This window comes from Phascolarctos cinereus, unplaced genomic scaffold (assembly GCF_003287225.1).
Source record: "Phascolarctos cinereus isolate Bilbo 61053 unplaced genomic scaffold, phaCin_HiC Scaffold_2;HRSCAF=192, whole genome shotgun sequence".
Lineage (NCBI taxonomy): Eukaryota > Metazoa > Chordata > Mammalia > Diprotodontia > Phascolarctidae > Phascolarctos > Phascolarctos cinereus.
In genome coordinates, this window is record NW_027555625.1 from 96481471 (window position 1) to 96553559 (window position 72089).

Consider the following 72089-nt stretch of genomic DNA (forward strand, 5'->3'; position numbering starts at 1 on the left):
GATGGTCACGTGCCAATGTTTCCCATGTCTCACAATCAGTTCCAAAGTTCTGTATCATATATGTGATATAAGATTCCAAGCATATGCTTTATACCCAACCCTAGGATTAAGTAAAGGCCAGGTAATGAGATATTGGCAAAAGTCTCCAGATTGATTAGGGCTGACCATGCAGTGGTTAATAACAGCAGCTAACATTTAGATGGAGCTTTTTGACTTGCAAAGTGTTCTTCCCAAACTGTGAAGCCTATGAATATGTAATAAGTATTATTCTCCTCTTTTAAGAGTTTCAGAAGTTTGGGGCAGCTAGGTGGCACAGTGAATAGAGCTCTGGCCTTGGACTCAGAAGGACCTGAGTTCAAATCCAGCCTCAGACACTTAACACTTACTAGCTGTGTGACCCTGGGCAAGCACTTAACCCCAATTGCCTCACCAAAAAGCAAAAAAAAACAAAAAGAGTTTCAGAAGTTCAAGTTGTGAGAAGCTATGTGATTTGTTCCTGGTCAGAGGGCTAATCAGGGTCAGAGTCAGGAATCAGATGCTCAAATCCAATTCCAGCTCTCTTTCTACTAGGCTATCCTGCCTCATGAGGCTGTGAGTGTACAGTAGGAGAGAAAAGGACAGGCCGAATTCAACTTTCATTTACTAAGAATCAAAATTGTCTAAAAAGGGGCTGGAACAGGGCAGGCAGTTGACAGAGGTTCAGCCTGATGACAGTTGGCATTCAGGAAATTTAATGACAGGCCATAGGAATGCTAATCATGGAGATACTGATATTCAAGGGCAAGAAATTTATTCCTTGAGGGGAATGGGGTACCTGCTATTAAGAACTTGCTGCTTAGCCATGTCTGGCAATATCATAAATCTACATCTGACAGCAAGTTACTAACAAGCTATTGGGAAGGTGTGGAGGAAAACTGCTGATACCTTCCTCACTGGATGCCAACCAAGACAATAGATCTGAGGAAAGAATGATTTTCAATATGGTATTTGGCAACAATTTTCTCTTCATTAATATGGCAGGACTCCCACAACTCCAACCTATGTTTTCTAATAAGTCATCCTGAAATCACCTTGGTTTATTCTCTCCCCTCCAAGTTAGCTATGGTTATTTTTCCTTTCTCCATTCTACATGAAAGCCAGCAGACCAGGAAAAAAAAAATTTTTTTGGTATTCCACTCTCTCTTCCTTCCCTTCCTCTCTTTTTCTATGCAGGGGAGAGTAGTAAGGAACCTAGTAACTCCTCATCTTCTCTGTAGACAGTGGTAGATAGATCTTTCTTCTATCTTCTATCTAGAAGGTGGGGACAAGTAATCTTTTTTCTCTATCTTCTAGGAGTTGGGCAGCCCACTCAGCCTTGACTCTAGATAGAGTCAGCTGGGCCTATACAAAGTAATACACTGCTGTCAATGTTTCAGAAATAATTACATGCTTTATTTTGTAGGATTATTTACAATAATTCACTTTTCATTTTATAAAATGTTTGCACTAAGCTAGGAATTTGTTGTGATAATTTGTGTACCTGATAGGTTTCAACCTATCCTGGTGTTGTATATTCACTATAGTACGTTAATAATTTCCCCTATAGTCTGTATCAGGGATTCTTTACTTGGGGTCCACGAGACACAAAACTAAGGCTCATTCTATTTATCAGCATAGGGCCAGATGCATTCCCAAAATTTAGGGAAGAGTTACAGGTGGGAGTTAAGTGCATCCAACTTCAAAGGTTTCAGGGATGGCTATAAGGTAAGAAAACCATGCAAGTCCTTATACAAGACAACAAAGTAGGGCACTTCTGTGAACACTTCATAAAAATAATATTATAATGGCTATTCCTAAGCAGTTTGCTAAGCACTTCATAAACAAGACACTAACACTTCTGTCCTTCAAAACACTCTTGTGAGGCAAGTACTATGAATATAGATTACTTTATTATTGTTATTATTATTATCATTATTCTTATTTTATAAGTGGGGAAATGGAGACTCAGAGGTAAAGTTACTTGTTTAAAATCCTGCAATTAATGTCAGAAGCAGATTTGTACAAGGTTTTCTCCTACCTCCAATTCCAGACCTCTTTCCATTCTATGCCTCCAATATCATACAAACACAAATCCTGCCTTCAGACAACAGTCTAATGCTGTCATAGACAAATACAGAGTAGGTTTTGTGCAAGATTATGTGCAAGATTAACCATGTAATGTTTATAAGGCCAGTTTACATATTTTTTTTTCTTTTCTTTTAATGCATGGGTTCAGAGATTAAAAAAGAAAAAGAATAAAAAAAAAAAACCAAAAAAGTGTCAAGGGAAATGGGGACACAATGAAAGGAAAGCAGAGATAGGAAGAGCATAAGAAGCAGTAGGAGAAGGCTTAGCCAGCACATTTCAACCAATGATGCATTAGTTTGACAGACAGCCTTGTGCTGACCTTTAATGCACTCCCATATTGTTCCCTCAGGCCTACAAATACTCTTTAATGGTGTAGAAAAGAGAAGAGGTAGAGAAATACTTAACTTGTAAATGATGGCTATTTCCCTCAAAATTTCCTATAGGTTGACAGTTATCCCATCATTCTTAGAGTGACCCGAGTATAAAATTACAAAATCCCAGATCTGGAAAGGACTTTAGAGGGCACCTCAGTCAATTTGCCAGCCAAGGCTAAATTCACATTTCCAGGACTTTTGAAGCTTTCTGGTATTTGGAGATGAAAGCAGAAATATGCATAGCCATTTTTCTTGTTGTTATGTCTTACTCTTCTGACCCTATATGGTGTTTTCTTGGCAAAGATACTAGAGTGGTTTGCCATTTCCTTCTTCAACTAACCTTACAGATGAGGAACTGAAGCAAACAGGGTTAAGTGACTTACCCAGAGTCAAGTGACTAGTAATGTCTGAGGCCAGATTTAAACTCAGGTCCTCTTACTCCAGGGCTAGCACTGTATTCACTGCACCACCAAGCATAGTCCTTTACCCATTTTAAAATTGTTAAGGTCCTCAGTTTTACTTGTCATGATGGGGAGAATACATGCTAAACTTTTCAGTGCCCAATACTTATCACTGAAGTTTTTATTACACTAATCCTGAACTCATCACAAAACCTGTGACATGAAGTCCCTAGATAGTCATCTCCTTTTACTTCAGGGACTTTCTTTGTCATGGTTTCTTTTTTTGCCACAATCTGTTAGAAGTATTAGTCACCTTTCTCCATCCTTGTTCCCTTCATTAAGATCTCCTGCTTGTCAGAAACATTTATCAAACTAACTTGTATGTATTTTTTTTTGCTTAAAAATCCATTATATGCTTTTAGCAGTTAGAATTTCAGATATATTCAATTTTAAGAAGTGTGCTTCCATCAGTAGTCCCTATTCTTGCTGGAAAGTTACTTACATTTTATACTGAGCATTTGTTCACCATGATCATACCTTGGGGAAAATTAACTTTCCTCTAGAAATCACATGCATTAGCAGAATTTCCATGAACTAAGTCGGCAGCCTGCCTTATAGGCACAGACCACAGTTAGGCATCACATTGAGAACATGCTAGTCCTATGAATAGCAAGGAAAGAGAGACTTTCTTGTGGCCACTATGTTCCTGGCCCAAATCCAAAGAGGCAGACTTCCAAAAGAAAGTAAGGCAATACATTTGACAGGAAGAAGGAAATTGTTCTGACACAGAGGTTAAAAAGGTACCATGTGCTTGAGTTCATGGCTTGGCAGATACCAAACATATCAAAGTAGTTATGCTTCCACAGCATCAAATCACTAGTTTTCATAGAAGCTCCAACAACCTTCCTGCAATAGGATAAATCATTAAAAGTTATTTCAGGCATTGGAGTAGTGTAAAGACTCATCAATAAGTCCATCAATATTTACTAGGCACCGATTTCTCTACTTTCATTCCTGACTGTGGTCCTCGGTTCTCTGAGGCAATCCCAATAAGAGAACAAGACCTGGCCCTCTCTACAAAGCTGGAAGGCCTTTAAGTAAGGGGCAGGGGATGAACTGGATTTCTGTCTGAAGACTTTCCTGTATAAACCTGAAAAGAGAGAGACTCAGCCACAAGTTGATTTTAACGGAATACATTTTTCAATCTTGGCAGCTCTCAAAAACCCATCTACCAAGTTATGGAGGGGTTTGTGAGCTTTTTTCCTGGACAGAGTATCCACGTGGAAGAAATCACAGATCCATAGAGTATTTCAGTATTGGACTTATTGACCTCTACGCTCCCTTCCAGCTCTGAATCAATAATGTCATGATCTTGCTTTGTGCAAGGATCAAAAACAGAATTTTGCCTCAGAGAGTCCAGGGTTAACTAATAATAAATCAAAATGAAAGGTTAAGCAAAGAGCTCAACCTCTGCTTTGGTGTTAGGAATTTTTCTGAGATTTCAGAGTGATTATACCTGAACTCAGAACTTTTCATCTAAAATGAACTCTCCAAAGGCAAAAAAGGGAGGAGCAAAGTACCTAATAAATACTTTTTGACTGACCAATCACTGATTGACTTAAGTGATGATAAGTACCATAGGGATTCAGGGGTGACCTGGGATACTTAGGTAACTCAATGTGGAAATAGAAAGGACTAGTGAATGAAAAAAGAAGTTTCTAAGGAAAGAGGTATGAGGGACAGTATCAAGTTACCTTAGATGCTGAAAATCCTATGAAGAGACTGATAAATTACCTTGGGTGTTGAAAATCCTACATTATATGAAAGTAATAATTTTTAAATTGATCTAGGAACCACCAGAAAAGGTAAGAGAGGTAATAAGCTTGAGTAGAAAACATCATCACTGACATTTTCAAAATGAAATTAGAGTGTGCCCTAAAGGAAAACTCTGGACTTAAGATCAGGGAGACTGGAGTTCACATCGTACCTCTGAAACTGTGAATCATTTGGTCACTGATTTAGCACTGGAGGAAAATGGTGAGAATTCATATAATACTTTAGGGGTTGCTAAGCACTGTATGTATGTTATCTCATTTAATCCTTAAAACAACCCTGTGACATAGGAACTATTATTATTCTCATTTTGCAGATAAGGTAATTGCAGTTGATAGAGGTTACATAACTTGCCCAGGGTCGTACGGCTAATAAATGTTAGAGGCAGGATTCTAATAAAGGCTTCCAGAGTCCAAATCCAGCACTCAATGCATTGTACCAACTAGGTCTTCCAGTATAGCCCTCTTATTGGATAGGTGAATAAACTGAAGCCTAAGAGGTTAAGAGACATGGTCAAGATCACACAAGTAGCAGGCAACAGAGCCAGGATTCTAATCTAACTGCCATTCCTTCACTCTTTTCATGTACCATACTGTTGCCTCGCTGTGGCAGGTCATTTAATTTCTCTGAGCCTCAGTATTCTAATCTGTCACTACATGAAAAGTATGTTGAAAATTTTAAGCCACTGTGTCAGTCAGATACTATTATTACTGCAGGTGTACCATTTTAAAAGAGTAGAGGATTACCAGAAACCCTTTTTTTAGCTCAAAAGGTGAAGGTACTGGTTAAGTCAATAATCATGTATTAATGAGCATGTTATTTTCTGTATTTACTGTGCACCTAAACCCTTTGAGCTTCCTGACATCCTCTGCTGTTCCCTTTTGAGTTGGCAGAACCTGAAAACTTCCACAGCCGCAGGCCTATACATAGCCCCAAGTGCAGCAGACATTTCCCAGCAATGTGGGGGAAAGGATTTAGAAGGTGATTTAAAAAATGCTATTGCTTTGGACTCCATAACTCTCTAGGATTATAGGATTACAAACTACAAGGGACCATAGAGGTCATTTAATCCAATCCCCTCATTTGGTAGTCAAGGAAACTGAAGCCCAAAGAGTTTAAGTGAAGGACACCTGGAGAGTAAATGACAGACACCAGATTTGAGTAGAGGGCCCTCCACTCCGAATCCAAGACTTACCACGGCAATACGCTGCCTCCCTAACAATCATCCATCACAGAGCAGAGCAATAATGATCTTCACTTCCCCATGCCTTCCTTCCCAACATGCCAAAGACACTAGCCATGTAAACCAAGTCATTTAACCTCTCTCAGCCTCAGCTTCCTCATCTATAAAACAGGGATAACAATAACAAGTACATCACAGGGTTCTTGTGAATAATAAATAAAATCACATAGGTGAAGTGCTTTGCTGATCTTGAAGCACAATATAAATGCTTGCTATTATCTTTCAACTTGAAATCTATGATCCGGTGACAATAAATATCAGAAGGTTGTGAGCCTACGTCCCCCTAATCTCCAGTTCATTCATTACCCTTTACTCTACAGTATACTCTCATTGTATCGGACGTCTGTGATTCCATATCCAGGGTTCTTACCACTGTACTATGCTGCCTGCCTAATAGCCTTCCACCACAGAACATAATAATAATTCCTTCCCCTCCCCTGCTGGCAAAGATTTTCTGCAAAAAAAAAAAAAAAAGAAAAAAGAAAAAAAAAAAAGAAAAGCCTTTGTTGCTTAGCATTTTTAACCTCATTTGATTTCTAGGGAGATTTGAGTAACCAAGAGGTTAACAACATCATGTACCAGCAGCACTGCCAGGAAAGCACATCTTGTGGTGGACTAATTAATCATTGCAAGCACCTCTCTGAAGGAATCCTATATTCATTTGACAGCTGGGAAGGTTGACACTGAAAAACTCTGTGAGATGAACAGAGGCTGAGGATAAAGACCCAAGAATCCTGATCTCCACATTGTAACCTTTCACCATGGAGGATATGCACCAGTTCTTCTGGAGTTAATTCAACATGAGTCTCCATGAACTGCTTTTGAAACTTCCTTTCAAAACAGCAATCTCTCTTTTTATTTTAAGTTATCCTAGGCCCCTGGTCACTTTCCTGACCTGGAAATGGCTAGCATATATTTGAAAGTACATTTACAATGAAGTATTTTACAATTATAGATGACTCCTCACTGCATTTTGTTTCTCTCTTTTCCTGACCCAGGAAATATGACCTCTGGTGTCTTAAACATTAAGCTGTCAGCTCTGATCTTATTATAACTTTAGTGGTGAATTGCTGGGGTTTTTTTGTTTTGCTTCATTTTGTTTTCAAAAATAGAAAACTAATTTATCTTTAGATAAATATTAGGCCTTTGCATAAGTTCATCTTTTAGTCCTTACTTTGAAACTCACTAGATAGTAAATACAAATCTGTGGGTTGCCCTTCACGCAGGCCAATAATAACAATGGGCATATAGAGCAGCTAGGTGGCACAGTGGATAGAGTGCTGGGCCTGGAGTCAAGAAGACTCATCTTCAAATCTGGACTCAGCCACTTACTAGCTGTGTGATCCTGGGCAAGTCACCTAACCCTGTGTACCTCAGTTTCCTCATTTTAATGGAGAAGACAATGGCAAGCCACACCAGAATCTTTGCAAAGAAAACCCCAAATGGAGTCACAAAAAGTCAGACACAACTGAATAACAACAACAAAATAAACATATGTAATGATTCAAAGTTTGCAAGGTGTTTTACATACATACATAGCCACATGTGAGCCTCACAATAAGTTCAAGGCACATACTACAGGTTTATTACTACCTTGATTTTACATATGGAAAGTAGGGCTTAGCAGTGTTCAGTGATTTGCCTCGGCTACTAAATGTCAAAGACAGGATTTCAATACAGGCCTTTCTGACACCAAATCGAGAGTTCTACCCAGCATAGGCTGGGTAGCACACTGTCTCTGCCCAGTCTATCCATATGAACAATGGATAGGTTCAAAGGGGTAGTTAGTACTTGTCTAATTAGAACTATGGAATCTTAGAGGCCATCTAATGCTACTTCTACCTAACAAAAATCCTTTCTCCAATATCCCCAGGTAGACCACCTCCTCTAATCCCCAGGTCCCACCTCCACCTCAATCCTATTGTACTCTTATTCCATTCATCCAGATCCATATCTTGCCAGTGGACCCAGATGGCTCCAGAGGAGAAAGTGAGGCTGGAGACTTTGCTCAGCCCTCCCTCACTTAAAATCCAGTTCACTTACAAGTCACGGCATGATCTTCCTGATGTCACGGTTATCTTTAAGAACGAAGGTCAAGGGACAGCTAGGTGCCAGAGTGGATAGAGCGCTGGCCCTGGAATCAGGAGGACCTGAGTTCAAATCCGGCCTCAGACCAAGCACTTGGCACCTACTAGCTGTGTGACCCTTGGCAAGTCACTTAACCCCAATTGCCTAAAAAAAAAAAAAAAAAAGATGAAGGGCAAACAAAAACACCAATTGTATTCTAACTAACTACATTTGAAGCAAGAAAACTGTTGAACTAGTGAAGCATACTAGGGAAAAAAAGCAAATAGTGGAGAGTCTGTAGTGTAGTACTTACTGCATATGTGGACTCAAGTGAGGAAGAATGGGGAAAATGGATGTACGGAAGTTGTAATTCCATGTAATTGATATCAAATTATTTAACATAATTAGGGCTTCACTAAAAAGACAAAAATAGTCACTCTCAATTGATCAGATAATATTTCTAAAGTTGTCAGTACAGTCACCCGTCACACAGTAAGTACTTAATAGATGCTTGTCCTGTCGCCCTTCCCCTTCTCAGTTGATTGAGCAAGAAGTGTTCCCGACTCGATATGGACACTTCAGGCCACTAACGTTCAAGAAGGTTCAGGCAATATCACCCTCACAAAACCCAACCACTCAACTCAGCATGCTACCAGTTTTGTATGTTAGCTGGAACAGACAATGGTAAAAAGATAGACTGTGTTCCACGGTGATTTCTTCCAGTCATAGCTTTGACAAGGGGAAGACAGGGGATAGTGCCAGTTTGTTGATCACTTTTTAGAATTCTCCAGTTGTTGGAGATGAGTAAAGAGTTTGCTTTCTCTTGAATAAAAAGAAGAGAAAATATAGTTTGGGAATGTATCTATGGATAAATTACAGTAGTCCCTTCTTCCTTTCCCTCAAAAAAAAAATGAAAAGGAAAAAAGATGGTTTTTTTTTCTTTTCATTTTTTCCACTTTGAGTTTGTAAGGGGATCAGTAAGGTCTCTTTGTTTTTCCAATACATTATTGAACCCTCTGGACATTCGGTTTTGCTTCTCATTAGAATTCTACAGCATTCAGAGCCACATGAAATCCTTGAGCACTAAAATAATGAAAATGTGCCCAAGATGACATGCTGAGGATGTGAAATTGTGCTCAGATGTGTATATTCTGAGTAAATAGCTACTATTGATATAATACCACATCCATTCAGTAACTAATGTTGTTATTTTTTTCTCTCTTGGCTATGGCCACACAGGAAATTTTATAAACCACAGAAGAAGAATTCACTAGTTTGCACTTAGTATAACTAATCTGCAAACTCATATCCATATTAAAATGAGTCTTCAGTCTCCTGCCTGCTTCGTCTCCCCCAGGTCTGTCCTTCACCTTTTCCAGGCTGGCTTCTTACTCCAGCATGCCACACTTCTGCCATTCTCCTTGGCCAAACCCCACTATGGTTCATAGACATCATTTGTGCTTAATGCATCACCTCAAAGCAGGTGTACCTACAAAGTCTAAAACTTTGTGTTTTCAATTTTCCCTTTGTCTGTGAGTTTAGTCATGTTGTACCCTTCTTCTAAACCCTTCATGTATTTCAAACTATTATCTGTACCCAAATCTTCTTCAAATATATTATTGTCCATACCACCTCATCTACCTCCTGTTTTCTATTTGTCAAGTTCTGTCTGAGCCCCATTTCTCCCTACTCATAAAGAATCATAGACCCTAGAAGTAGAAAGGACCCCAGAAATCATCTCTTCCAATTCTTTCATTTTGCAGATAAAGACTTTAATTCTCTAGGTCAAGTTTTCATAGCACCAGAATCAGAATTTGAATCCAAATCCACTGACCATACAATCAGGGCCTTTACTATTTTACCACATTCTTATCTAGATATATACTCTCTCCTGGTGATTTTTATTGGCTCCTTTGGAGCCAATACTGATTCAACTATCATGTCTTTGCAGACACCTCCCAGATCTTTGAGTTCAGTCCTCCTCTCTCTCCTGAACTCTGGCTTCTCATCACCAACTGTCTGTTAGATATATCTACCTGGTTGTCCCATAAGTATCATCTTATTTCCAACAGATTGAAAACTGAGCTCATTATCTCCCTCTCCCTCCCTTGATCCCAAGTCCACCCCTTCTAACTTTTCTATTTCTGTCAATGGTACCACAATCCTTCCAGTCACATAGTCTCAATACATGTCATCCTCAACTCTTCATACTCACATATTATTCAAATCCAATAAATTGCCAAGTCTAGTGGATCCTTACTCTTCTCTGAGAGTTAGGTGACAGGTGGACACCAAAGGTGGATGAGCTGCCCTGAAATGAGCTCAGCAAGCCCTAATAGCAAGAGGTGGTAGTCCTCCCTGAACACCCTATACACCCCCTGTGGCTCCAAGAAGCTGTAGCATGAGCAATGGCCATATCCTAGTTTAAAAAAAAAACTGTCTTGGCAGATATGATAAGACAGGTTGAGGGTACCCTACAAACTTCAGACCCATCAATGAGTAGGACATGAAGACTTTTCCTGGCAAAATAGGTAGATGCAAATAATTTGCTCCAAAGGCCATGAAGGTGGCTGAAGTAGCTCTGTGAAGCACTTAGAGCTTGGTCAGACGTCAAAGACACCAAGATCATCCACTGCATCCCATGCCTTTGTCAGTTTTCTTGATTTTGTCCTGCAGCTGGACTTCAACGATTCTAGAAGAGAGTGAGGTTGATGACTTAAGGCCGTGGCAGGGAACCTGTGGCCTTGAGACCCCTGACTTAGAACAATTCCCACGAGTCAAGACATCACCCCAAGATGTTAAAAATTGACATTATAGCACAGATCTGATCATATCATTCTTCTACTCATGAAACTTCAGGAGTTTCCATTTCTCTCTAAGATAAAATACAAGCCACTCTGGCATTTAAAGCCCTTCACAACCTCGTTCCAACCTATCTTTCCAGATGTAAGATACATTTTCCTCCCACTCCCTCTCACTTGACCATGCCTTCTACATTCTAGCTAAACTGGCCCATTTATTTTTCTCTATACACAATATTCTACCTCTTTTGCTGTCCTTTTGCAAAGTCTCATGCCTGGTATGTCCTTGTTCATCACCACTACCTTTGGGAAGTCATAAGTCCCTTCAAGGCTCAACTCCAGTGACATCTCCTACAACAATCCTTTTTTCAGTTCCCTGAACTATTAATGGTCTATTGCCTTTACCCCAACCTCATACACCTTATATAAATTTTATACATAAAGAGGCCACATGGTATATATATATAGAGAGAACTGGCCTTGGAGTCCAGAAGACATGGGTTCAAATTGCACCTCAGATGCATATTAGTTATGTGATCCTGAACAAGCTGCTTAACTTCTCAATGTTCTAGACAATTAACTTTGACCATAATTGCAGCTAGATGGTGAAGTGGGTAGAGCATAGGGTCTGAACTCAGACACTTAGCAGCTGTGTGACTCTGAGCGAGTCACTTAACTCTGTTTGCCTCAGTTTCCTAATCTGTAAAATGACCTGGAGAAGAAAATGGCAAACCACTCCAGTATCTTTGCCAAGAAAACCCCAAATGGGGTCACAAAGAGTCAGACCCAAATGAAAATTGACTGAACAACAATATAATTTGCTGAAAAGGTACAGTACTGCTTTGGTAGAGAACTCACCCAGGAGTTCCCTGTGCCAGTGAAATCACAAGTACAGTCTCTATCCTTATATTTTGTTTTTACTTATGTTTCTATACATTGTTTCCAACCGCTAGGAGTAGAATGTAAACTCTTTGAGGACAAAGACTATTTTGTTTGGGTCTTGGTATCCCTAATATCTATCACAGTGGCCATATGTGCTTAATAGCTGCTTGGTGTATCTAATTTGATTGAATATTCCTTTTTCTTTACTTTTTTTCCACTATCAATTTATGTTTCTTCAATACCATTTGCTTCCATCAATTTTTTCCCCTTGTTTCCATTACTTTTTTTTTTTTTGGCTAGGCAATGGGGTTAAGTGACTCACCCAGGGTCACATAGCTAATAAGTATCAAGTGTCTGAGGCCAGATTTGAACTCAGGTTCTCCTGACTTCAGGGCCGGTGCTCTATCCACTGTGCCACCTAACTGCCTCATTTCCATTACTTCTTACAATCACTGTAATCAAAAGATGAAAAAGCTTATTTATGAGGATAGAGAGAAAATATTGGGACTCCAGATTGGGGAAGACAAAGGCTGAAAAAGGCATATAACTGAAGTTCACAAAGTAATGATGAGTGAACATGAAAGGTGAACAGAGATATAGCTAACACATTTGGCACCTGGGTCAAAGTTTCACAAAACTTGACAGCATTGAATTTACCTTCAAGTCACTTTTTTAAGATAAATTTAGCTGTAATGAGGATGGCAGCAGAGACCCTGGAGGGGTCTTATGATGATGTCTTATGGAACTTCTAGTTCTAACATGTGACAACTATTTTGGTGTCCAGGAAGAGAGGAGAAAAATACCTCTTACACAAAGCATAACTGACCAATAATTGTTTCTTTTCTGTTATTCTTCTGCATGCTAATGAACTCAAAACACTGGCTAAAAAATGACTTTGTAAAAGCACAGGACTCAAAGGAAACTGGGTGCCTATTATTGGAGAATGGCTGAAAAAAAAATTGTAGTATGTACATTAAATGGGACAATGAGGAAGAAAAACTCACCTCAAGAGCAAAAGAAGGGGAAAAACATTTGGTAGCTTCTTCTCTTAAACTAGCTATTATTGTTAACTAGTTGCTAAATTCAGTTGTTTCATTATGTTGTAGGACAGTAAGTGCTGTCAGCATCCTTCACATTGCTACACAATGGAGCAAAATTCCACCACGCTCTAGTTTACTGCTCAGTGGATCTTTTTTTCCCCCCAATTCCCATAATGCTAGAACAAATGAGTCTTCCTTAGGCTTGAAATAAGAGACAAATACATTTCTAATCTGTAGGATGAGTAGCAAATAAAATTTATGAATGTTGAGTTACACTACTTTATATCTCCATGTGCTAGTAGTTGTAGGAGTTATGAACAATCAAAGTTCCTGCCCTAAAGGTTGTTTCAGTCTATTGTGGGATGAATATGTCTAACACTTCAATGATAGTTGTTAATAATAAGGAGAATAGGAATGTCTAACCAATAATCAAGTTTATTGATAATCTAAAATTGTGTGAAACTAACATTTATTTAGTGCCTTCAACTTCGAAAGTTTCATTTATCTTCTCATTTGAAATATTCCACAACCTTGTGAGGAAGGTCCTACAGGCATTATTGTTCTTACTTTATATATTAGGAAAGTGAGGCTGAGAGGTTTAGCAATTTGTCCAAGATCACAAAAGTGTGAGAGGCAGGATTTGAACCTTGCCCCACTTGTACAGCATTCTATCCACTAGAAGAGAGATAACAACATGACTTAGGGAGATAATACTTACTAAAATAATTCATATTACTAAGTAAACTTAAAAAACTTATTATCCTGAAATAATGAACAGGCTACAATTATAAACAGACCCAACTGTTAAAAACAAGCATCTCTTGTTTTTGAGGACAATTACTACAATCTTCCACTGATCATCTTTTGAATTCAGAGTACTTGTCTGCAGCAATGGTGGTATAAGGGAATACTTATACCAAGGGTATGTAATAATGATAATAATAACTAACATGACATAATACTGTATTCCAGACATTGTGCTAAAAATTTCATTAATATTATCTCATTTGATCCTCCAAACAACCCTGGAAGATAGGTGCTATTATTTTCCTTTTTTTTTTCAGATAAGGAAACTGAGATAAACAGAGGTTAAGTGACTTACTCAGGGTCACACAGCTACTTATTAAGTGTTTGAGGTCAAATCTGAACTCAGGTCTTTCTGAAGCCTGAATTATACTAAATTTATAAGTATATATTTATACTTGTAAAAGCACAGGACTCAAAGGAAAGTGGGTGCCTGTTACTGGAGAATGGCTGAAAAAAGATGTAGCATATACATTAAATGGGACAATATTAAACTGTAAGAAATGATGAAAACAAAGAATTCAGAGAAACTTTTAAGAAGACTTTATGAAGTGATACAGAATCAAATAAGCAAAACCAAGAGAACAATTTATGTAATCACTGTACTACAAAATAAGATAGTATATTGTCTTCAGAATTTCCTTGAAAAGTGGCTTCTAATCCACTTCAAGAAGACTAACAATAAAGTGTCTCCTGCCTTTCCAGAGAGAGATAGTGATCTATAGCTTTAGAATGAGGCATACATTTTCAAACAATGTGTTGAGTTATTTTGGGTGACTGTCTAGTTCTTGCACAGAGGGTTCTATTAGATGAGTAGAGTTAGTGAGAACTAATACTGATGTCCAGAAAGGAAAAGGAGTCTATCAAACTTTTAACAAAAAAAGATCAATAGACTGGAAATTAGACCAGAGTTCTAGTTACTAAATTAGCTGTGTGACCTCTGACCAGTCACTTAATATCAGTCTCAGGCTTCTCATCTCTAAAGTGAAGGGACTGAAGTAGATGATGTCTTACGGAACTTCTAGTGCCAACATGTAACAACTATTTTGGTATCCAGGAAGAGTAGAGGAGAAAAATACCTCTTACACAAAGCATAACTGATCAATAATTGTTTCTTTCCTGTTATTCTTCTGCATGCTAATGAACTCAAAACACTGGCTAATATAAGCAACAACAATGATGTCATTTTCTTTACATTTTTTGATCAAGTTCATAGTGAGATTTGAACCCTCTTTCCTAATGAGGGGCAAAAGCAACAGTCAGTCCAGTGGTCTGTGACAGTCCTCTGCCGTGGTACACTTTGCATCAGACAGTTCCATGATATGCAATGAACTACTGTTAAGAACAAAAGGATTACTAAATGGTGTTATCTGGAATGAAGAGCACACACTTCAAGTAAACCATGAAATAGAGAAGCAACATTATGAAAATAGGTTTACTGTCAAATGGACAATTAAGAGCTAAAGTATGGTGGGAAAGAAATGCATTCATTTGCTAAAGCCAGGGATAATAGCAACCCTTCTTACAAAGAAAATAGAGCTATGAAATGTTTATCCACAGGGTTGAGTATACATTTTCAGGCACCACTGGCAAATCTTTATTACCCAATCTGTCCATGAGAAAATTAAACCTGCTTCTTCAGCTTTTGAACAGGTAGTTGGACTGCATCTGTTAATAGAGTTCTTGCAACAGAATTAATTTATCATTTAGAATTATGCAAGTGTGAGAGTATTCCATGCAGTAAATAATGAGTACTCTGCAAGGCAAATGTTGCATCTCCCCAAATGAGCTGATGGAATCTCTTCAGTAAATACAGCTCTGGCAGAAATTCATTTCTTTCACAATTAAAAACTAATTATTTGTCTAAAATAAAGAAAATGGTAATTTTATGCATTAATCTTTAGTAAAGGGAGTTCTATAAAGCCACAGCATTGGGAAACCTCAGTATCCTTTGCTCATAGAGATAAACATGATAATTTCAGTCATGACTTGTAGCTATGAAGTTTAAAGCTGAGATCCCAGTTGGCAGCTGCAGCCCTGGAGTGGGAGCAATAACTTTAAGATAACTGGAGAGGGGGAGGTGGCCATTTTGAGGGCCATAGGGAAATACAGTCTTTCACAGTTGGGGATCTGAAACACATATGTGACACAATTAGTACAGCGATTTTTTTTTTGCATTGTGAGGGCATTTGCTGCAAATATAGTCATTAATCTCATTATAAAACTGACTGGATAGATTCAAGCAATGTGATTGGCTATCAGTCACTCATATAGCCAGTAGAACATGTGTCTTTCATATTCGTTGTTATTAGTTTAAAGTCCAGGGCATTCATAGCAAAGACAAATATACAAGCATTGAAATAATGATAACAATAATATTGACTCATGTTCAAACAAAATTTTAGAGACATTATCTCACTTAATATTCTCAGTAACCCTTCAAGCTAGGTACTATCATATTATACCAAGTGCCCTATAGCAGAGAGGATGTAAATTGCTACCCCTCACATATTCCTTGTCTACAATTCTTCCCCTTGTCTATGTCTCTCTGCACATGACCTCTCTATCTGTCCACAATCTAGTCTCCAATGACGCTGGACATGTTTGCGAAAGATGGTACCCCAGTTATTTGGAGAAAGGGAAGAAAGAAACACGTTTGAGTGTCTCCTATGTGCTGGGCAGTGTGCTAGGTGCTTTACAAATATTTTCTCCTTTGAATATCACAACCCTTTGAAGTAGGTGAAATTATCCACGTTTTACCAATGATGGAACTGAAGCAGACAGAGGTGAAGTGACTCATCCACATTCACCTAGCTAGAAATATCTGGGGCCAGATTTGAGGTTGGGTCTTCCTAACTCCAAGCCCAGTGTGCTCTGTCTACTGTGCCAAGTGCCTACTGGGAAAGATGTTTTGTTCCTGTCATTGTTACTATACCATTTCCGTAATTACCTTTGCTGCAAGATAACAGTGTCTTTTGGGTAACTATTTAAGGTAAGGACTTGGGAGTACACACACACACACACACACACACACACACACACACACACACACACACACGTACATATATATTTACATATAATTTTAAGATTTTACACTTGAACTTGGGGGATTTGTCCCCTTGAGTGAATCTGTATAAATGAAGAAAATGTCTCCCTGAGGAAATCAAGTCACACAGAGTTTAGGGGACTTGTATGGGGCCACTCAGCTGCTAGAGTCTGAAGCAGGATCTGAAAAGAGGTCTTTCTGACTCAAATTCTAGCATTACAAACTGCTCCCTACAGTGAGACTTCTTTGGGAAGTACCATGTTTTCCAAATACCAAACCCTTCAATCTGATTAGAGAGAAAAGAAGGGAAATAGTGGGGTTCAGGAAGAAGAAATGATCCCCAGATGTGAATAGCAGCAGACCTAAAAGGAAGTATCCCTCTGGGTCACAATCCGCAAACAATATGGTCATCAGGAAAGAGCAGAGAAGGCTGAAGCAACCATCATAAGGCTGGGGAAAGTCCTCTGTGTGCTGATACTGCTGAGATATGCTGTGTATTCATTGGACTCCAATGAGAAACTCACTTCTGATTACATCCTACTTCTTTTGTCCTAAGCTCCTTTGTCATAATAGGTAGGTACCTTCAAATAATTCCTCAGGCTTTCCATTCACTTCAGAATGTCATTTCAAGGATAGCTATCTGGATTTAAAACCCAGATACATACATGAATTAGAAAAACAAAACACACCTGGTTACCAATACAAGCCTCAATCCCTTGTCTGAGTGGTCCCAAATAATTGTGATGCTTGGAAATCTGAAGACAAAGAAAGCCTCGCAACACATTGTGGGCTTGTGTCTGCAGTATGAGAGACCAGAGGAGAAGTCCTTTGCAAAGATCCACAGTGCAAAATTTTGCTTGAGAACTCATAATATTTAGACTGCTACCTTCATTTCATTAATTTTTATTACATTAACTCATTTCATTACCCTCCCCTTTCCCTAGATTATCTTGAAACAACACCATAAAATGACATAAAACTTTAAGGTTGGGGCATATATTATCTTGTTTCTTTCTAACACTTCTCCTGTTTTAAGAACCCTTTTCAGAAATGGGGTGGAGAGATTTAGTGAAGGTCACATAACTGCATAGAGGCAAAGACAGTTTTGGATCCCAGATCACATGATCCTAGGATCCCAGGCTAAAAGCTGGGAGGGGCTACTAAAGATTATCTGGTTCAACTCCCTCATATCACACATTAGGAAACTGAGGTTCAAGGGACTCTAATGGACTTGCCTAAGGTTACAAAGTAGATTTTCCATTATACCATGAAAAGAAGCATTACATAATACATAGAGGGCAGCTAGGTGGTACAATAGACTGGAGTCAGGAAGACCTGAGGTCAAATTCAGCCTCAGATACTTACTAGCTGTGTGACTCTGGGCAAGTCACTTAATTCTGTTTGACTCAGTTTCCTCATCTGTAAAATGAGCTGGAGAAAGAAATAGCAAACCACTCTGGTATCTTTGCCAAGAGAACCCCAAATGGGGCCAGGAAATGTCAGACACAACTGCAACAATTCGACAACAACCAAAATAATACATAGAAAACCAGCCCAAGAGCCTGGAACACTTGTATCCAAATCTAGTCCTGCCTCTGATCCATGCAGGCTATGTGACCTTTGGAAAGCCACTTAAAGTTTTAGAGCCCTTGGTAAGTGTCCAAGACTATGATTTTCAGAGAAAGCTCTCATCTGCATTAAAGGAATGAGTGAAACCCTTTGAGAGTTTTTAATATCAGTGCAATCACAGCTTCAGTCCCTATTATTATCTTACACAATCTCCTTCCTTGTAATGTAATAAGACCCTTCCTGGGCCTTTTATTCTTCCTAATGTGTTTCCTTCATACCCAGCTTCCTAAAAGGGAGTCAGATATTGGCATGGATCTGGTCCATTATATGAAATTTCTTAGTTTTCTTGAGTTAAGAAAAATGCACAGGAGGGTAGAAGAAGGAAATGGAGAGAGAGGAAAAGTATTTACTCTCTACATTATAGGCATAAAAATGATTATGGTAGAAACATTTTGAATGACAAAGCTGGAAACTGTGAGATGAAGTTTGGTAACTTCTGCAGTTCCTTCCATCCCTGCAGATCCGTGTCACTAGAGCCATGGCCCTGGGTGACTCATAGAATGGTTCCACTAAAGTGCAATTGCTTCATGGTAGAATTCTTGACAGAGGATTATGATTCTTGTTGCTTTTGGCTTCTGGCATATGAAGATAGGCTCAGAGGCTATTTGGATTGACTTTGAACTAGAATTGCAACACCTACTTCTTCCTTATCTTGATATTACTCTACTTATGTTACTATCTCTCTCTCAAATACTGTATTTACTCTGGGCTTTGCTATGATGCTTAGTGTGACCTCAAGGCAGCTAGGTGGTGCAGTGGATTGAGTGCCAGGCCTGGAGTCAAGAAGATCAGAGTTCAAATCTGGCTTCCAACATTTACTAACTGTGTGACCCTGGGCAAGTCACTTAACCCTGTTTGCCTCAGTTTCCTCATCCATAAAATGAGTTGGAGAAAGAAATGGCAAACCACTCCATTATCTTTCCCAAGAAAACCCCAAATGGGGTCACGAAGAGTCAGACAAGACCGAATAACAACTAAAAAAAATGGGATAGCTGTGAAATATCCCTGCTGTATAGTATAATAGGGCTATACTTGGTGTCAAAGCACCTAGGTTTGAATCCCAGCTCTATTAGTACCTTTCCCTCTCTGTACTTCAGCTCATTCAATTCTAAATTAAGAAAGCCGAATTTAGGAATCTCTAAAGTCTCTTAACTCTGTAATCTCAGGTTTGAGAGGCAGCTCCAACATATTGGATGGAGAGCTGAACTTGACCTTGGAAGAACTAGGCTCAAATCCTGCTCCTGACACATACAAGCCACATAATACGCATATGTGCTCCAAGCAATAACTTCTCAGTGCATTTCACAGAAGTCTAAGTGACAGACAAGTTACTATGTGCATGGGTGAAGGGTGATGTCAGAGCAGGAGTTCCCCCACACCAGTTAAATTTTAGGTGAGGGCCAAAACCAGTTTGCTTTAATTACATAAAGATTTTTAATTATGTGGAGCCACTTAGACTCTTTCTCAGTTCCCAGAGACCATTTAATCTATTTTTCTGAGGCATCAGAGTGGCACGGAATGTAGATGACTGGACCTGGACTTAAGAACTGAGTTCTTTTTCTGCCTCAGACACTTCTTCACTGTGCGACACTCAGCAAGGCACTTAACCTCTGTCTGTCTCAGTTTCCTCATCTGTAAAGTAAGGTGGCTAATAATATTTACCTTACAAGAGATCGAAGGAGATGATATATGTAAATCACTTTGCAAACCTTAAAGCATATGATATTATAATATATTAAAGCATATTAAATGATATTATTTCAAGTTGCTACCTAAGGGTAACATATCTAAACTATTAGCATATGATACCTACAGCCTAGAAAGAGCTTGAGATGTGTTCAAGTAGTGAAACCAATAGAGTGACATCAAATGTCACAGGTGCAAAATTCTGCATGCCCATTTGCATCTAAATTTACTGATTTCATCATTCTGTTTGAATGTCTAACTATGTACTCTTCTTAGATTTCATACTTCAATGGAAGGGCTAGGGGAATGGACTTTTTTTGCAGAGCAACAAAGCAAATTAATTCAGGTAATTAATACTTGATAAGGTTTTTTTGATGATTAAGTAAAAGTAAAAAAGTCCTTTAAATAGATGTAGATTATATAGGGCAAAGGTATTCAGTCCTGTGCAAATAAAAGGAAGGAACAGAAAGAAGTAGAATAATGCCAACTGTACCTCACCTAGTAATAGATACTTTGGCGGAAAACTAGTTTCTACAGCCATCCATCCAAAGGACTAAGGTAACAACTAACACATTCTTTCTCATCTTTCATTGGGCTCAGTTTGCTTGTAAAATTTGGAATTATTGGAGGAAGGTTATTAGTTGTTTTTTTTCTTTTAATCAAACTTAAACACTTTGGGCTCCTAAGGGATAAATACAATATAAGGGTGAAATTTATTTCTATTAAATGGGTATTTGCCTATTTGATATAAACATAAGTAAATCTGTCAACATTCCTCAGATGAAAGGTATTATGCAAGGACTTTATAGTTTCCTCAATAAAAAAGATAAGTTTATATCAAGAGATTGAACTATATAACATGAACTCAAAAGCCAAAAGTTAAAGTATTTAAAACAATTTACAAGGATATATTTCTAATTCCTATCACAATTAAATATTTCATCTAATTATGATACAGTCCCTCAAATTAAACAATTATCAGGAAAGTCTTTTCAAAATGTGTTCCATTATAAAGGTAAGAAAATTCATAAGTTTTGAAAATGAGTTCACTAGAAAGTAATACCATTAAAGGTAGACTTGATATTGAATTTCCTTACTTTCATCAATGCTTTCCCACTCAATATTCTCACTCGACTCCTCTCATGATCAATACTGCTTGAAATGCAAATTGTACATTTTTAGCTTTGTGATTGGATTCATTACACATTCCTACCACTTATCCTGTGGCATGATCGGTGGATGTCTATTTGAGCGATAATATGCTTTTTTTTTAATGTCTTATCCTAAAGCATGGGCAACATTTTTTGAAGAACAGCCTTTAAGGTGGCCTTTTACTCTACTGAATCAACTGCTACCTTAGCATATACTTTATTTGTTAAATGGAGAGATATGGCAACCAAAGACAATACTGATTCAGAATATAAACTTATTTGTATAATCTTATGATTATACATGAAGGATGATGATGGATTGTGATGGATTTATTACCTTAAAACAGCAGGAATTAGAGGAAAGAAAAAATGAGGTTAGAGAATGATTGGCCAGAGCCATAAAACTAAGTAAAACCACTCAGAGGACATTTAAAGACAAAAGTGAAAGGAGGATAACAAAAAGACAGAAGATAGAAAAAATCTGTGGAGATTTTTCTAATAAACTTTTCCACCATCAAGTGCGGTGCTATCATGTTGGGATTTTACTATCACAACAGGACTCCATTTTGCGGAGGAGCTCAAACTGGCCAGCTGCTGCTGCTGCTGCTGCTGCTTCTAACTAGGGACCTCCTATTTACATTGTATATAGCTTGTATGGACCTTGTTTGCATGCTGTCTTCCCCATTAGAATATTAAAGCTAACATTTATGTAAGTGCTTCTGTATGACTCCTTTATAATCAATGTTGATGTCTTTGCCTCGATACATTTCCCGTTTTTTTTACATCAATAATTTGTTTAGAAGTATTACATGAGTCATTTGAATTATGTACCATATTTTTTTTATTTTTATTTGTCTAATTTTTTAATTAATTTTTTCTCTTTATTCTATCAACTATATGAGATTCCTTGAAAAAAATACAGATTACCTTGTTCAAAAAACATCTAATTACTAATATCACGCAAGGCATAAACTAGGGAATATGCTTGATAAAGGTGTTCACCATTGTTATGGAAGAGGTCTCACATAGAGTTCAAATTGATAGGAGTTTCATTCTCTGCATGTGATAGAGTACTCCAAATGTTGTGGTTTGGAAATTGTCATACTTTTATCAAGTCTGAGAAGAGTCTACCACCTTTTCTGAAGAGTGCTTCTTGTCCAATTATTATATGCAAAAGAGCTAGTAAATTTGTGTGTGTGTGAGTATAAAATATGTATGAGTGACTTGGACAGAGAATGTGAATCAACAATGAGCTAAATCCAGAATTTAAAAGGAGGAAATAGAAGACTTGATTACCTTTAGAACACTGTGTAATTCTTTAATAACTTCAATATGTTCCCTGAAACAAAAACTTATTTTTAATACCAATATTTTTTCCAGTGGTATTGTATAACTGCTAAGGATGAAACATTACAGTGTGCAAAGCATTGAAGTTGGGATCACCCAGAAGTCAATGGAGAGGGATGTGGTAGTAAATAAGCAACCAGTAATATATTACAAACAAGTGATTAAAAAGAAGGAAAGTGAAGTATGTCATTAAAGAAAATATATAAGTAAAAAAGGGCTGATGAAAATGGGCTAGTATTCTGAGCTTGGCCCATTTTAGGCCTAGACCTCTGGGAATTTATGTTTAATATTGTAACAAAATGAGACACTCCCAAGGTCATTCAGCAGTTAACAAAAGAAAACATGTTGCCATAGCAACAGAAAGATATTCAACAAGGATAGGCAATGAGTATACCTAGAGTTGTTTCAGCTGAGTGCAGCTTTGCCTTATCTACTAGCTGAGTATCAGGGAGGACACCTGGAGCTCCTCATGGTTGTTTTGTATTCAGGTAACCAGGAAGTGATGACAGTAGCCTGAGTCTTTAATCCCCTGAGCCAACCAAGTCTGAAGAAGTCTTAACAACTTTTAAGGAAAAACTGGCCTAACTCAAGGGAGATGAGATTAGACTATCTCTCTTATCACAGTGGATTATTTAGCAAGAGAGCAAGGACTGACCTACAAATCACCCAAGTATTCAGCTGGTGTCTTCTAGATGTCAAAGCAGCAACAGGAAGAGCAGGTTGGGTAGACCCTCTGTTTTGAACTTACGGTAGGGCATGAACAAGGATTCCGTAGGATGAGCAGATATAGACAGCAGGAAGCCCAAATAGTTTCTGGGAATAGTCTATGTTGATGTGATCACAGACCTAAAGGAGGGCTAGAATATTCCTAAAGCACCAGGAATATCACATTTCAAATTTTTCTCTGCTTCCTCTAATGCCTCAATGCTGTCCTTCAGTAGCATGGGCTAGATAGTTCTTCTAACTCTTTATATGTCAAGGTAAAACTTTTATTCAAAATGATTCAGGTAGGGCAATAGTGTTAAGCTCAAATATGAATAGGGCCACTAAGCCATACTAAGGATCCCTGTCAGCTGTATGTGGACTTAGAAAACCACAGATTAGCATTATCTATGTTCTGTTACATTTTTGTTTATTTTGTTTATATTTCCCAAATGTGTTTCATTCTGTTTCCCAGCATATTTGACCTAGGGAACACCATAACTAGAGGGTCAGAATGGGGCTTTTTTTTTTTTGGTGAAGAAACAGAGACATAAATTTGTCAAGTATTTTGTCAGGTAGGTAGCTAGTGAAAGTTAGAAGCCGGGTCCTGAAATTTAATTAAAGTTATTTCTTAAGGATCTTCTATGTGATTGGCACTGGAAATAGAGACAACAAGGAACATGGTCATTGGTTCAAAGAGCTGACATTCTACTGGAAAGAAACAACACAAATTCATTAATTAGAAGTACCACTCTGCCTATACCATCCACCCTAACCAATGCTCAAAACTCAAACAGACCAGATCCAATCTCAGGGGCTGACCCACAAGAGTCAAAATCTCTTTTTTGGCTCACTTACCACCTGGCAAAATCTCAAACAGCTAACATATTTCTTTAAAAAAAAATTAAAAATGTTTTTATTTTGAATTTAAGGGAGAAAAAGAATGAGCACATTTCTATATACAAAATTGAATAGAAAAAAACTTTTGTGAAACTGTACATCTCTATTACATGCAACTTGCTTTTTAAAAAAACAATGAATTCAACATATTATTTTCCTTTATTTTAGTTTATTGGCTTGTTTTGGTTTTATATTACATTTACATATTACCCCAATTCCACACAAGGTCTCAAAAAAAAGTGTAAAAATTAAGCAAAACTAGTGATCTCATCTTAAAGTGGTTGCAATATTTCTTTTCTAGAGCATCCCTCTACTTCTCTATTTTTATCTTTTAATTAATAGAAATCTATTTTCTCTCCTTCCCACCCTCTACCCCATTAAAAAAAGAGAAAGAACAAATTATTTGTAACATATATATATGTATATATATATAGATGTATATATGTGTGTGTGTGTGTGTGTGTGTGTATATATACATATATATATATATATATATATATATATATATATATATATATATATATAAAATCAAGCAAAACAAATATATGTGTCTCATTCTGCACCTTAAATATATCATCTTTCTTTCAAAAGGTAGGTAGTATCTCTCATCATCAGGACTCTGGAATCATGGATGGTCATTGTATTGATCATAGTTCTTGTAGCTTTCAGTTGTTTGCTTTTAACATGTTTTGGTTATTGTTTAAAGTGTTGAGATTTTGTTCATTCCATTCTCTGTCAGTTTATGAAATTCTTTGAAATTGTTCATTTCTGTAAGATTGACATTACTGTAAAAAATTGGATTCTGCTGACTTCACTGTGCACCAGGATTCATATGAGTCTTTCCATATTCCTAGTCTAAGTTTTTACGATATGTGTAAAAGGGGTCCCATTTTAAAGGCACTCAAGGTGACAAATGCATATCCAGGTATAGGAGAGCCTTTCTGTCAACTCACAGAGAATGCAGAATATATAAAAGATTCACAGAAGCCCATAAACAGGCACAAAGACTTCATAAAGCATTCAAAGGTCCTGTATTCTCTCTTCAGAAGAGAATTGAACTTGAGATTCCCATTAAGACAGTGCTCTGATAACATGGTAAAGCCCTGCACCTCTCTAAACTCTCTAAACTGTATATTAAGAAGCTATAGAGCTGGATTGGCAGGATGAACTTGAATGACGTATGTCTCAGTTTCTCCATCTAGATAATACATTTCTGCTCTCACAGAGTTGGCATGATCAAGCTTCTTCACTAGGTGTTCTCACCTGCTGCATGTGTGGGATCCACACCATTCCCAAATATGGCCTTAACCAGATTAATATGTAATTGGGAAATATTTAACAGAATGAATAAAAATATAATAAAACATAGATAATGATACATTTCAAAACAAAGTCAATATCCAGCCTGCAGGGATATATTTGAGTTTGGCACCATCTCTTTCTCATCTCCTCAAAAAGAAAAAAGAAGCAACTTTTAGAGTTGGAAGAGATCTTAGAAATTATCTATTGCAAGGTTAGAGTAAATATTATAGTTGAGAAAATCTGGCTCCCTTCCATACACACACACAGACACACTCAAGAGCTTTTAGAATTAGAAGGTACCTTAGAAATCCCTACACGTTAGAAATAACTCACATCAGATTGTTATTGTTTGTCATTCATTTTCAAAGAGGACCAATGACATCAGGAGGGTGATGTCTTGACTTCTAAGTGAATTGAGACAGTAAGTGAGTGAGGCAGAGCTGTGCAAAGTCATCAACCTCATTCTCTCCAGAGTCATTGGAGTCCAGTGGCAAGACATAGGTCAGGATGACTAGCGATGGCTTGGATGCAGTGGGAGACCTTGGCCTTTTTAAGCCAGGTCTTTCCCGGGTCTGTTTGTCTGGGACAACATTGATTCAGTAATTAAAGTCCAGGTAAGAATGGAGGCAAAGGATGGCCTGGTTGGCCTTCACAAAAGAATCAATCTGGAAGGGGAAGACTTTCAGAGTTTTTGAACGGAACCAAAACAATTAGATGTTACAGATAAAATAACTGAGACCTAGAGAGGTTAAATGAAGGTCACGCCACTAGTGAGCTACAGAGAAAGGACTAAAATCCAAGCTATCTGACTCCTGTTCCATTTTCTCCAACACTAGCTAGCAGCACCTACCATATACCAGTCACCATTCTACCTCTCAATTGTAGCCATTTTTTTATTGGAATTTTAATTTTTCAGAGTGATTTCGTACTTGCTAGTTCATTTAATCCTCACTTCAAATCCTTAATAAAATCCTTAATAAAAGGATTTGTCCTGTAAAACTAGAACTCAGTCAAAGGGCCAGACATGAGGACCTAAAGGGCCACACGTGGCCTTGAGGCTGCAGGTTCCCCTCCCCTGGCGTAGGAGCACATATCTGAACAAAAGTGTTTTCCACTAACTTGCCAACAAGTGGCCATCCCCAAGAAGTGACCTCTTCTGAAAACTGTTGTTGTTCCTCCTTTGTTTTCAAAGAGGACCAATGACATCACCAGGCTGTCAGCTCTAATGGCTAAGAAGCTTTTCCTTACATGGAGTCTAAATTCACCTCCCTTCCACTTTCTAATATTGTTTCTAGTTTTCCCATCTGGGGACAGGCAGAATGAGCTTCATCTGTCTTCCATGTGACAGCCTTTCAAATACTGGATGACAGCTATCGTGTGGCCCTGAAGTTTTCTCTTCTCCAGGCTTAACATCCCCAGTACCTCAACCGATCCTCCTACGGCATCCTTTGTCCTGCCTGCTGTCCCTTCTCTGGATCTCCTCTAGCTTCTCAGCATCTTTCCTAAATTGTGTTCCCTGGGGCTGCTCACTCCTGATCCTGGACTTGTTTCCATTAGAATATACCCCTCCCTAATCTGTCAGTCATTCTTTGGATAAATTATGTGACTGTGCCTTCTTGGCTTTTTTAGGCAGGCTAATACGACCAGGAATTCTTATTTGTTTCATCTTTGTGCGCAACAGCTGGTGGTGATGTAAGGTGGCCCAGATGCTTCCAGGGTGGCACAGAATCATATATTTAACACAGCCATCCCATCTCCTGGGGAGGGGGGCATTTTATGTTTCCCAGCTGGTGCTTTGGTGGTTGGTTCAATATGTTGACATTAAAGCAACTTGGCCTTACATCAAGTCCAATGTTTGCAAGTTGTGTTGCCTCTGGCAAGTATGAGACAAAAAAGACCTGTGACCAGAGTGAATACAGGTTTCTCCAGTGCAGAGAATTCCACAACAAAAATCAATTGGTATTATAGTCATACTAGGTCTGAATGCACACACACACACACACACACACACACACAGACACACACACAATCTTTTTCATAAAGCCTCGCTCTGTGAGAAATGCTTTCAAGCCAGCAACATGTCTAAGGCATCTTCTAGTTCTAAAATGCCATTCAATTCAACACATCTATTATTTGCTTACTCTTTTCAAGCTCTGTACTAGGCATAGTAGGTATAAAGATGAAGTTTAAATGGCAGCCAAACTGAGCCTTGAAGGGAGCTAGGGATTCTAAGTAGATGTGAGAATTCTCTAGAGCTACAAATCCCGCTCACACTGGCAGGTCATAAATCCAGAGCTGAAATTTGTTCCTCTACTGGATTCTAAGTACACCCTTGAAGCTTGGGGGGGGGGGTCTTTCTAGTACTATAGCTTGCAAGCTCCCACTAGTGTGTTTCTCCAATGAGCATCAATTGATATGTTAATCAGCCAGGCTTAATTACCTTTTAGAAAGCTATATTTGTGAAGATAGTATAGTTGATTCAAAATATCCCCCTGAAAGTCAGCGACATACTTTTCTACCAGTACATATAGAGTCAGGGAAAAGTAGACATATGTAGCAAAGGATTAAGTCATACCTCCTGACTGCTAGAAGTCCTTTTCTCCCCTTTGTGTTGCACTCATGAATTTCCTTTATGGATGGTTTAGTTTTCTGCTAGTCTCCCTTTCCATGACATATCTAGTTTGTCCTTGGCTTCCATTGAAGACCCTGCCACCAACCACCGCTGTTCTGGGGGCACTGATAAGATACTGATGAAAAATCCAAATCCTCCAACACAAAGTTCAGAAGGTCACGTGGGAGGAGACAGAAGCTCTTTCTCTTACCCCTGAAGCAACTCTCTGGTAAGAGCGTGAACTAGGCTGTCCTTTCCTTTAAGCCAGTAGATGCTCAAGTGTTCAGGTTGTTAACTGGCTTGACATTTTATGGAAAATTCACGAGGAATAACTAATAACTCCTGTGGAAAACTATTTTAGACAATGTCTTTCAAGAACGTATTATACCATTCATTGATTGATTGATTCAGTGGGAGAATCTAGGCCTTTTTTACACAACTGGTTCATACTCCAGACTGATTGATTTATCTAAGAAGGCCAAACTCTATGTAATTCCTGAGCTAGAGACACGGAATACTCCTTTCCCATAGGCATGGGCAACGAGCTGCACAAAATCACAGAGACAATAATTGAAACAGAAAATACGTGAAGGAAAGCAGTATGAAATTAGTCTGGAAGATTAGGAGGGGACGAAACTGTAAAAAAGCTTTACATGGAAGACCTTGTCACATCATGGAGAGTGCACTGGGACTTGGAGTCAGTGGGTTCAAATCCTGCAAAAAACTCACTAGCTAGACAAGTCACAACCTCTCTCAGCCGATTTCCTCCTCTATAAAATGTAGATAAAAACAGCAGCCACATCATACGATTGTGAATCAAATAAGTTTATAAAGATATTTCGCAAACCTTAAATCTCCATATAAATGCTAGTCATTACTATCTGTATTTTACACTAGAGGTAATAAGGATCTCCTGAAGATTTTTAAACAGTACAGTGAATGGTCATTGTGTCTTAGGAACCTTAATTTGGCAGCTGTGTAGAGGATGAACTAGGGAGGGGAGAGACTAGAATTTATATGACCAATGTCATTGCAACAGTCCACACTAGAATTGACAAGGGTCTGAACTAGGATAGTGGCTGTGTAAGCAATTTCCCTAGTTCTGGACACTGCCTTTTAGTGCTATACAAGATTACATTCATTTTGTTGGATGTGATATCACTGGCTTTATGCTGAGAATGTAGCCCACCCTAACTCTCATATCTTATTCAAGCAAATATTTGTCTAGGCTTGGTTCTCCTATCTTATATTTAAGAATTTATTTTTTAAACATAATTGCAGGAGTTTATAATGGTACAGATTGGGAAACAGAGGCAGACCTGTAGCTCAGTTCTCTTTCTATTCTATCATATGGTATAGGTATTTATCAAATACAGGTTGATTCATTGAATATGTCCTATATTTGCACAAACTAAAATCTATGTCTGATTATATCTGCTAACAAAAGTTAGAGGAATAAAAGAAAAGAAGTCTACATAATAACAAGCAGCAATAAATAATGAGATCCTTGACAGTATGGCTGTGTGTGTGTGTGTGTGTGTGTGTGTGTGTGTGTGTGTCTCCCCTATTCAGCAAGGTGCCTGCCACATAATAGATACTTCATGAATGCTTGTTGAATGGATGTACAGATAATGTCAAATTATTTCTATTTGGCCTTGGAATGTTGTAAGATTTTTCTCATATGCATACTCAGATACAATTTGGTCCTGCTTTTGAGAACCTGGGGTCTGGTTGGATAACGCAGATAAGAGAAGAAATGGATTGTATATCTCAGTCTCAAAGTAAAGGGAAAGAACAACAATTCAATTTGATTTGGTTCAGATTTTACAGAATACCTCACCTATTCCCTAGAATAGGTTAGACACTTCAACAGAAACCATTTTGAAAAGAAAAGACTAGTGGCACAAAATGGCATATTAGACATTTTCTCTGGTCCTCACTAATGCTCCCCCCCAAAAAAAACCTCCAAAAGACAAATGATGGCCAAAAAGATAAAGTAATTACAGTTAAATCCACAGGACAAGAAAGTAAAAAGGCCAACAAGGTAATAGCCTTATGAATTAACATTGATGAATACTAATTCTTTTCTCATTGAGCCTCACCACACCAGTCTCTATGCTCAAGTAGCTCTCAAAACCCAACCCATAGCCTTGCAGCCAGGACCCACAGAGAAGATTCCCCTCCCAGGGGCTCTGCACCATGCCTCACCTCACCATCATTTTACCAATCAGATTAGCAATCTGAGAAGGCTAGAGAAGAGGATTTGGATTTCTTCCTGGACAAAGAGCCCTAAGCTGGGTACCTCAAAGCTTCAGACTTTCTGCCCAGAATACTCATGCTACCCCTCCCCAACCTTGTAAAAAGTGGCAGAAGCGGATTTAGTAGGGCCAGAGAAGCAACAAGAGCTACAGCAAGAACTGAGGCAAGGAGTTATTGTAAACACCTATATGGACTGAAGAGCAACTAGGACCAGTCCTATTCCCTTGGGTCAAGGACCCAATGAAAATTAAGTCCCTCAGTGGATGTGCAGATTATATAGGGAGGAGACTGAGACATCTCTTCAGTACAGCCTAGGATATACTCACTATCAAAGGAATAGGAGTCCAAAAGTGACAAGATAATATCTTTTTTAAAAAAATTATTTTTTGCTTTTTGGTGAGGCAATCAGGGTTAAGTGACTTGCCCAGGGGCACACAGCTAGTAAGTGTCAAGTGTATGAGGCTGGATTTGAACTCAGGCCCTCTTGACTCCAAGGCTGGAGCTTTATCCACTGCACCACCTAGCTGCCTTAATAATATCTTTTTAAAAGGCTAAAAAAATAATAATAATTAAAAACCTAGAGCATAACCAGGAAAATGAACAGGAAGTTTACTAAAATTGGAAGGAAGCATGGCTATTTAGGCATCAAAGAGTTCACAGAATCCTTTAAGTAAATATTACAAAACAAGTGAAATCAAACCAATGCCTGCTGAAAAACAGAACCCCATATAATCCCAAGAGAACATGGAACCGCAGCAAGATATTCCAGAATGGGTCAAAAAGAAAAATGAAAAATGAAAACAGAGAAGTTAAAATATAATAAATTTCTATCAGTATAAACTGCACAGTAGAAATAGTCAGCTAAGTTTAAAAAGAAAAAAAACCTTCATCCACAGTGGCAAGTTTTTCTAAAGAAGGGAGGGAGAGAACAACAGATTTGGAAAATAAATATGCTGAAGTGAAGGACAGTCTGAATAAAGCAAAGCAAAAATTGATGAAATTAAAAGAACTCATTCTACATGCAAGCAAAAAACATTAGCCTTGAAGGCAAAATAGTTTATGGTTGAAAAGAATCCCAGAAAAGCACAATAAAGTAAAGAAATGTTATACTGCAGGAAAAATGTGAGGAAAAAAACTGTCCAAAATTTCTGAATATAGAAAACTAAGAATCAATTTTAAAATCTCTAGATTGCCTCCATGGCTGAGGCACATAGTACATAAATTTAAGAATTCCATTAACAGTAAATTATCTGTGGCCACGAAGAAGACTTTCAAATATAAAGGAAAGGATATTTGAACAATATAAGACTTCTGAACTCGCTAGAAATAAGAAAAGAGAATGGAAAAATATTGTACAAAAAACAATAGAGCTCAAAAGGCAATAAAAAATAATATACCCTGAAAATGTGGGGCTAATGATCAGTTGACAAAAACAGAACATGGATATTCAATGAAGGAGTGATTTGAGGCATTTTGCAACACCAAATATAGATATATATGTATACATACACACATACACACACACACACACACACACACATATATGTATATATACATATACATATATACACAAAGGCATATATATGCTATGTATGTGTATATATATTATTATATGTGTGTGTATATATACACACATATGTATATACAAACACAGCATGAACAGAGCATTTCATTTGCAACACTCCCAAAAACAGAAATGTAAGAAAAGAAAATAAACATAACTACCAATAGGTAATGAAATAAAATACCTCATCTCTAGAATCTTTTTAAACAGAACAATTGGTCTATGGAGTTTAAAAAATAAACAGAGGGGACCCTTTTTAAAGTACAAAAGTAAATAAAAAAAGAAACCAGAATTGAAAGAAATGGAAGTGAAGGTAGAGGAGCAGAACTGAAATACAATTAACTAAACTCTAAAACTCCTCTATAGGTGAATCAATGTAGTTTGTAAATAAAATAAAATAATAAAAATTGTAGCGAGGAAGCATGCATACATGGGAAGAGGAAATAAATTTCAGATAAATTAAGTAGATAACAGAACTCTTATTGCACAAATAAGAAGAGGAAGCCCATTGAATTAGACAATTAGGACAAATAGCTTAGACAAATGTAGCAGATAGACATGGAGGTGGGCATAGAACTGAATAAAATTGTAGCAGATTGAGCTGGGTTGCATTTCAGAAAGTACAGACTATTTTCAATTGTAGCAATCTACCTGCTTCCACTAAAGCTCTTCTTTTTTTTTTTTATACCAATGATTTCCTGTGTCTGTGAATCAGAGAACACAATCTCAAAAGAATCAGAATTTCAGGAGCAGTCTATATAAATGGTCTAAAGCTTAGCAATGATTACTTACAGTTGCCAAGTGACATAAAAGGGATCATCAGTGATACGCATGACCAGAAAAGGGAGTGGGCTGGTGATGTAGCAATAGTGAGGGACAAGAGATGGTTAGCCCAAGTGCTCCATTGGTATCCATGAATTATTAAAAGACAAGAGGAATGCCTTCAGTAATTTGAATGGATCCTTTATGTAGGATTTATGGAAAGATATGAAAAAAAATTATACAACATGAAAAGAGATCAAGGAGTTCTCATTTCTTTCAACCGGACCTGCCTGGAAGAAATCACGGATCCATTAAAACCGTGAAATATGTATAAGTAAAAGAACATGTGCAGACCTAACTCACAAAGGGAAGTTAGATAGTCATTCAAACGTACAATCACATCACTGAAATGACCAGTTTGACAACTTTATTCAACGAATATTCATACTTTATCTTGTGTAGGATATTGTGCTAGACATGAGGGGATAACATAGGGACTAGACTTTTTATCACATTAACACATGAAATTCCCTGACAAATACAATCCAGCACCTTCTTCTCTACAACTTCTGATCTTACCAGGCTGCCCAGAGCTCTGAGAGCTTATTGCTTGCTCAGGTCATACAAAAAGATGAGTCAGTGGTAGGATAAAAACCAGGTCTTCTTGACTTTGAGGCTATACTTTTATCCATTACAACATGCTGCCTCTTAGGCATGACTGATCTAAAGATTAATTATCTGTATTTAATGACATGGACAATCCAATACTAGAAATGCATGTTCTTGATTTTGATCTACAGAAAGAGAAAAATGTTTACATAAAATGTTTAAAAGTGAATTCTGTGCAGACATCATGAATAATGCCAATAAGATAAATTTGCAGATTGAAACCTACTTATCTCTCAAGGCTCACTTAGCTCATGGGATCCATCTTTCATTGATCAGAAGTTCTCAAGCTTAAAAGGAAAACTCACTCTTCCAGGTTACTAAGGGTTTTTTTGACAAAGAAATGCTTCATAATTGAAAGAGTTAATGCTCGAGCAGGAATTTTAGATCTAAAGTGTTATTTAAAGGACAGATTTATTTGGTTGACATAAATAACATATACTAAGTTAGAGTTCATAGCCCTGTTAGTACTGAGACTGCTTGAAAGAAGGAAGTATTTAGAGACTTCCCTTAGTACTTTGTCTGAAGTTTAGTTTTCACCACAAGCCAATATTTAGTTTTATAGTGAAAAGACATAAGGATTGTAAAAACATGCCAGGTTTTTGAGTTGGAAAGATAAGCTAAATTTGAACATAATCCAAGATCCAGCATGATCACCCCTAAAATAATCAATTTGTTTTTCTTGATTTGATAGCCTGTGTTTAGAGCAACAGAGAAAAATAAATAAATACCAGAATAAAATCCTTCAGGCCTTTTTCAATAAGCACTTTAAAAAAAAATTACCAAAATATGTAAAAGCAGGAAGCTAACAACACTGTAGCTCGTTGTTACAACTTTTTTTTTCTCCTTTCAAATGCCTCAGGTTAGATGGTTTTCATTTCACAATACAAGTAGCTGTGTGATTCACTCTCAACTCAGCTCCTTTTCTTTCAACTCATCATATCAGGTAATAGGATGTGATTGGCACTGTCTGATGTGAGCTATAAACACGTGGTATTAAAGCTAAGCAGTCTCTAGGCTGATGAGATTCTGGAAAGCCACAGTTTAAAAAAAATATTTTAGAAAAGACAAAAGAAAAACTAAAGTTATGTATTCAGCAGAATCAAAGACCAGCTCACAGAGTATTTTCCTTGTGATTTTATTGATTTGGGGAGGGGATGTTTAAGGATTTCTTTTCCCAGTCCCACAATCCCCTGCTCAATTCTTTAATTATTTGGCCCAAAGGCAGATGTTTTTTACAATTCAGATTTTAAAGGAAAACAAAAAAGAAGAGTGACATGGGAGTACTGAAGGTTAAAACAACAATAAAAATGTGCCCTGAACCTGCACATGCTGAATATGAAAACAGAATAAATACTTTTCAGGATAGATGGAGCCACGTTTCCAAAATCACCCCTCAAAAAACTGTGCAATTAAATAAGCACCTAGGAAAAGCCATAGCTATTTGGAACAGGAATTGTGTGTGTGATTCTAACACCATTTTTGTTCTTTGTTTTATAATCGAGTTATAGCTACTCCAGCATTCACAAGCTCTACTCATTTGTAGACTCTCGGTCCCATTGCTGCTCATTTGCTCCTCTCATTCTGTTTCTGGGGCACCTATTACTATGGTAAGAAGAAGAGTTGTGTCAAAACAGATTAGTTTCAAGTGCAAAAAAAAAGAGGGAAATTGCTTCCTTTAATTCTAGTAGAATATCGCATGTGATCCAAATCACATAAGGTAGTATGTTTAAGAAGGCATTACAGACCTGGGTTTCTGGTTGGAGTGGGTGTTATTAGTGTTAGCATTAGAAAATAATACTATGTTTCACTACTTATTGCCTAACTCTAACTTATTGACCATCAAAGATTAAATATGGTAGTTAATGTAAAAATGATGATCCATGATACATACAGAATTCTATGTTCTTCCAAGCACTTTCACAGATGATAATATTATTGTCTTCCATATAAGGTAGGAAAGATGATACCATTATACTCATTTTACAGATGAAGAAACCTAAGGATAGAAAATGTAAGTTACTTAGTAAAATCCCACATGTTGTTCATAATGGATCTAGGACTAGAATTCAGCTCTTCAATCCTCAGAGTTCCATTCTGTTTTCTACCATACATTCAGACTCTGCCTTATAAAAAAGTGATATAGCCTCATTGTCATGATTTGAGAGGGCCTCAGAAGGACCCTTTGCTGTTATCTGGGTGCTTCAGGTTTTGCTATAGAAATAATTTACAAAATATGAGGTTTGGAAGGGACCTCAAAAGTTATGGAGTCCAAACCATACATGAATCACCTCTACAACATATCTGACAAGTGGTTATCCAGTCAGTGCCTTAAACCTTTTCTGAAGAGGAAACTACCACTTCCAGAGGAAGACCATTTCACTAGAAAGTTCCAATTATTAGTAGTTCTCCGTAAGTCAAATCTAAATCAGCCTCTTTGTAACTTCTATCCATTGCTCCTAGACTTGCTCCTAACCTTTGACCCTAGCTCTGGGGACAAGAAAAACAAGTATACTACTTCTTTCTTAGGTAGACTCTCAATTACTTGAAGGCCACCACCATGACCTGTCTCCTTTCCCCCACTCTAGGTCTTCTCTTTGATACAGTAAATATCCTAAGTTTCTTAAACTGATCTTCCATTGTCATGATCTCGAGGCTATTCACCACCCGTTGTCTTCTAATTATCTGAATACCCTTTTCAAACCTAAAACCCTAAACTAAACATTATACTTTTTATTCCCAGATATTAGGTCTCTGTTTAAAATTCAGTTTTATTTTCAGCTTCTACATTGCTCCCAATTAAAGAAAAAAACAAAACCTATTAAATATATGTATAATCAATTAAAACAAATTCTCACACTAGCTATGCCCATATGAATATATATATATATATACACACAAATACATATGTACCTATACATACATATACCTATATACATAGTCAATCTGATGGGTGTGAGGTGATATTTCACAGCTCTTTTCATCTGCGTTACTCTATCAGTAATTTAGAACTTTTTTTTCATATGGTTGTTGTTAGCTTGGTTTTCTTCCTCTAAAAACTGCCTATCCACATCAATTGACCACTTATCAAATGGAAAATGACTCTTGTTCTGAAAAATTAGAATCTACTCCTTACGCATCTGACAAATGAGATAAAAAAAAACTCGAAACATTTTTAATATATTTTCTGCTTCTTTCCTAATTTCAGCTGCATTGCTTTAATTTGTGCAAAAATATCTTAGTTTTAGGTAGTCAAAATTGTCCATTTACTTCTATCTTTTATCTGGTCATGAACTTTTCCCTCATCCATAAATAGAAAAGGTAATTTCTTCCACACTCCTCCAATTTGTTTATGATGTCACCTTTATATTTAGATTACATACCCATTTGGAGCTTGTCTTGGTATGTGTTTCTATACCTAGTTTCCGCCAGAATATTTTCTGGTTTTCCCAACAGTTTTTGTTCAATAGTGAGTTCTTGTTTCTATATCTGGGATCTTTGGATTTATCAAACATTAGACTACTGTGCTTATTAGCTTGTGTTTATTGTATGCTTGATTGATTCCACTGATCAACATTTCTATTCCTTACTCAATATCAAACTGTTTTAACAGTTATGGTTTTATATTATTTGAAATCTGGTAATGCTAGGCCCTCTTCCTTATCACTGTTTTTTTCATTAATTCCCTTGATATTCTTCCTCCAGATGAATTTTGTTAATATTTTCTTTAACTCTATAAAGTAATCATTTGATAGTTGATTGGTATGGCACTGGATAAGTAAATTAATCATGTAGTATTATCATTTTTTATTATATTGGCTTGTCCTAGCCAATAGCAATTAACATTTCTTTAATTATTTAGATCTGCCATTATTTGTTTGAATAATGTTTTGTAATTGTATTTACAAAGTCCCTATAAATGTATGCCTTAACCAGGGAGATTTGCCATCATTTTATAATATCTGTAGTTATTTTAAATGGAAGTCATCCTTCTAGCTCTTCCCAGTACATTTTGTTGGTAATATACAAAACGTAATGATTTATATGGCTTTATTTTATATCTGGCAACTTTGCTAAAACTATTAATAGTATAAATATTTTTTAGTTGACTCTCTTGAGTTTTCTAAGCAAACCATCATATCTTCAAAAGGTGAAATTTTGTTTTCTCTTACCTATGCTTATTCCTTCAGTCTATTTTTCTTGTCTTGTTGCTATAGCTAGTACTTCTAGCACTGTATTGAATAGTAATAGTGATAATGGACATTCTTGCTTCACCTTTAATTTTAAAAGAAAAGCCTCAGTCTTATCGCCATTATAGATAATGCTGACTCTTGATTTTGGTTAGGGAGGTACTATTTGTTGCATTAAAGAAAGATCCATTTTTTCCCATGTTTTCTAGTCAATTTAATAGGAACAGGTGTTGTATCTCATTAAAAGATTTTTCTGTATTAATTGATAAAATCACATGATTTTTGTTGTTTTAGTTATTAACATGGTTATGTTTAAGGTTTTCCTAATATTGAACCAATCCCTGAATTCCTTGTATAAGTTCAGTCTGATAATAGTTTCTAATATTTGTAATATGTTGTTATAGTCTCCTTGCTAATATTTTATTTAATTTTTTAAAATCAATATCCATTAGAGATCTTGGTCTATTAAGTTTTCTTTCTGCAATTTAGGTATCAAACTTCTGTCTAATTAGACTCCCTCATTGACGTCTCAGTATGATAGATAGATAGATAGATAGATAGATAGATAGATAGATAGATAGATGATAGACAGATAGACAGATAGAGAGATAGATAGATAGATGATAGATAGATAGATAGATAGATAGATAGATAGATAATCTCTTCATATAAGAATGTTCACCATTTCACCTTACTTAGTACTCTTATGATTGCTTATTCATAGTTAGCCTTTTTATGGTTCTCTTGACTCCTGTGTTTGTATGTCAAATTTGCTACTCAGTTCAGAAATTCTTAGAAATCCTCTATTTTATTGAGCGTATTTTCCCTCTGTAGAACTAAACTCAGTTTTATTGGGCAAGTTATTCTTGATGGTAAGCCTAGAGTTTATGCATTCAAGAATGTCTTATTCCCTGCTCTTTGTTCCTGCTCCTCAGTACTTGTGTTCTTTCTTTCTGACTGCTTGCAATATTTTTTTTCCCTAAGATTTCGGATTTTGGCTATGATATTCCTGAGAGTTTTCATTTTGAGGTTCCTTTCAGAATATGACCAGGGAGTTCTTGCAATTTTTATTTTGCCCTCTGATTCTAGAATATCTAGGCAGTTTTCTTTTATGATTTCTCAAAATACGGTGTTGAGATTCTTTTTGGTTATGGCTTTCAGGTAGTCTAATAATTATTAAATTACCTCTCTTTGATCTGTTTTCCAGGTCAGTTGTTTTTGCTATGAGATACTTCACATTTTTTCCTACTTTTTCTAGTCTTTTGACTTTGTTTTAATATTTCTTTAAGTCTTTTGGAGACTTAGCTATGCCTTGGTCAATTTTAATGTTTTAGGAGATATTTTCTTGGGTAAGATGTTTTACCTCTTATCCCAAGCTGCTGATTCTTTTTTTCTTATCTTTCGTTCATGATTCTCATTTTTCTCATGATTTTTTTCTACCATCTCATTTGGTTTTCAAAAATCATTTTGGCTCTTTTTTAAACGTTTTCCTTCTCTTTTCCAGGAATTCTGGTTGGATTTGTGTCTTAGATGCACTTTTCTTTGAGGCTTTGCTTGAAGATGTTTTTGAGTCACTCTCTTTTACTGGTTTGTGTTTGAGTTTTCACATCACCTTAAAATCTCTTTATTTTGCTTATTTTCTCATTCTCTTAGCCTACTTCTTGACTTTGGACTTTATATTAGAGCTGGGCTCTGTGCATTCCTGGGTGTGTGTATGTGTGTGTGTGGCAGGAAGAGGGGTAGTCTGGCTTGAGCTTCTATCCTCTTATGTCTTTCTACTATATTCAAAGACCAGGCTAGAGCTTTCAGTGCTTTCAGTGCTCCTAAAGTGATATGATCTGAGGCAAAATGTATCCACCGCCCTACGTATCTTTGCAAGTCCCTAATTCAATTTTGGTTCTGTTGGCTTGTCCCTAATTAGAACTTTCATGAGACTGCTGCTGTATGCCACCATTGGGAGACTATAGGCTTTCACTTGTCTGGGATTCTTTCCCTTGTTATTCTACTGTAGGCTTCAGACTGGGATGAAGGCTATAATTGAGTCCCTGCTCTGCTCCTGGAATCAGAGCTGCACAGCTACTACTTCTACTCATTTCTTGCTCAAAATATAGCTAAGGTTCATGAACTCTCCCACCCTAAAGTATAGGTCTCTTGCTCAGTATTCTATGGATCTATGACATTGAACTAAGAAATGATAAACAGAACTGTCAGATGGCACCTATTATTGCATCCGTAATGAGTTCAGGGATCTCCAAGACTATCCTTTTGCCCTGGTGCCTCCTGACTTCATGTCCAGTCTTGACTCTCTTTCAATCCACAGACCTTTCTGTGCCTGAGCACTTTTATAGAATGTTCCACCCAGCCAGACTCAGCACCCATTTTCTCAGCCCTCTTTATCTCCTTAAGCTCCTCTGGACAAATATATATATATATATATATATATATATATATATATATATATATATATATATATATATATATATAGAGAGAGAGAGAGAGAGAGAGAGAGAGAGAGAGAGAGAGAGAGAGAGAGAGAGAGAGAGAGAGAGATTCTTTGTGACTTTGTCTTGGATTTATAGATCTGAATTCAGAAAATTAACTTCTAGATCTTTTTGGAGTAAATGTGATGGGGGAACTAAGCTATACTTCCTGATAATTATATAATTATGTTACTCTTCTGTCTTGACTCTGCTCATTCTAGGTCTCTCTTCATGCAGCCTACAACTTACTTACATTAGCTTTCTAAGTTCATATGTATTTTAGTTCATTAAATTCTCCAGTTATTTTCCAAATAAATCGCTATCCATCCAAACCTCCCAAATCATAAACTTGTTAAGCTGATTTCTAGAGCCCAAATTGAAGGATTTACATTTATCCCTCTTAAACTTCATCTTCTTTGATTTGACCCAGTATTCTAGTCTAGGTGTTGTCAAACTACATTATGAGAGCCAAATCCAACCTGCCACCTCTTTTTGTAAAACTTATGAGCTAAAAATTTTTTTTAAATTTTTAAATAAAATAAAATTTTATTTAAAATTGTAACAGCCATTCTTACATCACAACCATACGAAGAGAGATGTCAGGCTAGATTTGACCTCCATTCCATAGTTAGTCAACACCTGTTTTAGTCTGTTGAGACCCTTTGGGATCTTAATTCTATCATCCCTATAGCAAGCATAGCTTTGCCAAGTCAAATCACCAACCTTTTTCTGTACTTTCTATGTACCAGGCACTGTCCTAAAGATTGGGATTACAAAGACAGCAAAATAAAAAAAAAAAAAGGTCATCTGCAAATTTGATAAATATACCTTCTATGCTATTTTACATGTCATTGATTAAAATGTGACAGAGTAAAAGGCCAAGCATAAATATCTGTGGCACTCCATTAGAAATATCTGTCCATCCTACCAGTGACCCACTAATGACTATCCTTAGGTTGGTTCTAGCCATGCAATCAATTTCTAATCCACATATACTTGCACTGTTTGTCTATTCCACATCTCTTCTATCTTGTACACAAAAGTAGTGTTAGAGAATTCATCAAATGCTTTGATAAAATTTAGGTCAACTGTATCTGCTTTGTCAAGTTAGCACTTGCCAAAAAAAAAAAAAGGAAATTAGAATAATCTGATATGGTGTGTTCTTGATGAAGTCATACTGTCAGGATTCTTCATTCATAGGATTATATATAGTCTTTCCCATAGAGATTGTGAATATTCCTTTCTATAATTCACTTGATTCAGGATTGGATAATTCTATAAGCTCTCAGTAATAGCCTAAATAGCTTTAATCATAAGTGTGAATGAGGGATCTGTAAGTAGTTTCAGTAGTAGGGAAGGTGTGAACAGGAGCACAATGAACAATAAAGGTAGAGAAGGATGACAATAAACACAGAAAAGTGTACAGAATTCAGAGCTGAAGGCATACTCCCATTCTGTCCACAAGGAATATATCCTATCACCATCACCATCATCATCATCATCATCATCATCATCATCATCATCATCGTTGTTGTTGTCATCATCATCATCAATGAGAATTCATTAAGCTCTTACTGTGTTCCCAGAACTGTACTAGGTACTATGAATACAAAGAAAGGTATAAACATGATTCCTGCCCTCAAGGAATTTATATTAAAATAGAAGAGCCAACATGCAAACAACCATGTACATACAAAATTGAATAGAACATAAAAGGGAGATTATTTCAGAGGAATAGTGTTAGCAATGCAAGGGCCTGGGAAAGGTCTCTTGCTGAAAGTGGAATTTGAGCTGAATCTTGAAGTAAACTAAGGAAGCAAGAGACAGAAATGAGAAAGAAAAGCATTCTGAGCATGAGAAACAGCCAGTGAAAAGGCAGAGAAACTGGAGATGGAAAGTCTGGTATGAGGATCAGCAAAAAGGCCATCATCATTGGTTTAGAGAGTATGAGGGATCTAGGATGTAAAGGCTTTTAAAAGCCAAATAGAGAGGTTTATATTTAATCCTAGATGTAATAGTGAGCCACTAGATTTTAATGAGTGATGAGGTAGCATTATTGGACCTAAACTTTAGGAATATTATTTTGGCAGTTTAGTGGAGAAGGGACTAAAATGGAGAGAAACACAAGGCAGAGAAACTAACTAGAATATTGAAATAATCTAGTCACGAGGTAATGAGGGCCTGCATCAGGGTGGTGGCTATATAAGTGAAGAGAAAAGAATACATATGAAATGTCCTAAGAAGGTAGAAATGGTAAGCCTTGACAATCGAATGGATATATGGGTTGAGTTTGACTGAGGAGTTAAGGATGACATTTCAAGCCTGGGTGACTAGGAGGAGGATAGTGCCTTTGAAAATATTAGGGAAGTTGGGAAGGGGGGAGGTTTTGGAGAAAAAAATAATGAGTTCTGTTTTAGATATGTTAAGTTTAAGATGTCTATAGGACAACCAGTTGATAACATTGGCATAGTACTAGTACTGAGAGTGGAAGTCAGGAGAGATTTTGGGACCATATAAACAAATATGAAAATCATCTTTACAGAGATCACAGATGGGAGCTTATGAAATCACCAAGTAAGATAGTGTAGAAGAACAGATCCTGGGGATATCTGCATTTAGTGGGCTAGGTGGTTGGTTGGTGGTTGTCCTTTATTCTTGAAGAAGGCCAAAATGACACCACTATGTTTGGGTCAAGGTACAGTGTGTGTGTACAGTTGGACAAGTGTGGCTGATGAGACCAATATGAACTCAGGAGGCTCCACCACAGATTGGGCACAAATAGTGTTCATCACCCATGGACTTAGTGGGTATGACCTAAGCGACAATTTGGCAAAGGAGACTGAGACAGAGAAATCAGATAGGTAAGAGAAGAAGCAAGAGAGTACAGTGTCACAGAATCCTAGAGAGGAGAGATGATCCAAGAGAAGGGTGTCATCAGTGGTATGAAAATTTGCAAAGGAGTCAAGAACGATGAAAACTGAGCAAAGACCATTGGCTTTAGTAATTAAAAGATCAATGATAACTTTGAAGAGAACATTTTCATATGAATGTTGAGATCAGAAGCCAGACTGCAGAGGGTTTAGAAAAAGAACAAGAGAAGAGAAAATGGAGGTAGATGACTTCTCAAGGAGTTTCATCGCAGAAAGGAGGAGAGATAAAGGACAATAGCTATTGGGGATGGATAGATAAAATGAGGACTTTAAGGATGGGAAAACATGAATGTGTTTATAGACAGCAGGGAGATTGAAGAGTAGAGAGTGGAGATGATAGAGCATGTTGTATTCAATTCTTCCATTTACTTCCTTTTTATGCCCAAGTATCTACATATACTCCAAGGTAGTGTAGAATTCTATGCAAAATTATGCCGCATTTTCTGTCACCCTTAAACCGTGATTGAACTCTTACATAATCTTGCTTTAACAGAGTTGTAGGCATTCCTCCAACTCCAAGCCAACTCCCTAGGCATCATAATACCCTGCCTCTGCAAGTGACAGAGATACAGGACACTAATAAAAGTCAGTCAGGTGGTAAGGAGAAAAAGAATTTGAACTCAAGTCCATTGACTTCAGAGTCAATGCTTTTTCCCTACACCACACCGTCACTTAACTTCTGGGAGTCCCAATTTCCTAACCTGGAAAATTGAGATTTTAGAAAGTCCTGTTGTAGCTCCCTCACAAGGTTTTTGTGCTGATCAAAAGAAAGTTGTAAGTGTGAAGCATTTTGCAATTCTTAAAGCACTATATGAATACCTGTTATTCATAGTTTAATTACTTAACCTTTCAGGGCAAGTTCTGTAACCTCCCTGGGCATCAGTTTCTTCATCTATAAAATGAGGAAGTTGGGAAGGCAGAGCCAAGATGGCCAAGTAAAGGCAGGGACTCTTCTGAGCTTTCCTCCAAACTCCTCCAAATACCTTTAAATAATGATTCTAAACAAATCATAGAGTGGCAGAACCCGCAAAAAGACAGAGTGAAACAATTTTCCAGCCCAAGATAACTTAGCAAGTCTGCAGGAAAGGTCTGTTGCACCAGGGTGAGAGAGAAGCATAGTCCAGCACAGGCTGTGCCTGTGTAGACCAGGCCCCAGCAAACCAGGAAGAGACCTCAGGGTGACCGAATCAGTGGCAGCACTGGCAATTGCTAACCTCTCAGCCCACAGATGGTAAAGAGGTTGAACAACTGATCAGAGGGAGATTACAGGTGTCTCTTTGCTGACACTGAGGCAGGACTCTGTTGTTTTGCCCATACTCAGATCCAGGTCATAGTCCTGGATAGCAATCCCAGGGTGAGAGGGAGCACTGGCATACCAGAGCTTGAGGCCACAGTGGAACAAGGACCCTCCTCATAGCTCCAGGGCAGCAAAAGGTGCTTGTGGTCACTCACAGACTAGAGGACAGGACAGGAGGGTAGTAAACACCTCTCCTTAGATCATACCACTTTGGAAGAACTGAAAACTTACAGGTCCCTAGAAATATCTCTGAAAACAGTTGCACAAAACCCATGAAGATTGGGATAGTATACTCTACACCCTGGAAGCAGAGCTCCACTTTAACAAAGAGTTAAAGAGCAAACAGAAAAAAAAATTCTGACCATAGAAAGTTACTATGGTGACAAAAAAGATTAAAACTCACACTCAGAAGAAGATAATAAAGTCAAAGCTCCTACATCCGAAGCCTCCAAGAAAAAAGTATGAGTCGATCTAAGGCCATGGAAGGGCTTAAAAAGGATTCTGAAAATCAGGTAAGAGAGGTAGAAGAAAAATTGGGAAGAAAAATGGAGTGATGCAAGAAAATCATGAAAATTGAGTCAACACCTTGGTAAAGGAGACACAAAACAATACTGAAGAAAATAACACCTTAAAAAACAGACTAGGCCAAATGGTAAAAGAGATACAAAAAGCTAATTAGGAGAATAATACCTTAAAAGGAGAATTAGACAAATGGGAAAAGAGGCACAAAAATTCGCTGAAGAAAAAAGAAAAGTAGAATTGCCCAAATGGGAAAGGAGGTACAAAAGCTTACTGAAGAAAATAATTCCTTAAAAATTAAAATTGAGTAAATGGAAGCTAATGACTTTATGAGAAATCAAGGACCAATAAAACAAAATGGAAAGAATGAAAAAATAGAAAACAATGTGAAATATCTTGTTGGAAAAAATTGACCTGGAAAATAGATCCAGGAGAGATAATTTAAAAATCATTGGACTAACTGAAGGCCATGATTAAAAAAACAAAAGAAGAGCCTCGACATCATATTTCAAGAAATTATCAAGGAAAACTGCCCTGATATTCTAGAACTAGAGGGCAAATTAGAAATTAAAAGAATCTACCAATTACTTCCTGAGAGATCCCAAAACGAAAACTAACAGGAATATTATAGTCAAATTCCACAGCTCCCAGTCAAAGAGAAAATATTGCAAGCTGCCAAGAAAAACACAACAACAACAACAACTCAGGTATCATGCAGCCACAGTCAGGATAACACGAAAGTTAGCAGCTTCTCCATTAAAGGACTGAAGGGCTTAGAATATGATATGCCGGGAGGGCAAAGGAGGTAAGATTACAACCAAGTATCACCTACTCAGTAAGACTAAGTATAATCCTTCAGGGAGAAAAATTGACATTCAGTGAAATAGCGGATTTTCAAGCACTCTTGATGCAAAGACTAGAGCTGAATAGAAAAATTTGACTTTCAAATACATGACTCAAGAGAAACATCAAAAGGTAAACAGGAAGGAGAAATCAGAAGGGACTTAATAAGGTTAAATTGTTTACATTCCTACATGGGAAGAGGATGCTTGTAACTCGCTTACAAAATGAAGAATTTGAACTGGATGATTCTATCTGAGGGATGAGTTCCATTAGTATTTTTGAGTTGTCAGGAAAATTACCTCAAGGATGTTTGGTGGATTCTTTGTGTCAAACTTATGGAAGGAAAATGGATTTAGACCATGAAAGAATCTAATAGGCATCTCATCTAACCTTTTAATTTTCCAGATGAGGATTTAGGCTTGATATCACCTCCAGGATCAAATACAAAATCCTTTGTTTAGCATTCAAAGATCTTTACTACCTAGTCCCTTGACTCACCTTCCAGTTTTCTTCTATCTTAAACCTTCCCACACACTCTTAGATCAGTTATACAGACCTCTTTGAGAAACAAGATACTCTGTCTCTTGGCTCTGGGCATTTTCTCTGGATATTCCTCTTGCCTGGAACGCTCTCCCTCCTCATTTCCTTCTACTGACTTCTCCAACTTTGAGTCCCAACAAAAATCCCACTTTCTACAGAAAGCCTTTCCAACCTCTCAATTTTATTGCCTTTCTTCTGTTAATTATTTCCTATTTATCCTATGTAAAGCATATTTGCATATATTGATTTAGTTGTTGTCTCACCTAAAGCTTATGAGCTTCTTGAGGTCAAGGACTATATTTTTGAAAGGCCAGTGCCTAAAACAGCTCCTCATACCTGGTAGGTGTTTAATAAATGCTTATTAACTGATTTACTGAGTGGCTAGATGATCTTGGAACTGCCTCTAAGTAAGACTTTCTCGATCCTTCTTGTCATTTCAGTGACTTAGCTCTCAGAGGTATGGCTCTAAAAAAATCCCTTTATTTTTTTTAATTTTTCTTTTATTAATTTATTTTTAGTTTTCAACATTCACTTCCACAAGATTTTGAGTTCCAAATTTTCTCCCCATCTCTCCCCTCCCCCAACCCCAAAACAGCATGCATTCTGAATACCCCTTCCCCTAATCTGTCCTCTCTTGTATCCTCCCCTTCTCTTATCCCCTTCCATTTTCCTGTAGGGCAGGATAGATTTCTATACCCCATTGCCTGTATATCTTATTTCCAGTTGCACATGAAAACAATTTTTAATATTTGTTTTTAAAACTTCGGGTTCCAAATTTTCTTTCTTACTCCCTCCCCACCCAGCCTCATTGAGAAGGCAAGCAACTCGATACAAGTTATACGTGTGTAGGCACGCCAAACACTTTCATAGTAGTCATGCTGTGGAAAACTAACTATATTTCCCTTCATTCTATTCCCCACCCCCACCCTTCCTTACTCTATTATCTCTTTTGACCCTGTCCCTCCTCAGAAGTATTTGCTTCTGATTACCCCCTCCTCCAATCTGCCCTCACTTCTATCATCCCCCCCTCTCTTATCCTCTTCCCCTCTATTCTCCTGTAGGGTAAGATAGATTTCCATACCCAATTGAGTGTGTATGGTATTCCCTCCTTAGACAAAATCCTATGAGAATAAGATTCACTCATTCCCTCTCACCTTCCCCTGCTTCCATTCCATTGTAAAAGCCTTTTCTTGTCTGTTTTATGTGAGATAATTTACCCCATTCTACCTCTCCCTTTCTCCTTCTCCCAGTAGAATCCTCTCTCACCCCTTAATTTTAAGGAATTGCTTTATTTCGAATTCTACTATTTTACATAGAATGCTTTAGAGAATATCCAATATATCTGGGATCCAACGTTTACCAATTTCAGGACAACAACTGCAAAGAGCTAATTTCTCCTTCCACCTCATTTGTACCTTTTAGTTCAATATTCCTGCGTGAATTCCCTAGCACTACTAATAGAAAGAGATTAATAGCAAACACTTAAAATCAACTGCTTCAGAATGCATTTTCTATATAGCCCATTTATAGTCATCATGCCATCCTTCTGAATTGGAGTGAAGTCAAGAGTCCCAAATTATTAGCATTTAGAGTACAAGGTAGCATTTGCAAAACTCTGTCTAAGCCAACCTACTCCATCATAGTATTAGATATACTTTACCCTTTCTGGGCTTCCCTTTTTCCTTGAAGGATGTTAATGTTGTTATTACTATACTTCTACTTAAGGTGGAGGAAAAAAGACAATTGCTCCAAAGGAAATAGTCTCAAAAATATTTTTAAAGTGAACAGATGTACGATGTCACTTATAGAGAAAACTCTTAGTGAGAAAATCCTTCAATCAATACTGATTGACAGTTGCTCTATCCTTAATCTTAGAGTTGTCTGGACAATTGAGAGGGACTTGCCCAGAGTCACAAGGTAACAATATGTCAGAAACAGGTTTCAAACCTAGATTTCCAGATTTCAAGCCAAGTCTTTAGGAATTATATCACTCTGCCTCTCTCAAAATATATCATCCCAAACACTCGTGAACACAATATCACTGTAATTTTGCCCATATTGCAACCTATCAGATAGGGTCAGCAGGAAACATGAGCTAGTGAAATGTAAGCTGGAGGCAAAGGGTTGTTGTTGGGTTTTTTTTTAATTTTAGCATCCCCACAGCCTAGTTCAGTGTCCAGCACATAGTAGGTGTTTAATTAATGTTACCTGAGAGACAATTGAATAATTGAATGATCAGTAGCTACATAGAATGGTGGTTCTCCAAATGAAAGAGGAAATGCTTGTGACACAAAGGGTTGATTTTCCAAATCAGAGAGGAAATACTGTCTATGTGAAATTCCCCCCCCTCCAAAAAAAATGACACAAGTCTCCTGGAAGTCACTGATGGTTAAGGAAAGCAGAGAACATGTGTTAGGCCTGATCAGTTGCAAATTGTAGACCTTGACTAACAATCTGCAGTGTTCTTATGTGTCACTTAAACACGCACACAAATCACTGTTTAATCTACCAAAACATACCTTTGTAGCTTCATGCTTGAGCTACTGTATCCGTTCCACATGATTTGATTTTATTTTAAAGAAAGCCTGTTGAGAAATAATGAACAAGCCCTCAATTTCTTTGCTATTTATTTCTACCACGAGATGCAAGGTTGGAAAGTTGTTGTTTTTATCAGCGTTGCTGTGCTCTAGGTGCTAGCTGCCAAATGATACCCCTGTACACATTCCAGACTGGAAAGTGTTTTTCTTCCCTTAATTTGCCTTTTACATAACCATTTTCGCATAACAAATCTGAACGGAACCTCAACTCATCAAATTTAAAAATACACACATTTCAAACAGGAGAGCAATTTCACAATAGAATAGCAGTAGAGAACATTGAATGTGCAGCAAGTTCCAGATTAAGGAAGAAGCACAATTCTTAATTATCTACTCTACTTCCAATATGTCCAAGGGAATAAAAGTGCCCTTAAATTCACTTTTCTGTAATTTACTGTTGGCTGTCTTCCTAGGGTTGTAAAGATACCTAGAAAATCTCACTGGAGGAATATGGAAACAGAACAAAATTCATCAACCACCCCTAGACATTTTGTAAGTATATAGTAGCTTCTCTCTCCCTCTCCCTCCCTCCCTCTGTCCCTCCCTCTCTCTCTCTCCCCCTTTCTCTCTCAATGTCTCAACCTTTTTTCTTCTCTCTCTCTCTCTCTCTCTCTCTCTCTCTCTCTCTCTCTCTCTCTCTCTTTGTCTCTCTCTTGTCTTCCTCTCACCAGTCCTCATCCTTTCCCTTCTCCTTCCCCACCTCCCCTTCTCCATTGCTGTCTTCTCTTCCTTCTCCTTTCCTTTCTTCTTCCCTTTCTCTCTTCTTTACTTTTTCCTCTTTTCTCTTCCCTTCTCTCTTATTTCCTTTTCTATATTCTCTCCTCATTTTCCTCTCTTCTCTCTCTTTTACTTTCCTTCCTCCCTTCTCTTCCTGAGCAAAAGGTAGAAAGGTTTTTTTTTAATCCTTTCTTTTTCTTAAAGGGGTGATATTATTCAAACGTATTTGGCTTTGAAAGCTTATCTCCAAGACAAGAATTTCAAACAGCATAGACCTTCTTTATAATGTTCCAAATTTAAATTAAGCAGAACAATCAATTAAAAGCTTCTGGACCCTTAAAACAATCTTGATTTTTACAAAAAGTCATCATAGGTTTAAAGATCTATTTACCAGAAAACTGATGATGATGTAGGGAAGAGAAGGATAATATGCAAGAGACTTCAAACTGGACTTTTAGTTTAGTCTGGAGGAACACTCATGTGCTAAGACAGTTTCCAATCAACTTGGGCTTGCTTTCTCAGGGAAGAGGGTGCTCACCACAAATTGTTTTCTGTGCTTGCTTTTGCTCAGGAAAGACAATCATCAATATGGATTTTCCTTTTGTTATTTTAAGTTAACAGTTGTGGCACAAACTTAAGATAAAAATGAAATAGTACTTTTTTTTAATTTAGCAAATGAGGATTTTTTGTTTTGCTTTTTTACAACAGCTTAAATTTTAACTGGTAACCTGAATTTTATTTTCTTTCCTTAGTTCTAACCAGTTTACTGAACATCTACAAAATAACAACTGATATTAAGGCCATCTTATAAATCCTATCACCTTCCAAAAAATAATTCAACCAAGCACAATACTGTGGAGAGCAGAATTAGAAAACAGATGACTAAATAACCTTTTCATACTTCTGAAAACATGAATATGTTGAAAAGTCACATTATTTTCCTTTAGTCACATCTACACAATTATTTCAGTAGCTCATTTTTTTCATCTTAGCAATAAACATCACTTTGCAATAGATAATTTTATGTAATGTTTTGAAACTAGAGTACAAATTCAGATTACTCATAAAATTTTGGAATTTCAGTGAAACAGATATGAGAAATCATTGAGTCAATCCATTTATTTTACAGCTATGGAAGGTATAACAGTTTACCTGGACTTTATAAAATTTATAAACTTATAAAAATTTCCCATGCTATTCTTATGGAGAAGATGGAGAGATATGCACTGGATAATTGTATAATTAGATGGATATGAAACTGATTAAATGATTGGACACAAAAAATAGTCATTAATAGTACCATGTCAGATTTGCAAGAGGTCTCAAGTGAAGTACCACTGGGGATCTCTGAATGACCCTACAGTGTTTAACATATTTGTCTCTCATTTAAATAAAGATAGTATGTTTGGCACATTTGCAGATGTCCCACTTCTATGAGGGATAGCTATCATACACTGGATAACACAGTCAAGCTTAAAAAAATTTTGACAAGATAAGAAAATCAAGATACCAATAAGGTAAAATTTAATAGAGATAAGTATAAAGTCTTGCACTTGGCTTCAAAAGATTGGTTTCACAAATACAGTGGTGAGAGAAGAAGGAACAAGTATTTATTAGGCACCATTTATGTACCAGGTATTGCTAAGCACTTTACAAATATTATCTCCTTTGATCTTCATAAAAGCCCTGTGACATAGGTGCGATTATTATTCTCATTTTACTGTTGAGTAAATTGAAGCAAACAGAAGCTAAGTGAACCACCCAAAGTCACAAAGCTAGAGGACAGATGTGAACTCAAGTGTTGTTGTCTCGAGGCCCGGCCTTCTATCAACTGAGTTACCTAGCTGCCTCATGGGTAAACATGAAAAAGTCCATCTAAAAAATATCAAAAGCTTTTGGTGGACTCCAAGCTAATTATGAGTCAACAGTGTAAAGTAGCAACCAAGAAAACTAATTTAATCTTGGGCTACTGCATAAAAAGCATAAAATGCAAGAATAAGAAGGTAATCATCCCTCTGTCTTCTTCCCTAATCAGACAGCATCTGGAATACTGTGTTCATTTTCAGTTGTTATAATTTAGGCAAGACATTGATAAGTTGAGGAGTATCCATAAGAGTGTAACCAACATAGTTGGAGAGTCTTGAGTTCATTCAATGTAAAAAATGACTCAAAACACTGAAGGAGGTTCAACCTAGAGGAGGGAAAATGGAAGTGTAATGTGAAAATAACCTTCAAGTTTTTGAAGGGCTTCAGGTATTTGTGGGAGGGGCATGAGATGTGTCTTTTTTGGGCCAATAGATCAAAACTTAGAGCAGCAGATGAAAGTTGTACAAAGGAAAATTTAGGCTTAATATAAATGAAAATTTCATAACAATAAGAGCTACTATAAAATATACAGCAGGGAGTATTCCTTTCACTAGAGAAATGCAAGCCATAGCTAGATGACCATTTAACAAGCATGATGTAGAGAAGATTCTTCTACAGGTAGAGATTGAACTATTTGTCCACTGAGGAGCTCTGCAATTCAGATTCTATAATTCATTGAAGTGAGGCCCTGATAGGTAACATGATTGCTAAGGTCAGACAGCTATTTAGAGTCAGAACCAGGAATAATAACTCAAGTTTATTAATTTCTAGTTCAAGGCCCATTCCTCTACTGCTGATGAATTCCCTCTTCCAATCTCTTTTGTCATTTTTATATACTATGACTCTTATAGCTAATGATCAAATTCTAACTAATATCCACATTGTAGGAATAAAATTTCAAATGTATATGTTATACTTCTCTTTATCTTTTTTATTCCAGAAATCAATTGTTTAAGCAGGGGCTTCTACTTTCATTATGGTCATTCATAAATAAAAGTGGGTTCACCAAGGTCAATTCCTCAATGCAATATAAGACTTGTGGAAACAAACATTTTCATGTGGAAATATACATTTGGGTACTAACTGTCGTAATCATTTCAGAAAATTTTACCTAAATGAACTAAGAATTGGCCCTTAAAACATGGCTAAAAAGAAACATAAATTTACTATTTTTACTTTGACTGCCGATATCCAAGATATAATATTTGTTTACATTTATTTATGTTTGAATATAAGCTCTTTGAGGGCAGGGACTGCTTTCATTTTTGCTTGGATTCGAATCCCCAGCAGTGCCTGGCACATATCAGATGCTTAATAAATACTTATTTCTTCCCTTCCTTCCTTCCTCCCTCCCTCCCTCCCTTCCTTCCTTCCTCCTTTCCATCCTTCCTTCCTACGTTCCTTCCTCCTTCTTTCCTTCCTTCCTTCCTTCCTTGCTTCCTTCCTTCCTTCCTTCCTTCCTCCTTTTCTTCCTTCCTTCTTTCTTTCTTTTCCTTATATCTTCCTTCCTTCTTCCTTCCTCCTTCCATAAACTGGAACACATCCAATGAAAAGCATCTAGAATTCAGTTTTGGAAAGGAAGAATGCTATTTGAAGTTCACAGTAGTCTTTAGGGCTACCACTGTTTGGATAATCACAAACTGCAAAGGTCTGATCCTAGCTAGAAAAAAAAAAATCTCCACCACAAGGCATTCACTACAAAGGCCGATATTACCGACTGACCCAATGACTTTGATTCATTCTTTGGTGTCAAGCTGCTGCAGTTCATATATAATCAGGTATAGATGTGAGGCACCTCCAAAAAAATGAACGAAATAAGGAGTAAAGAACAAATTGCTACCTCTGAAATTCTCCTCAACCTTGTAAATACTGTTCCTGTTTGGACAGCTCTTAACTCATAAATGACTAATGACTCAGTGAACAGTGAAAGGCTCCTTTAAAACTCTTATACATCAGGCCATTTTTGATTCATAGCATAGATGGTGACATTAGTTTAAGTAATACAAATTGGGATAAAAGGAAACAGGATGTTTAGGGTTAATGACTCATTGCAGGTGATTTTATCAATATTAGATCACCAACAATTCTAAGTACTATAGAGCACTCTTGTTTAGATCAAAAAGTCTCAAATCCATCTTGATTTTTTTAAGCCAGCAGTATCCAAGGAAGGAGAACTAATAACTTTTGCTGGAAGATAGAATTTAAATTTTAGAAAATACTTTAGAAAGGAGAACACTGAAGTTATAGTAACATTTTTTCTAAAGTATGTTTCCCTTAAAAGAAGAAAGTTCTGTTTGACCAAAAGCTCACTCACATCCAAAGGAAAAAGCTTTCAGGTATGAAGGCCAAGGTTTTTGGAGTAGGTTAGGTTTGCAACAGAAGACTATTTTACCTTCCTAATCCATCCTTCTACAGATCCATGATTTTCCTATTGTTAATGCTCCCTCCAGAAGTACACCAAGTAAAAGTGACCTATCCATGCTTTTTTTTTATCCTATGTTACCCTTGACCATGCTCTTTCATAAATCTTCTGTACAGCCTCTAGCCAACATGGAAGAGGCCTTTCTCTAAGGCTTCTAATATGTCATGAATATTAGTACATCAATTTGCATGGAAATTTGTGCTATTCAAGCAAACCTTCTTTTGCATGGTCTAGATGATATGCTTTTTTAAAAAAATCTATTGCATGCAAGTTATTGTTAATATACATCTTCATTGCATATTTCCATTGGGCTGAAACCAATTACCATAGTTTACATAATTATAATTTTAAACATTGTGAATTTGAATTGGTTTGTTTGTTCACTGCTAATCATCATCTAGATAAAATATATAATTCAACCATTTGTTTTTTCCTGTGGATATTACCAGACTAATCTCTTTTTAGTGGCTATGGGCTTTATTGAGATTACCCAGTAGTATTCTGGGGCTTTATGCATTAACCACATCATCTATGAAGCAGAAGCATCTGAAGAACTTCTAAGTAAGGAAATAGCTATTCCATTTACCATTTTTCGCTTGACATACTATATGGTGGTCCAAGGAAAACACTTTTGACTATCATAGTCTCATGCTTCATGTCTTACTTTTAATTGATAATAGGAGGATCACTGACAAAATTATCTTTAAAGGTGTATCTACCAAAGAATTTTATACTGTCTTGATATATTTAGGGATAATCCCTTGTCAATGTCTAACTTTTTCAAAAAACATTTTTAGTTCAGAGAATTTACCAAATTAATGAGTAAATTGACAAATCATCAAGAAAATCCAAATTCAATATTAGTTAAATATCTATAATGTTCCAGGTTGTATGACTCTAGAAACAAGTAATTTTTCCCCCAAAGTCAAGCTAGCAAAATGAGGGAAAGGCATCTAACAAAAATAAACCTGAAAATGTGTAACACATATTAAACACCCCCAAACTTTTCTAAATCATCCTATAGATACTGAAAAATCACTTTTTTTGCCATATGTCTTCCCAGACAAAATTTAGCCTGGATCAATTTTTTCTTCTCTTTTATCCTTGAAAACAGGTGTTTTTTTTTTTAATGGAATTGCTGGCAATTATCCTAGGTCTTCAACCATTGATATGGTGCAGGGGTGAGAAACCTGCAGCCTCAATGCCACATTTGGCCTTCTAGGTTCTTGGGTGCAGCCTTTTGACTGAGACGAAATTTTACAGAACAAATCCTTTTATTAACGAGATTTGCTCTGTGAAGTTTGGTTCAATCTAAAAGCTGCACTTGAGGACCCAGAGGGCCACATGTAGCCTCGAGGCCCCACGTTCCTCAACCCCGCATACTTCCAGTTCTCCCTTGTGTCAACCTCTTATTGAAAACATTGTTGCACTTACTCTCTCAGTGTGATTTCCTAGCCAACCTGCACAAAAAAATTACCTGCCATGCTATCTATTTTTTGCATCCCTGGGTTTCAGATTTCCTTTAAAACTATGTTTATTCTTTTTCTCTCCGCCTTTATTGTTCTTCCTAAATCCAGAACCACAAGACCACAAGTGCTCAAGTTTTCATTTGTATCCACATTTAACCAAAAGAGAGAAAGCAATGCTATGCTTGTGGTATTCTCTGAAAAACACTCACTGAAAATGTTTCTTCAGGTAAAACTAAGAAAATAGTTTGTATTTATTCTTTTGCAACAAAGTTAAGCATTTCTGGAAATCAAAGATTAAGTTAGAATTTTTAAATATATCAAGAGACCTGTCCCACGGAAAGATTAGGATAATTTGTCCTTCTAAACTAATGAAACTCATTTAGTCTTCAAGGAAATAAGTAACATCTTTCCAGAAAAAATCCAGCCAAAGAAAATTTAACCATAAAGATAAATCTTTGATACATTGCCATGTTTCCTAGTTCTTTCTCTGCAAAGTTCACTGATTGATTGATGCGTTGATGCATGTATGCGTGCATTCATGTAAGCTTTCCCCTACTAATCTCTGCAGATTTCTTCAGGACACCATAGCTTATTGAATGAACTGAAAGTAAGCAGGACAGCTGAATTTTATTACTTACAGGAGCAACTCAAGGACCTTAACCCAGTCACCTAGATGCTCTCTGCTCCTGGACCTTTCATTCTATGCAAGGGATCCAACATCTACCATCCAATAGTTAGGATCATTATAAAATGTAAAACAAAACTCATTAACTGAGGCTAACTAAGTGGAAGCCTTTAGGGTTAAATTGGACCTGGAATTAATAAATTGATATTAGGTACACTGATTGAGTATTTTTTAAAGAAAAAAATAAAACCTATGTGTTCTCAAATGTTTATAGCCTCTCTCTTTGTGGCAAAGAACTGGACATTGTAGGGATGCCTATCAACTGGGGAAAGAACGAACAAGTTATGGCATATGATTATGATTGTGATTGAAGCATATTACTGTGCCGTAAGAAATGATGAGCTCAACAATTTCAGAAAAATATGGAAAGATTTGCATGAAATAACGAAGAGCAAAATGAGCAAAACCAAGAGAACGTTGAATACAGTAACAGCAATATTGTTTTAATAACAACTTTGAATTAATAAGTTACTTTGACTATTATAAATACCCAAATTAACTATAAAGGACATATGGAGAAAGATGCTATATGCATCCAGAGAAAGAACTAATAAATAGAAGTACGTATGGAATAATTTTACATATATACATATGTGTATACATACATATGTGCATATTTGTATATAATGGCCGCCATCTCTAGGACAGGTGGAAGAAAAGAAAAGAAACTTACATGACAACTTTGTTGCATATTTAAAAGGAATAGCAGTTATATATAGTAGATTTGTAGTTTCATGTGCAATCAGCTTTTTTACTATATTATGATATAGAAATCCTTGTTTTATTTCATAAATTAAAAATGAAGTAAATTTTTAAAAAAGTAAAATAGAGGTATTATTTTCAAGTACATATACTAATAACTCAATGACAGCCTTTGCTCTCAGTGTATGTATGTAAAAAAAATTACCTTGAAACTATGATTATAACTGTTTATTCTAAGTATCTTATACATTCTCCATTTCATTCCATGTCTCATCTCTATACTCTCACTGGTTCTCTCATGCTAAGAATGCACTCGCCTCTCATCTCCACCTCAAAGAAGCCCCAGCTTCCCTCAAGGTTTAATGCAGGTTCTGCTTCCTGTTAGGAGATGTTCTTGATCCCCTAAACTTTAGTATTTCCTCCATCCTCAAATTTTCTTTAGGTATTACTTCTTAAACAAGGCCTTTCCTAACCACTAAGTTGCTGGTGATCTCTCCTTCCTATAATTAATTAATCTGCTTTGGATTGACTTATCTGTGTCTGTGGTGTTATGCCTCCACAGTATGGAAACTCCTTGAGAACAAGAGCTATTTCACTCTTTTTCTTTATATACTCAATGCCCAAATACAGTGTCTAGAATATTATTATGAGTTTAATAAATTCTTGTTGAATTATACTGCATTTTAGAATGGAAGGTTATTGATATCTGAATTTAATGCAGTAACTTTTCTGTGGGCTCTCAAAATTTTAAGGCAGGGTATTTGTATGCAATCTTATCCCACCATCTTTCTCCAAATTTGTCTCATATACCAGACAGCTCTTGTTGCTTTCACTTCATTATTCTCTATAACAATAGCCATCCCTAAAAGATGGTAAGCAGTCTTTAGCTTTTGAAGAGTTCTGGAATTTTGAAGTAATACATCTATATACAGGAGTGTCCAAAAAATGCCTTCATAATTTGCTTTGGGAGAAAAAAAAACATGACTGGAAGGGGGGAAGGGGAGCATTATTTAGTCTGGCTATCAAAGGAGCTCAAACCTACAGCTTTGGGCATAGTTTGAGTATCTTTAATAATTAACTTGCTGTAGAAATAATGGCACAACGTACTGTTAGCTATATGTCTGAGCTTTCCAGTGGGAGAGAAGAAATTTTTGTTATTTTACTTGAAATTAAAGAAATGGATTCCAGGACTCTGACCTCTAATTGGAGATGAATGTGCCTGACCTAATTTCTGCAGGAACTGCTTACCAAGTTACTCTAGAACAGATTGGAGAAGACAACGTAACATAATGAACAGTAATTGTGAGGAACATTTGCTATTAAGGACAAATACAGAACTTCATTATCTGGTAAAAATAAAATATTATGCAAAAAACCCCCTACATTCCCAGGCTTAAATGGTTTATCTAGACAAAAAGTTAGTGTCCCGTCATCATAAAAGATGTACAATTCAAAATATTTTTGTCATTCACAGTCCTTATTTTAGAGATACGTCACTGGGAAAGGATTTTTCAAAATATAGCACTATTTTTCATGTGAATATGTGTGTGTGCGCACGCAGGTGTGGGTAAGAAACAAAAAATTGTGAGGAGGCTAAATTTGGTATGGAGAAATGCATTCTGGATTTGGAGTCTTTAGATCTATATCACTACATACTACCTGTATAACCTTAGCTAAATTACTTAACACCCTGGGCCTCAATCTAAATAACAGTATAAATTATTATTTAAAGGAAGAGAATTGAATGAGATGATATCTACATTATTGTGGACTGACCAATAAATCGACATTTGTGAAATTACTGAACATGAGACTTAAAATTATAAGGCTATAGCTATTTATCAAAGAATAGGGCTTTATAGCCTTTATAGGGCCATAGGACTTTATCCTAAAGCAGAATATTTAGAAAGTGCTGACAGTACCATCCCTGGGTACACTTCCTGTACTAAGTAGCTGTCTCAAGGTAGCAACAGAAACCTTACTTATCCTCAAGTGAACTGCTCCCAGCAACCGTGGTGCTAATCTTGTCTTGGCGGGAAGGATGAACACCAAGGATGCATCCTTCCCTTTCAGCAACCTGGGAGAGCCATCTGACATCCCAAGACATGCTTTCTCTACCAGGGTAGGGCAGACAGTCCTTCTTTCTACCATTTCCTACCTCTCTTGACCCAGTTACAAATTTTTCTAGTTAACAATGCCGTTGGAGGATAAACTGGATCAAAGTGAAATTAGCAGCTCCTAGGTCTGGTCTCATCATCTCAGTAACTCACAATAGTCACCCTGGGCCTCTGTTTCTTACACCCCGCTGTATGCTGCAAGGGCCACTGACATGAAGCATGCATGAAGAAATCCTGGATTCTGCCTTATGACAAGCCAAGTTGCTTCTCTGTTACCTGCTTCTTCCTAGAACTTCACTGGAGCCAAAGTATCTCTGTCAAGATTAGCTAGTGGAGATCATTTGTTGTTTGCTTGCCATCTCCTCCATTAGACTGTGGGCTCCTTGAGAGTAGGAATTATATTTTGCCTCTTTTTTTTATCCCCAGGGCTTAGCATAGTTCCTAGCACATAATAGCTATTTAATAAATGTTTATTGACTGACGGTGTGATCGACAGGTCTCCAAAAGGCTCCAAGATTTGCTCTGAAAAAGAGATACCTCCCCTCTTTTTTCCAGAGGTAGGGGGTTCACAGCTGTGGAACATTGCATATATTGTCAACATTTTTAATATCTCGATCAGCTTTGCTAATTGGTCCTTCATTTTCTGTTTTCTTCTCCCCCTGCTTTTCCTTCTCCTTCTCCTCTTTCTCCTCCTCTTCCTCCTCCTCCTCCTACTGCTACTACTACTACTACTACCACTACTACTGCTACTACTACTACTACTAACTTATTTGTTTTAAGAGATGGCTGAGGGGGAGGGGAAGAAATGAGTTTACCATCTGTGATGACTGCTTGTTAAACCAATCTCCAGCAAGCCGTAGATCAACAATGCCACTAGACTAATGAATAGAGGTAGGTTCCATCAACACACTGCTCTGGGCAACCAGTATATACAAATTAAACTTGCAATTCCATTTAGATAAAGAACTGCTGATAAGGAAACTCTCTCTACCAGTGCAACACCTTAGTAACTTAGAGTCAGAAAGCAGCCTTGGACACTAAAAGGTTTTGATTTACCCAGAGTCACATGCTGATGTGTCAAAGGCAAGGCCTGAACCCAAGTCTTCCTGACTCTGAGGCTGGCTCTCTATTAGATTGTATTTCTTTTCTGAGCAGCTGGTTGAGTATATAAATCAGCAAATGTCACTATTGCTAATTAGTGTGATGTGAACTCTTTCTAAGAAAGAAAAGCAATGTATTGCACACCATCCATCATCCTAAGCAAAGGTTCACTAACAAGTTCGTGGTGGGCCATGGTTACTAATAAATTTGTCCTCAGACTGATTATGTGATTGATTCTTCCTGATATGACCTTGCATGATATCTCTAAGGAGGCATAACAAGACAGAAAATGGGAGGGGGGGGATGCTTCATATGTGCCTTATACCAGAAATGGATAGAGGAAAAGGCTTAAAGAAACTAGTTTCTAAGCAATATAAACCTAAGTGCAAAGGCAAAGCATAAGATATGAAGTATGTATCTACCCCATAAAAGGTAAATGGAGTCAGTACAGGATTTGGGTCTGTCATAGGTCATTAACAAAGTCCTTGCCCTCTATAATTGCCAGGGTTGATTTCATTCTGAAATTCTATGATTCTGTGACTGTGGAGTCTTGAGAAAAATAAGGCTGAAGTTACAAGTCTCAGATTTAAATCTCTTCAGCCTAAACTGGATTGGCTCAGTTAAGTGAGCTATTTTGTGGGTAGGAGGGGAAAGGAAGATGGGGAAAGGAGTAAAAGAAAAAAAAATCAGAATTATGCAAATAAATAAGCTAAAATGTCTGTAACCTTTGACCCAGAAATCCCACTGCTAGATATGCACCTCATTGAGGTCACTGGAAAAAATAAAGGTACCAAATACACCCAAATAATTATAGCTGTATTTTTGTGGTAACAAAGAAATAGAAATAAAAATAATGTTCAATGATGGGGGAATGGTTAAAAAAATTGTGGTAAATTCATGTAATGGAATATTACTCTTAGAAACAAGTAATATGACCAAAACAAAGAAGTATGGAAAGACATATATAAACTGATGCAAGTGAATTAAGCAGAGCTAGGGAAAGCATATACACAATGACAACAACGTAAGAGGGAAGAACTGCAAAAAAATTAAAAATAAATGCTTCAGAATTACCAGGAATGAGCTTGGCTCCCAAAAAGAGATACCTGCACACTCCTTTGCAGAGGTAGTGGTCCACACCTGTGGAGCACTGCATGTATTGTAAGATTTGCTAATTTCTTCTTCATTTTGTTTTCTTTTTTTTTTAACTTCTTTGTTATAAGAGGTGACTGGGGAGGGGAAAAATTATATAGGAAGAACCTAGGTGATTTAAGAAAAAGCTACAAATAAAAATCTATTTTAAAAATAAATGTCAACCCACACATACAAAAATATTTATAGCAGCTCTTTCTGTGGTGGCAAATTGGAAATTGAGGGGATGCCCATTAATTGGGGAATGGCTGAACAAGTTGTGGTATATGAATGTAATGGAATACTATTGTGCTATAAGAAATGATGAGCAGACAGACTTCAGAAGTCAGCAGAACCAGGAGAACATTGTACACAGTAACAGCCATGTTGTGTGATGATTAACTTTGATGGACTTAGCTCTTCTCAGCAATGCAAGGATCTAAGATATCTCCAAGGGTCTCATGATGGAAAATGCTATCTACATCCAGCGAAAGAACTATGGAATCTGAATGCAGATTGAAGCATACTATTTACTCTTTTTTCCTTTTGTTTTGTTTTGTTTCTTCTTTCTTGTGGTTCCTCCTGTTGGTTGTAATTCTTCTTTACAACATAACTAATGTGAAAATATGTTTAATAGGAATGTATATGTAGAGCCTATATCAGATTGTGTGCTGTCTTGGGGAGGGAGATGGAGAGGGAAGGGGAGAAAAATTTAAAATTCAAAAACTTAAGGAAGTGAATGTTGAAAACCACAAATAAATTAATTAATTAAAAAATTAAATGTCAGCACCAGCCCTGGAATCAGGAGGACCTGAGTTCAAATCTGGCTTCTGACACTTACTAGTTCTGTGACCCTGGGCAAGTCACTTAGCCCCAGTTGCCTCCAAAACAACAATAATGATGACAACAATAACAACAACAAAATAAATGTCAGTGTCCAAACCTAGTGATCATGAAGACAACGTACGAGAAGGCAAAATACTTTAGATATAATACTTGCCATTGGGCTAGTGCTATATTTTGTATTTTTTTTAATACATCTGAAGTCATATTTATTGTGACTAAATTTCAGTGGTTTTATCAGTAGTTCTTGGTTTCACACCAAGAGACAGTAATATGGCTACTGACTGAGTTCCAAAGTACTTCCAAATTGAGGCATACTCCATCAGAACTGTGGGAGTCTTTGGCTTTGGGTCCATTGTTGATCCCACTGTTATAAGTGCTGACAGCTAGGACAGAAGTCTGTGAAGAAAGCAGTAGGCATGGGCTAGTGTTTTTATCTAAATGCTTTTTTACATAAAATACATTACAAATATTTTAGTACATTTAGGTTTTGTCATTTCATCTATGTGGTTCCTGCTTCCTCCAATGCAGTGTACAATCCCAGAGAATCTCAGTACACATTTCTCATGAATTTTGATAGCTAAAACAGCTAGGTGCCAAACTTCTGGATTAGCTCACAATGTTAGGTGATGTTTTGACTTTCTCTGTATCTCCAGCACTTAGCTCGGTCCCTGGCATATAGTAAATGCTTAATAAATGATTGTTGATTGGTAATAAGCCACTCTGAACACAGGCAGCTCCTCAGACAATAGACATACAGGCCATCTATACATCACTGAGTCCATACTTAAAGGCTTTTGAAGTTGGCCAATCCTGCCAAGGCGAATGTTCCAATATCATTGCCTTTGAAATCTCAGAGTCACTTCTCCTCAACAAAGAGGACTATTAGTAAAAGAGGAAAGTGAGATCTGTCTTCTTAAATGTTTAGTTCTAGATGGTATATGTTGTTTTGAAAACATGTTTGTCTCTGTTGATATGTAAATCTTGAACAAATGGTAGAAGGGCAGAGATATTTCTGAAATATGTGATATTTTTAAAACTTTGCTCAAAATACCTACATGGTTAGTATAACTTATAGTATTTTTGAAGCTTTGCAGTATGTTTCCTTTTCTGGCCCCCACATGGAATGAAGTATTATCTGAAGAAAAGATCAAGCAGCTAGCATGTGAGAAAGTTACTTCTTTTGTGACCTGAGTGTAATCACATGAGGGACTAAGCATCTTAATCCTAGTCAATGCCCTATTTTATTTTGAAAGGATTATGTAAAGTCAAGTTGAAATCTAGGAATGTGAATTGCCGCCTGGTTTGGTGGTAGTCTGGTAGAGAGGAAACACACTGGCTCTGTTCAGAGAACCTGGGTTTAAATTCACTTTGACGCTTACTACCTGCATTGCCGTTGTTCAGTTGTGTTTGACTCTTCATGACCCTACTTGGGGCTTTCTCGGCAAAGTCGGGAAGACTCATCTTCCTGAGTTCAAATTTGGCTTCAGAAGCTTACAAGCTGTGTGACCCTGGGCAAGCCGCTTAACTCTGTTTGCCATAGTTCCTCATCTGCAAAATGAAGTGGAGAAGGAAATGGCAAACCACTTCGATATCTTTGCCAAGAAAACCCTAAATGGGGTCATGGAGAGTTGGACACGATTGAAACAACTGAACCACAAACAAATAAAGCAACTGGGAATAGGAAAAGAATGAGCATTTATATGGTGTCTACTATGTACCAGGCACTGTGCTAAGCATATTTTACAAATAGTATCTCATTTGATCTTCACAACAAGCGTGCAAGGGTAGTGCTATTATTATCCCTATTGTACAGTTGAGGAAATTGAGCATAGATACTTTAAAGACAGCCCAAATGAAACTTCATATGCCATGGACACCAGGGAAACCTTGGCAGATGCTCAGCATTTTGGCATGGGAGGTCTTTATGTATCAGTCTGGCGACCTCACTCTTCTGATAAGAAGTCCTCAAGGGCTTCCTATCATATTATATGCAAGGTTTAAATTCCTGTGCTTATCTTGCAAGGCCCTCCACAGCCTGCTGCCAGCCATATCTCATACCCTTCATGCAGTCTACCTGCCAATCAAATTGGTCTATTTGTTGCTTTCTAAACATAAGCCATTCTCTCCTCTCTTTGGGCTGCTGGTGATACTATTCCCTGTGCCTAGAATGTCTTCCCTCCTCCTCATTATCTTTAGAATTCTTACCTATCCTTCTACACCTGATTCAGATGTCACTCTTCCATGAAGCCTTCCATATTTAACTCAGTTATGAATTACTTCTCCCTTTGGATCTCCTCTAACTTTGTTTTCCAACTCTCTAACAAACTTCCCATGTACTGTAATATATCCATTTGTGTTTATATCTTTGTGTCTTTTCCTCCCCACTAAACTCCATGAAAGTAAGACCATGCCTTGTCTGAACTTTTTATCTTATTTGGTGCCAGTATAGTGCTCTATATACAGAATAGGTGCTTAAAAATGTTTATGAATGGAAGTTAAATAAATGCATTTACCTCTTCTGCCTTATTCCTACTACTACCCCCCTAGGTTGGACCCTCTGTTCATACCTAGGCTGTTCACAGTCTCCAAGCTGGTTTCCTTGGATCCATTTTTTCTCTTCCTCAATCTGCATTATAAGCTATTGCATGATCTGAAGTCAAAGCTTTGATGGTGGCTTCTTTTCTTCAGAAACCTTCAGGGACTACCAGTTATGTATTAGGTGAAGTTAAGACTGCTCAGTCTGACATTCAAGGCCCCTCCAGTGTGAGCTTGACCCTTTCCAGCTTTACCTCCCATTACTCTCTACGTATGTTCTGCACATGAATCAAACTGTGCTACCTCCATGTTGCCTCCCTAAATATGATGGAACAGAGAGGTCCACTAAAGTAACTCTACTAATGAGTTCCAGTCAAAGCTAGAACTTAAGCATCATGTTATATTGCAAAGAGGAATGGATTTGAAGCCAGAAGATATAAGTTTTGTTCCTAATTCTGCTATTTAATTACTGTGTAACCCTGGCCAAATCACATAGCTTCACTCAGTTGACATTTACTCATCTTTAGAATGAAGGGATTGAACTAGAATTCCAAGGTTCCTTCTAGTCTCAAAATCCTATGATCCCATCCTTCGTTTCCAAGCTCCTTGGCCAGGGTTTTTTCCATTATCTATGCTAGATTGTCAATGCAAAGATAGCATCTAATATTACTTCCCCAGCCTGAAGCTTAGGGAAAAAAAGTTCCAGATCTGATCAATGGCTGCATATGTGTGTTAGGGAGTAGGGAAGGAGGCCCTACTATAACATGGAAGGAAAATAGAGAAAGAACTTGGATGTGAACTGGCATAGAGGTAGATATAGGGAAAAACAACCCAACATAGTCTTACTACCTGGATGTTTGAGGATCCGAGTCTGCTTGCATTCATGTCTATGGAAGTTTCACACAGGAGATATCATACATCTAGCTCTTCCCTGGTCGCTTCCAGTCCACCAACAAAGTGTCCTTTAAGGAAATATAGAGGGATGATTATAAAATGGGGTGTGTCAGGCAAAATCTGTTGCCTTCTCACCACTAGGACTTTGCAGACAATTCTCAGTGCACTAAGCTTTTCTAATGCCTTCCCCAGCTGTTATATGATAAACTAACCCATAAAGGCAAAGACACAGTTATTTTCTGTTCCTTCAGGGGAAAGGCACAGAGAGACAGATTACTTACACAGTGGCCAGCAGGGGGGAAAGGGATACAAGACTGCCACAGCTATTATTCTGATAGTTATAGAATTATAGGATTTTAGAGCAGGGCAAGAGAGAGAATGAGAGAAGGTAGCAAAGTATATTAATGGGTGGAGTACCCCCAAAGGGGATGCTTCTGAGAAAGAAAAATAAAAGCAACAGATTTGCCCTTGTCCTTTCCCTGGAAAGACAGGGAGTGAAAATGAGAGCAGCTAAATCAACCACTGAATCAGAAGAAAAACTTACTATGCCTTTGATAAGTTTTGTTTGTTTTGGCAGGGGTCAGGGCATGGTGAGGAGGGAGGAAGGATGAGACAAAAAGGAGAAATGATGGGAAAGAGACATTGAATCTTGCAGGGTTGGCCCTAAGTAAAAATATGAAGTAAGCTCTTGGTTGCTGTTACCCTCTTTCACCAATCATTCCCCCCCAGCCTAATACTTTCCTCCCTTACGTCCATGCTAACCCTATGCCCCATGGGGCTTTATGGTCTGGAAGCTACCTATTCTATGTGCATCCTCCCACCCTCTTTGGTGATGAAGACTTAGAATGTCATTTCTCCCAGGACCATTTGCATTTTTACTGGATAATTTCTTCCTTCTCATGACAATCCATAAAACAGACAAAATACATAGCAGCCCTCAGTCCTGGGCGGTCCTGTCTTTCTGATTCCCTTGGTGACAGGCACTCAAACAAGGTTAAAAAGTGATAAGAGTCTGACAATTCTTAGACCATTTACAAACATGTAGAACTATTGGACAAAGAAAAATATTTTAGACTTTATAAGAAAGGCACTAGCAAAACAGTCTGTGTGTTCTGAGGAGGCAATGTTCACTTTTGGTTGTTGGGACTGGGCAAAATGAATTTTGAAGTATGTGCAAGATTTTGACAGGTAGAGATAGGAGCACAGGGGGAGACCACTTCAAGCAAAAGGAACAGCATAAATAGGCAAAAAGGCATGTGCTGTAAGAGAGAGTAGGACAAATTAAGGGTAGAATGACCTCCCCACCCCCTTTGTCTATGCAAACCCTCCCTATTCTTCAAGACTACAAATCCTACCACATCTTTAATATCTGTCCTGATCATCCTAGGCCAGATAGAGATCTAGCTATCCTCCAGAACTCCTATAGTAATTACTGACTATATCCATCATGTGCAAATATTTTGGAAGTATATACTTTCATCAGCATAGAGAAATGCCAATGGGGGAACTCCTTCAAGCAGCTCAAATTGGGAATCATCTCTGAATTAGGATGTAAGTCCTAAGGACTTTCATGAAACAAATAGATATGAAGTCACTTGTTCAAGGTCATACAGCTAGTAAATGAGAAGGAAGGTCTGAAACCATATCTTTATTACCCCTGAGCCCAGCAGTCTACCATAATGGCTCTGTATGTATCATAGAATCATAGCTTTAGAGATGGAAGGAACCATAGAGATCATTCAGATTAACCCCTTCATTTTTGAGATGAGGAAACAGGCTTAAACCTCAAAGGCAGTGTGATACATTGAGTGGGGAAAAGGTTAAAAACTACCTCTACAACTTACTATCTATTTGACCTGGAGTCTCAGTTTCCTCAACTGTAAAATGACTTCAAAGTACCATCCAGTTCTAAATCTGTATCCAATGATTTGCACAAGGACACATAGCTAGAGAACACCAGAGTTACTTACTTGAGACTAAGGTTTCTTGATTCTTAACCCCAAAGCAAATTTCCCATTTTGCCAGAACTATTGTGATAGCTCCTTGGTTGTTATCTTAGTTATTTAAATTGATTATAGGCACTTAATTTTTTATATGTTTACATATTTGTAGGACAGAGTGTCACTGTGCATGGACTTCACATTCTCATAATATTTGGGACGAAGATAGTATCACTCATCATACAAAATTTCACTTGGACTCTACTTCCAAAAGCATATGCAGGGATTCCACCACAGGCAATGACTCCAGGTCCATAATTCTTTCCACTGAACCACAGGACCTTCAAGTAAAACCGTTTAAGAGCAAGGGATTATTGAGTTTTACTTGACGCTCCCTCAAAGGCCCTTGACTATAGCAGATAAATACTTGATTTGATTTTAATTTGAAACAATTAGACAGCGATACATCATATGTATGAATACTAAATAGTATATTACCAACTATTTGTTGCACAACATTTAGAGGAGAGAGAAAAGTGCAGAGCATATTAGTCAAGAAAGTCTTTATGGAGAAGGCAGCACATGGAGGTTTGTCTAATTTCAGAGCCGTGGAAGGGATCATAGAAATCACTTAATCCAACAGCCTCATCTCACAGCCAAGAAAACTGAAAGTTAAAAATGACTTAGAAAGCCCATACTAAAAGAAGCAGAGTTATGATTCAGGTCCTCTGACACCAAATCTGTGCATTTTTTTTTAAAGAATAGGCCAAAATGTGGTATTATTAGCATAGGAAAAAACTAACTATATGGGGACTCCTTCTTCTAAAGCAGATCAGCAACTGTTCTGAATTGAAAGTCTCAGAGTTGGCATACCTATTAAATGTTAAATGACTTATCCAGTGTCACATAGCCAGGATGTGTTAGAGATAGGACTTGAACTCAGATATTTAACACTGCCATTCCTTTGACACTAAGAGCCTTGGAAAATGCCAAATGTAGGGGAGAAAGAGATTATTACAAGATGAGAAAATCACGAAAGACTTTACCATCAGACCGCTTTAGCACTGCTGATTTTCTAGAATTCAACTGATTTGGAATTATTTATTTGTCTCTGAAGGACCCAAAGTAAGTCCTCAACAGATCTTCAGATATTATATAAAAGGTCAGATTTGGAGTTCCCACAAAGTGCCCTACCATGGCAATTAGCATAAATTATGGGAATAAAATAAATCAGGCCATGGAATTACACAAATTTATGAGCTTTATGTTTATTTCCTATCATCTTTTTCTAAAGTATTCTGAAGGAATTTTCATTTGAGGGTGAACTCAGAATTTGACTGCCCCTACACAATAGTACCTACTTACATGATTATCTTATGCCGTCTTCTGTTCGATAGACAACAGAATGGGGGCAAAAGGATCCTTTCAAAAACGTAACTGGGAGAAGATGACAGTGGGGGGAGGTGATGTTCAATGGGGTCAAGGCAAAGTTCAAACTAGTAAAAATCTATCAGTTCCTAAAGAGTTTTTGTTCAAATTATAATGTTTACATCAATGTTTCCCAATGTAAATTCTTCATATCTGGATGCTAGCAAGTATCCCCCCCTTTTTTTTTTCTTTTTGGTGAGGCAGTCGGGGTTAAGTGGCTTGCCCAGGGTCACACAGCTAGTGTCAAGTGTCTGAGGTTGGATTTGAACTCAGATTCTTCTGACTCCAAGGCCAGAGCTTTATCCACTGCACCACCTAGCTGCCCCATCAAGTATCTCTTTTAAATATCGGGTATAAAATTAGGTATGTGTCAAAATACTGAATAGTTGTGTTATTTGAGGGAGCATGAAAGCATATTTAATTTCCTCTCTTTGGCACCAAAATTTCTTTGAGCTTACCTCCCACTTCTTCTGTCTTATTCTCTTATTTACTAATAGGGTCATAGAATCTAGAGCTGGCAATTACATTATAGATCATCTAATTTAACATGCTCATTTCACAGATGAAGAAACTGAGTTCCCTAGAAATTCAATTTCTATGAATTTATGGCTTTTGTGTATATATTTGTATCTGAAAAGTGTTCTGAGGCTTGATCAGCTTGGGAAACACTGCATATAGAAAGATTGCCTCATTTAGATAGGAGTGACTCACATTATGCAATAGCTGTTTGGATGAAATGCCTGCAGATTATATCATAATTTAAATGTTCTGGGGAAGTTTATCAAACAAAGTCTTCTGAAGTTGGTGATAATCATCCTGTGATACAACTTTCACATAACAGATATTTCTACCTATAGTTTACTCAGGAAATCACAGGTAAGGTCCTTCTATCAATGGCACATAGTAGATGCAGAGTAAATAAACATATGTTGAATTGAAAAAGGGTGATGATTCAATAAATAAGAAAAAGAGAAAGAGAGAAAATAAGATTGAGCAGCCACATTGTATGAGTTCAAATTACTTGGCACAGATGGACTACATCCCCGTGTATGTACTAACAGTCTGAGTGATCATAATATCTGAGCAATTGTCAGTGATCTTTAAAAGATTGTAGAGGTAGTAGTATTTGTAGTAGTAGTAGATTGTAGTAGTATTGCAGGACCAAAGGATAAATCTTGTTCCAAATGTCAAAAAAGAAAAGATGTTAGAGTCAACAAACTATGAAACAATGGTACGGACTCTTGTTCCTAGCAACATTCCAGAATATATTCTTGAAAGGCTGGTTAGTGAATATCTAAAAAACAAAGCAGTGATCACAGAGAATCAATAAGACTTTCTTATGAACAGAACAGGCTGGAATAAACTAATTTCTCTTTTTTGTATAGCTACTATAGCAATGGGGGAATGCTGAAGATATATATTTAGAAAAGTATCTGATACAATTCCTATTATTGTGGACTAACCAATAGTACATTTATGAATTATCAGATCTAATTGAAAGGCAGGAACTAAAGACCCAAGTCAAGTCAACAAGGATTTACTTTGGCATTGTACTAAGAGAAGTCGTTAATAGCTTGGTGCCGTTTTAGAGTCTTCCAGAACGTCCCCATGGATATTCCAGGCCATATACTGTCTAACATTATTTATCAATAAATAGAAAGCTTATCAAATCTGAAGATGATGTATTACTAAGAGGGAATATCTAATACATTGGATGAAGGCACTTTGTTCGGTGCTGTGGGAATATAAACAAGTATAAAGAACGTGCCCTTCTCAAAAGGAACTCACAATGTGATTAAAGAGACAAGAATTACATAAATGAAAAATTAAACAACGTGAGATCAATAACAATAAAAGACAACAGTACAAGAACTGTCATCAGGAAATATATAACTGAACGCCAAAGAAGCAGTACAAACATTGTGTCCTGAATTCTATTAGTTATCATTCCACCTGCATGTTGCTTTATAGGCTTTACATGCTTTTCATGTACCACCTCAAGAAAGCTGCCTTTCTTTTTTGGACCTCAGTTTCTTCAGTACATTGAAAGAGTTGGACTAGTAGATATTTCTGAGCCCTTCCAATTCTAAAACGCTAGATACTGTGTTCTATCTCCTGTGGTCATGAGCTCTGAAATGACTGTACTAGCCAACTGAACATGCTAGAGCTTCCCTTGTTCACAGGGGAACCAGACAATGGAGTAACACAACGATTAGCCAATCAGGAGGACTTCTGAAGCCCAGGGCTGCTTGACATACCAGTGATCTTTTGTGAGTAAACATAAGCTGAACTCAGAGACGCCTGCAACTGTTGAAATCAGTCTTGACCAACTGAGAGAGCGCAGCAGACGTCTTGGTTTCTGGCTTATATGAAGAGCAACAAACATCCTGCTTTCTGATTTGTTGTCTTTGCAGATGTCTTCTCCCTGGACCCCCACTTTCCTGATGCCCCAATAAATGCCTTACCCTTTTCCCACTCCCCTTTTAGCAGCTGAGAACTTTGTTTCTTACTGCTCCAGATTGCAAGCTTCGCCTTCTCCGGAAATAAATGCTATTACAATCTTTGTAAACTGTGATAGGACTCCAGGTCTCCCTTTTGGACATGGGGTTTCTTCTGTTTTAGCAGGTCAGTGGGGTTTTTACTTTATCACTCCATAACTAAATGCTAAGTCTCTCTTGTATATAGCTTGTTTGTACATGGTTATTTGTATGTCACTTTTCCCATTAGATTGTGAGCTACTTAAGAGCAGAAATTGTGTTTTACCATTCTTTGTATCCCCAGCACTTAGCATAGTGCCAGGAACATAATAGGTCCTTAATAAATGTTAATTGACTGACTGACTGAAACTTCTAATATTTTTGTTATCTGACTATCCTTTCCTTCACATTACTCATAAAAAACATATTATGTGTATAGTAGGTGCTGTTTCAATAAATTCTCAGAATAACCGTGCCAGCCAACAATAACTAATGCCTAAAGTGTGGGTTGTATTTGATACACAACTTCCTAGTTCCACATTATAATTTCTCCCTCGTTATCAAGAATTATTCATCTGTTCTGATTCAAGGCTGAAGAAGTAACATATTCTCCCATCATTCTAATTGGAAGTATGGTGCAAGGTGCCATACACATTGATGACTTTAATAATTCAAACTCTGTAGGATCTCAACCTCATACTTGAGGTTGCTAAACTGATACTAAACTACTCTGTTTTGAGTTCTTAATTTCTTGGCATGTTTTATTCTGTCACACTAAATTCCGTTCAATCCCCCAAAAACATTTTCAGAAAATGAATGCTCTGAGTTGTGATTACAAAACTTCTGGGAAAATTAAGATGCCCATTAAGCCAATTTTATTTCCCTTTCCTTAATAGGGTTGGAACATGAAATTTCTAACTATAGAAGTTTCCTTGAAAGTCCTTGCTTAACTACTGAAAGAGGTCTTCTTTTAACAGGCAAGATATCAAGTGACCTTTATCTTCATCCTCTGAGGTGAGGGGATCTGGGTCAAAGACTGTATGGAAAGGAGAAGGAATGTATGGGAGAGAAATCAACACCTGTCAGCTTAATGGTAGTAACAAATAATTGGGTTTTTTTTTCAAACTGCCTAAGATAGCACACTCTATGTAGGCGTATGTAAATGATATGCAAATAAGACTCAGGTT